General features: G+C 36.9%; 2 protein-coding genes and 1 long non-coding RNA gene across 4 annotated transcripts in view; all 3 read right to left on the bottom strand.

Moving 5' to 3' along the window:
- Positions 1–34713: 34713 nt before the first annotated feature.
- On the bottom strand, positions 34714–39657 carry LOC136807362 (uncharacterized). Of its 2 annotated transcripts, none has more exons than XM_067063936.1 (5): positions 38521–39657; positions 37916–38172; positions 37603–37736; positions 36997–37274; positions 34714–36514 (listed from the first exon to the last, which is right to left on the bottom strand). In XM_067063936.1, the coding sequence occupies exons 1-5, from the start codon at positions 39362–39364 to the stop codon at positions 36246–36248; spliced, it is 1782 nt and encodes a 593-aa protein (XP_066920037.1). In that variant the 5' UTR covers positions 39365–39657; the 3' UTR covers positions 34714–36245. The 2 variants fall into 2 exon arrangements, with proteins under 2 accessions (XP_066920037.1, XP_066920038.1); XM_067063937.1 differs by having other exon boundaries at positions 37916–38169.
- A 5915-nt stretch (positions 39658–45572) lies between these two features.
- Positions 45573–47681, bottom strand: LOC136807364 (uncharacterized). The gene is made up of 4 exons (XR_010846669.1): positions 47549–47681; positions 46911–47056; positions 46023–46184; positions 45573–45696 (listed from the first exon to the last, which is right to left on the bottom strand). It is a non-coding gene; the product is annotated as an uncharacterized lncRNA (long non-coding RNA).
- A 22159-nt stretch (positions 47682–69840) lies between these two features.
- Positions 69841–72089, bottom strand: part of LOC136807360 (3-hydroxyisobutyrate dehydrogenase, mitochondrial-like) — a 4802-nt gene continuing 2553 nt past the window's right edge. Inside the window, exons 6-7 of the mRNA XM_067063935.1 lie at positions 71176–71409; positions 69841–70993 (exon numbers count right to left, since the gene is read on the bottom strand). Of these exons, the coding sequence (XP_066920036.1) occupies positions 70841–70993; positions 71176–71409 (387 nt within the window). The 3' untranslated portion in view covers positions 69841–70840. The remainder of the gene's footprint in view (positions 70994–71175; positions 71410–72089) is intronic.

The raw sequence follows: 72089 nt of genomic DNA, 5'->3' as shown, positions 1-72089 counted from the left end.
GTATACTTTATTTATACTTTTTTGCAGTATATATGAAGTATATTTCCATGCAGTATACTTAAAGTATATGGAATATTGTTCCAAAAATTTAGTACTTAAAGTATACTTCCTAAAACATCAAAATATATACTGAAAGTATACTTTTAGTACTTCTGAAAGTATACTTGCAGTACAAAATAACATATACTTAAAGTATACTGAGTTTTGATAAGGGTAACCATTTTAGATTAATTTTTCATGCTGATTCCGTTTTTCCATGTCTCTTACCCCTGGCTTGCTACGGGCCGGCTACATTTTAAATTCGGAATCAGCATGAAAAACTGATTTAAAAAAGATATCACATCACTAGAAAGCTATTCAAAATGGAAAATTTAAAACAATTGACTTTTTATACAAGTTTTTTTTTAATAAGCATTGCACTTAGAAGCACTTATAAGCACATCTAGGCTCAGATATGGGGAAAAATTAAGCATATGGCAAGCATTACTTGAGCCTTTGAAAAATGTTTTTTTCCTGATTTTGGCTTTTTTTTACGGATTTTCAGTATTTTCCTAAATTTATGCTTTAGATTTAAGCATCCCCTCAAGCATTTTTTAGCCTTATCAAGCTTTCGACCTAAGCATCTCTGAGCCTGTTTTTCGGATTTTTGTATACTTAAAAAAACATGTAGCGGTTGTGGGCAGTTTTCCGAAAAAAGGAGTCTCTGGTAGCCGCCCAGGGGTAAAAGATATGGAAAAACGGATTTCAAATTCGGAATCAGCATGGAAAATTAATCTAAAAATAACGGTTAAACATAAAAATTTCCAAAAAAAGCTTTTTGCCTGTGACCCATCCAAATATTCAAGCTTTAATAATGGAAAGGCAATCACTGAAGAGTTTTATAACAAAAAAAGTTATTTTTGGACCCCCCCCCCGTACTTACAGATGACTTACAGTCAGTCGTACATGTAAATTCGTAGCATTTAATGATCCCACGGGCATTTGAATATCATGTCAATTTATGAGGCAAGTCGCGAAACGATTTTAACAATTTCGTAAACTACGTCACAACCACGGAGCGCTGACTTTTAGTTTTCTGACTTGTTCTCACTCATTTAGTTTTCGTAATAAAAAGAAAGTCGTAATAGGCTGCGTTTAGACCAACTGGCATTTGTAATTTGGCATTTGCTGATGAGGGATTCGATTGTAATAGCTTTTCCATTGTATTTTCTGTCATGGCATTTAAGGAATCGTCTTTTTAGAGTCATTACTGAAAAGGTGATTCCCTCAAGTTCAACTTTGACAGATCAAACAATAAAAAGCATGAAATTTCTCAAAAACTGCAGTCATTAAGACTGAAACTTTTTGCCGTAGGGCTAGGCTATGGCAAATCTTGCAAATTTTACAATCTATAGAAAGAACTGAATAAAAAACGTGCAAATACTTTAAAAAATCAAAAATGTCATTTTTTCTCTTTGTTTTGGTTCCTTTGTTTGATTTGAAATGCCAGAAAAGGGGATTCCTTTGCTCAAAATGGCATTTCATAAAGCCAACGAAATGCCAACACGCTGGCATCATTAGGCATTTGACAAACCGAACAATTGCGCGGAACAATAGAATTCAAAAGAATACTGCAAGCAATTACAAATGCCAGGCTGGTCTAAACGCAGCCATAGACGATATCGGATTAAGATAAATGCAATGCATGCTGGTTTCTAGGGACTCTCAAAGGAATTATAATAGATCAATTATAATAGATTATAATTCCTTTGAGAGTCCCTAGAAACCAGAATGCATTGTATTTATCTAAATCCGATATCGTCTATTGTGCACTTTGAACATGCTTAAAATGGAGGTACTTGCATTAACTGGAAGGATTGTGTGATTTTAGTACCATGTGACCCAAATAACATATATGGGTTTAATGACTAAGAGTGTTATATGTAAATGATTATTTTTCACTGATAAAAGAGAAGTCTATATGCTAAAAACACATACACTCCCTCTCTCTCAAAGATGTGCCGAATATAATTAGTTCTAATAATTCAAAAAGGGCCCAATGACCAGATCCTAAAAATGCATGAAAGATGGTCTGGTAGGGGTTAGTGCAACCAACATATGTCCAAGATACCAACAGCCATCCCCAATGTATCCAACCAGTGAAATCGACTTGTATTTCTTGTTTACAGAGCTTGTGGCTTTTAGGTGGCGAAAATAGTCAGCAATTAGCCTCCGTCTCAGAATGCGGTCAGAAACATTTTTCAGATAATTTCACAGCGAAAATGCATCCAGTGAAATGTGAGTAATGTATCATGATTCAAGTCGACTGACATAATTATACACATAATACATGTTACAAGTTCTGCGTGCGGATTCTCAAGCTCGGCTATAATAAAACTATTGCATGTTAGTAGCAGACCCGACTGACCAATGTTATGTAGCAGGTTGAAACATGAGTTTCTGCTGGAAAGATGCAGTTTGTTTTCAAGTTAAATCTTCAAAATAAAACAAACTGTGTGGGTTTCTTTACTTCCAAACAACCTACCAATAGTTTTGGAAAACTCCATAATCAATTGTAAAAGGGGTTACGCACGATACGAAAATCTCGTGTTCGCAAGCGAAAGGTTTTTTACACTACATACCGTAGGATTGCTAAACTTCCTTATTCCCAGCGAAACTTTCCGATTGCTAGTGTACAACGAAAAAGGACCAAAACGCCACAAAAGTAGATAAGATTTAACACCGATTTTAGCCGGAGACGCCTAGAAGCAAAAAGATCCCGGAGACGGGGCAGGTATGTTTTCCCGGGAATGAGAAAGTGAGCTATTTTATGATACAATTTTAAAAAGTTGTACCAAGCCGTTTGCGTGATGCGTGATCGGGAAATAATTCGAGGCATGATTTGGGCTATTTTCGCGATATTTGCATGGTGAACAAACCTTTTTTGGTAATTTTCATGATCGTCACGAGAGCAAGGAAAATTTCTATCAATACATTTTAAACATGTACAAACTCTGGTGAACCAAAAGAAAGTTGATATTCTATTTTCAAAACAAATTGCTTTTTTGAAGTTTTTTTTAACTCAAATATCTTAAAATTTCAACCTAAAATACTTTTTCTCTTTTCTCGTTTTCTTAAATCAGGGGGTAATGTATATCTACAAAAATTGATCTTGTTCATCAAAAATTGAGAACATTTTACAATAAGAAAACCAAAGGAAAATTTATATTTTCAAAAGAGATGAAATATTTTGCATATACTTTCATATATAAAATATTGGAAAAAAGGTTTAATATATAAAATATTGGAGAAAAGGTAAAATATATAAAATATTGAAAAAAGGTAAAAAATTATAGCATCCAAAAGTTATATTTTTTGAAATGCATGTCAAAAAGTAAAAAACTTTCAAAACAGGGAAACAATTTCATGATTTCAAACATACACTTTTTTTAATATAAGAACAATTTTATAAGAACAACGAGGCTCAAAATCGCCAAAAAATAAGAACAATTTAAGAACAATGCTGAGCCTGAAACTACTCAATTTCAATCAATTTAGGGGTCAAAGTAATAAAAATTGGGTATAATTCCTAAAATACCTGACTTACATCCTATTAATAAGAACATGATAGAAGCTCAAAGTGCAAAAAAAAAAAAAGAAGCTCAGAACAATTTTACTGGTTCTTATATAAAAAAAAGTGTAATGCAAAAGAAGAAAAAAAATCTCATATAATACTAGGAAACATTTTCATAATCTGAAAGGACGTTGAAAGGAAAAAATTCCCCTAGCAGAAGGCATTTTGTAATTTTCAAAAGCATGCTGCAAAAGCAAAAAATGTCACATAATTGGCAATTATAATTTCCAAAATTTCCAAAAAGAAAAAAAGTCTTCATGTCAGGATATTGCTTGAAAAAATTTTCAATTGAGGCGAAAATAAAAAAATGTACCGTTTCTGGAAACCAACCGGGTGAAAAATAATGATTTTCTGATCTGGCCACAGACTATGGGTTCATCTATATAGTTCATTATAAAAAAATCAAGTTGGAGCATTTAAGCTATAAAAGTAGTTTGGTTAGATATTCCCACTTGTAGATCAAGAATTCTTTGTTAGTTAGTAGTCGATACATTAGTATATTCAGGGCTTACCATACTGTTTGTACATAAAAGTTACAGTATTGTTAAAGTTCTATTTCAATGATCTTATATATTACTTAAGTCATCAAAAAAATAAAAACAAATTTTCTGGCCGGCCGCATCAAAGCTTTTTTCCTTCACCCGCATTCCGCCGGAAACACTACTTTTTTTTATTTTTGCCTGACAGCAAAACTTTTCTACATTTTTTAAATGTATGTGGAAGAAAATGTCAAGTTAATGATAAACATTTTCCACATTTTAAACGCACAGGGAAGAAAATGTCCAAGTTCACAACAAAAATTTCCACATTTTAAAAGCACGTGAAAGAAAATGTCCAAATTCACAGCAAAAATTTCCACGTTTTAAACACACATGGAAGAAAATATCCAAATTCACAACCAAAGGTTTTCCACGTTTTAAGCGCACGTGGAGGAAAATGTCCAAATTCACAACCACAGGTTTTTCCATGTTTAAAATGCACGTGGAGGAAAATGTCCAAATTCACAGAAAAAGTTTCCACGTTTTAAAAAACACACGTGCGAGAAAATGTCCAAACTCACAACCAAAAGTTTTCCATGTTTTAAACGCACATGGAAGAAAATGTCCAAATTCATTACCAAAAGTTTTCCAAGTTTAAATCGCACGTAGAAGAAAATGTTCAAATTCACAGCAAAAATTTCCACGTTTAAAACGCACGTGCAAGAAAATGTCCAAATTCACAACCAAAAGTTTTCCACGTTGCATTTTTAAAACATCAATCATCAATCAGTAAATTTTTCTCTGAGTTTAAATTTTTACATTAAAGCTAACCAGTTCATATCCAACCACAACGATTTCCTGGGTGCCGCATCTACCATCTGACCATCATCATAAAAGTGAGTTCAAACTTTTTTGATGTCGCAAAATTTTTCAAATATAGCATGGTCAGATTTATCCACAAATATTCAGTCAACTGCCTTGTTAGAATTTGTGTAAATATACGGGCTAAATTGAAGTTAGTTTGTTGTGAAAGTTGATAAAATATCAACCGGATAAAATATCCTGTTTTTCAAGAAGAGATTGCATCAATCTCTCATGCCAAACCAAACGAAACATCAAATTCAGGAAGGAATAATAGGAAAACTTCATCATCAACCATTTCTTGTAACAATCATACAAAAATCATGGTCCAATTCAACTCATTAAAGCATAAAAACCAAAGAAAAATAGCGAAAGAGCGGTAGCAACCAGTTGTTTATTTTTGCCGCCATCTTTGTTTTGACTGTTAAAAGGCAGTATGGTCCGATCAACAATACGCTTCCGAACCGAGCGACGTTTCCCGATCGAGAAGGATACTTATATTTTCCAGCGACGTTTCTCGAAGAAATGACGTACTCATCGTCGTATGAAAAACATTCTACTGTTTTTCACGCCGGAGCTCGATTTAAAAAGAGATTTGGAAAAAATCCATTACGTAATGTTTCCAACAGACAGTCGGGTGTAACTGACAATTCTCCATGTTCGGACTTTAGACAGTTGCACACGACGACGAAAGTCTGAATGGAAACGAGGCTGAAAAAGGGTAAAAATCGATTTTATCACCCCGCATATCAGCTTTTTTTCCCGCGCTTTTGCCAAAAGAATCGCACTCGCTCGCTGCGCTCGCTCGTGCGTAATAAAGGAAGATGGCTCTTCTTGTGGATTGACTTTCTGATACCCCCATATAAACACGATGTGACATGAAAGTGAAGAGACATGATTTGTTGGTTTTGTTTGATTTGTTGACTCATATATCTCATGGCAAATGGGATAGCAAATGAATTTAAATGTATTGCTTGGCTCTACATATGAACACCTCCAGAATGTTGAAAAGGCATTTTACGAGATAAGTTTCAATTATAATTTTCATGGAAATTTTTAATCGACAGATTTGGCTTGGCGTCAGTTTTGTTTGGTTGATGTTTGGTATCATGATCATTAAAAGCAATGAAATGCCACGCCATCACTCTACACATGATGCCTCCAGCCATGATTGGTATCAGAATGTTGGAAAAAAACATTTTACGAAAAATTGTTCATAGAAATTAAACGATCGTGAAATTATGGGGAAATTATATTGAGATTGACTTATTTTTACAATTTTGGCGATGTGGGTTTAGTTGGTTGATAATATTTACACTGTGGGATGGTTTTCAAAAAACTGTTTTGTTGTTTGTTGGAATTGATTACCAAAAAAAAGAGAACCTTTTTTTGATAAATGCTTTATTTTTTTCATGAATCGAAAAAACCGTGTGGATGGTTGACATCTTTCTCTAGTCTTGTAAACCAATACAGTGTCTGTTTGAAAGCTCTATACCTGCTGAATTGAAGCTCTGACTAGCTCTGTTTTTAAAACTTTGAGCCATGTTTTTTTTGTTGCTATTAAAGATTGATTTTTAAATTGTCGTAATGTAAATTTATGGTAAAGTTTTAGTTTTTCAGTTTAGTTCATCTACAGTAGTATTTTTTCAGTAATCCTTTCTTGTAAATATAGTAACATTTAACCAGACTCATTGCCCTCATTATATTCAAATTTGTATTTTTTTTAGGACTGATAAGTACATATTTTTAAACATCAAAACAAAGCAAACAACATGCCAGTTCTTTCTGGACAAATATATATGTATACTTTATTGGTCAGTCAATAATAGAGACTAGTTTATTTTCCGATACTCGGAGTTTCGTGCCGTTTCAGGCAGTCTTCAGTAAGATTTTAAAAAATTACAAAAACGACATTCGCAATGTCAATCTTCAATTATACAGTCTGGTGTCTTCATTTGTCAAAATTGACGTCATTTCAGTCTTTGCTGTCAAATAGTTGTACGAAAAATATAAAATCGCTCATCGATAGCCACAACAAACGTATCCTCAAGCCGACCAACAACCAAGATGTTCCTACCTGCAACTGTATCGTGAAACACCAATGCCCGCTGAATGGAGAATGTCTCGCCGAAAACACAATTTATGAAGCCACGATATCGATCGATGACGATACTAATGACGATACCGTTCCAATGAAGTACATCGGTCTCGCTGAAACTACATTCAAAAAACGGTTCAGCAACCACAAGAAGTCGTTTAATCACGAGCGGTATGAAAACGAAACAGAACTTTCCAAACAATATTGGAATTCAAACGTCAAACAAGAACCCAACCGTATCGTGGAAATCGTTAGACGACTGGTGGATTCCAACGAGCCTCGATGAAATGCAATCTTTGTTTAAATGAGAAGCTTGAAATCGCCACAAAATTCGGTGACATCATGAACTCAAAATCTGAACTGATATCAAAATGTAGACATGTCAACAAGCACACCCGCGCCTTGTTTGACAGCAAAGACTGAAATGACGTCAATTTTGACAAATGAAGAGACCATACTGTATAATTGAAGATTGACATTGCGAATGTCGTTTTTGTCATTTTTTAAAATCTGACTGAAGACTGTCTGAAACGGCACGAAACTCCGAGTATCGGAAAATAAACTAGTCTATATTATTGACTGATATATCGCTCTACCGATGATATAGAGCACTTTCTTCAATCGCAAGTCAGATTTGCAAATGTATACTTTATTGTGTGCTTTGATTTCTATTTTAATCAACCCTCTCAACTGCTGATCTTTCAACTATCATTTAGGAGTATAGTACCATTTTCTCTAAATATTTTGTGAAAATTTTCAACAAAGTAGACTTCTTGACTGTCCTTGTCCCTTATGTTAAAGTTGTTCTGATGGAAGACATTGCTATTTTTGGTAGCCTTTACATATCAATAGGAAGCTTTGGTGTAAATGTTTTTGATGAAATCATACTAATCTGAAACTATTAGGCCTTTATGAACTTTCTAGAACAATAATCTTCCTCCAATCTTGAGAAACACTGGAAATATAGGTTATCATTCCCTGCCATAATTTCACAGACTTCCTCTGCTTTCTGCCTGAAAACGCTGTCATATAGCTGAAAACGAAAGTGAAACTGTGAAAACGTCTGCAAATTCGGGCCCAGTCCTCTTCCGAGACGGAGGCTAATAACACCCTGAAGATTGGTCCCATACAAGGGTTGGCAGCCAGAGACACGACTAATGTTGCGTTTGAAATTTGTGACACTGTCAAATGTGTCCGAGGGCAACAAAACAATTCTAGAAACAAATTAAGAGCCAATGCATGTGAACTGCAATAATACACAAGACTACATGAATACTTTGAATCGAATTTTACATATGACACAATTGAGAGATAGATATTACTTTAAATTTTGTGTCTTTTCACATGAGTTGAAGTTGTTTTTGATATTTTCTGGAATTTTGTTCAAAAATATCTTATAGGTAATGCCTTTTCCGTTATACATTGGGTAATTTCGTTATTTAAGAAGGATCAGACCCCTTTCCAAACTATGTGGTATTGGTACTACTTTGAGGGAGGGGTGGTGGGAAAGGTGGTGGTTTTAAGACAGAAGTGTGTCATAATTTATCTATTCTTCCTTTGCTTTCTGATATGATGATCGAGCATCAATTGTTTGCTCTAGTAGGCTAGAGGGTTGGTCTTGTGGTTTTTTCATACCACACAACCCACGGTCATGCATGTATGTACGTACATTCAGTGCATTGTGTGGTGTTGTGAAGAGGGGCGTTGTCGTTCAAAGTTATTTTGGAAATTGTAACTCTTGATACGCTTGGAAATTTCCCGCCGTGACAAAAAGTCCGAAGTGCGCAGTGTCACTTGAGCCTTCTGGGCCATTGACCTTAGACAGTTGTAGTTCACAAATTTTATAACAACCGGAAGTGCGTGAAAACTAGAAGTGCGTGTTTTTGAGGCTTCTGGGCCATCGTAAAAAAAGAAGAATGTTCTGAAGACCCGACTAGGAAAAGTTTGAAGCGAATTTAGACTACCAGATAGATGACAATTTTTAATTCTATAAAAAAGAGAGGTGTTCACTATGTGAGAAAGCGGAAAACGCAAGTGTGGGTCGGTTGAGATCGAATGATAGGTTAAGACATGATGTTGTAAAAAGACTAGATATTTATTTGACAATGAAGACATACTGTCCAAATAATCCCAAACTTTATCTTAGCTGATGTGGATTAATATGCCAATATACTAGTTAAAATGAATATGAAGATTCATTGTTGTCTTGTTGATGGTCAGGCTTCAACTGTCCTTGCTGGAGAGAATGGACTCTCAAAACCTCGTGGCACAAGGAGGAGAACTCACTCGGTCCAATCTCCCAGCAAGCAACTCAAAGGAGAAGTGCACTGGGGGCTAGTAGAGATCTAGATTAGCCTCATGTTCAAACAATGATCTCTACTGTCAGGGCAAGATGGTAGACCTAGCTATGATATATATTATACAAACATTATCCATGTAACATATAATATATATTATCCTATAACATATAACAATCATAATATCAAATCAATATAACCTTAGTTTTGCTTCCTTACAACTAAATGGTCCAAATTCAGGGAAGAAAACTCAATTAAAAGAAAAATAAGATAGTTTAAAAGAACATTGTCAAAATTAGTTTACCTTGGCATTTATGAGCAAACATCGATTCGTTTACAATGAAAGGAAGAAGGATCGTCATAAACAGCTGCTCTCATTTTCGATGAAACATCTGTCACGTGGTTGAACAATTTTGGAAACGTCAAGTCATTATTCGTTTCTTCGTTATCACTGATGTCATCTCCATCTGTCAACGGAACCAACTCTCCTTTAAAAACAGATTTCACTTCTGTTTGCGCACCATCTTTTCCCTCGATCATGTAATTTTCCCCAACACATTCCTTGACAATACCAATCAGATTCAGCTGATTGAAAGTAAATGTTCAAAAACTTTTGTACTTTAAGTCAGGATTCTTAAACAAAACCTTCTGTCCAACTTTGAAAAATGTTTTTTTTGACAGATTCAAGCGATTTTTTCATGTTTCTGTGAATAGTATATTCAGTTTTCTCTAGTGCGCTGTAACGACTCCACTGTGCACTTTTAGCAATAGAATACAGAGAAACAGAGAAATTTACTCTTCCAAACTCATCACCATCACTATTACTATCAAAACCACCAATTTCCGACTCTTCAGTGCATTCTTCTTGATTGAAGTTTGGCTTTAAAAAGTCGTGCACAACGAAGCACTAGCACATGATTGTAGAAGGTCTGGATAGAGAGGGCATCTTTTCTTGGGGGTCGGAAGGTGGGATTTCGTTTTCATCAAGGTCATCGTCGTCGTCTTCGTCTTCTTCCTCGTTCTCTCCATTGTCTTGTCCCGTATCGCTCTGTTTTTCTCGTCTCCTGATTGAAAGCACCACGTGACATCATCTGGAACGATGTGGTGTTTTATCTTGGATGGCTCCCGATTGTGGTAGACACGAAAAGGCACATCTCCAATGGTATGATGGTAAGTATTATCATATATCGATGCAATCCCAAGTAATAACAATGGCCAAAATTTCCCTTATTGTTCCTCATCAAAATTGCAAAGTATTCCTCTAAGATAGCGTTTAATCGTTTTGTTTAAGTTTTCGACCTGGCTTGAATCTGAGGGTGCCTTGGTCTTCCACGTTTAATTTGCACCTTGTGGTTTTTGAAAAAGTCTTTCACGATCCTCCCAACGAATTCCTTCCCATTATCACTTTGTAGAATATCTGGAAATCATTCCTTCTCACAAAAAAGCTTCATTGAAAGATACACCCCATCAATCTTTTTGCTCCTCAGGGGGGATAACCAGCCATACTTTGAAGAGCAATCCTTAACCTTCAAGATGTATGAGAAGCGCCAAGGATTCAAAACCATATGAGGTTTTCGTTTTGAAGCCATCTGAATTAAATCAATTTGTACTCTCTGATGAGGATAAAATGTTCCTATAGGAATGGGTGGTGGTTTAGTGTGCAACAAGTGAACAGTTTTCTTACAGTTTTCACAATTGTCGAGGAAGTCTTTCACATATTTTCGAAGTCGATTAAAATAATGATCCGAATTAAACTTTTTTTCTAAGGTACTTTGGCCTGTTGGTTGACAGCCTAAAATATCCCCAATTTTGACAGTATGTTTATCTTTCAATACACTGGGAACCTTAAACGAACCAAAGTCAAAGTTTTAGCATGATGCCAAATAAACTGTGAACTTTATTGATATTGATTTTGAGAAAAGTTTGGATGAATCTTGAGGTAATTTGGAATTGGATAAGGATCGAAAGCCGTATCGAAGTTAAAAACAATTGGACTTCGTCCGGATTAATCATTTCTATTTCTGCGCTGTCGTGAAGCATTAATGTTCCATTGTTCGACGCCACCTTTTTTATCTTTATAGGACTTTTTGCGGTCATAGCATCAACTATTTTTGCTCCGGCCTAGGAGCCTTTAATTCTCTCTTCCGACAAGAAGGGTCAAGACATTTTTTGTCTGTTTATCTAATCCGATGATCTATTCCGATTTAACAAAAACGGATCACTGATTCCGATAATACTGTGATTTGATTGGCCGAAAATATTAGAAAAAGATGGCTATCGAAAGGTCGTGGACTGGTGAGCTGTGAATACTGACAAATCTCAGTGAAAAATTGATCATTTTCATCCTTATTCATGATGTTTTGAACATGATTTATGAGAAGTTTGATGTTGCGTTGTATGTTGTACTGCTATTGTATACTGAATTCAAATACGTGTGTTTCTCATGATTTTATGCTGTAAAAATGATCTATTGTGGACTTTTGGTCATCTAATTGGTGGTTGTCCCTTTTGGATTTTCAAACTTGACAATGAAACTTTCAAACACACAGCCAATGATACACAGTATTTTTTGTGGTGTTATGTATGGCTGAAAATGATCCTGTTTTGGACTTTGTTATTGTTGTATTCATCATCGGCTGGCGACCGTTCCTTTTGATTTTTCAAACCCGACACAGATTTTTTACAAACATATCACTATGAGAATTCAATAAGGATAATGAAACACAGTTCCTGTGTAAATTTTAACAAGATTGGAGAAATTTTCACAGTCAGACAGTGTTATGGCTGAAAATTATCATTTTTGGACTTTGTTGTAATTTCATCGCGGCTGGCGACCGTTCCTTTTGATTTTTCAAACCCGACACAGATTTTTTACAAACACATCACTATGAAAATTCAGTAAAGGATACTAAAACACAATTCCTGTGTAAATTTGAACAAGATCGGAGAAATTTTCACAGTATTATGGCTGAAAATGATCGTTTTGGACTTTGTCGTAATTTCGTCGCGGCTGGCGACCATTCCTTTTGATTTTTCAAACCCGACACAGATATTTTACAAACATATCACTATGAGAATTCGGTAAAGGATACTAAAACACAATTCCTGTGTAAGTTTGAACAAGATTGGAGAAATTTTCACAGTATTATGGCTGAAAATGATCGTTTTTGGACTTTGTCGTAATTTCATCGAGGCTGGCGACCGTTCCTTTTGATTTTTCAAACCCGACAAAGATTTTTTACAAACATATCACTATGAGAATTCAGTAAAGGATACTAAAACACAATTCCTGTGTAAGTTTGAACAAGATCGGAGAAATTTTCACTGTATTATGGCTGAAAATGATTGTTTTTTAACTCTGTATCGTACCGTCAACTGCTCCAACTTGGGATGAGTGTACGCAACATGGAACTTGTTGATATCTGGTCTGTATTTTCACTTACTGTAAAATCGAAAGAGAAATCGGGTATTTTTTAATACGCGGTTCATTAAACTCAAATCTAATGATTTTTGAGGTTTGGTGAAATGCTGGTGGAATGGCCGTCCCATGTTGCGTAAGATAGTCCCAAGTTGGAGCAGTTGAGGGTAATTTCATCGCGGCTGGCGACCGTTCCTTTTGATTTTTCAAACCCAACACAGATATTTTACAAACATATCACTATGAGAATTCAATAAAGGATACTAAAACACAATTCCTGTAATTTCATCGCGGCTGGCGACCGTTCCTTTGATTTTTCAAACCCGACACAGATTTTTTACAAACATATCACTATGGGAATTCAGTAAAGGATAATAAAACACAATTCCTGTGTAAATTTGATTTTCACAGTGTTATAACCGGAAATGATATTTTTTGGACTTTGTCGTAATTTCATTGGCTGGGGTGACCGTTCCTTTTGAAGATTTTTCAAACCCAAAACAGGTTTTTTTCCTAGTATACCACTATTTATTACATACACACTATTGTACCATTTTAATTGGTTTATCCTACTCTCCCCCAAGTATTATCCCAACAGAAAAAATAATGCTTAGCTAAAAGCCCGTGGCCTCTAATTTAGGCTATTTTTCTCCCCGAAATTTTATCTGGACAATCAAATCAAGAACTTGGAAATATTGACTTCTAAATGTTTATCTCCTTTAGCTCCAATTTTGAACTTTTTAGTCGAGGTTGAGTGGGCGGGGGGGTGGGGTTGGTTCTTTAGGCAAGAAAGTGCATATGTAATCACTTAGAAGAGCTAAACTACCAGCTGGTTTATTTATTCGTTAAGATTATTTCTCATACTCGCTCTGCAATAGAATTATTACTTTGCTTTCTGATCTGTTCTGATTAGCAGTTTGTGGGCAACGTTCTAACACAACTAACTCAACAAGCTCATCTTTCACATCTTTTAATCTCTTAAGCCGGAGCTTCCAGCGCAGCTGGTTTATTCTCTTTTTACCAGGAGAATAACACAAGACTTTCTGAGCAGCATGCTCTGTTTTAATGGTTAGTTCCAAACATGGAACTGGGCTGGAACCTTGTGCCTTCCTTGTTGGTTGAACATTGTGAATAAAACTATTGACTTCATCTGTAGAAAAAAATAAAATATTCAAGACTCAGTGAACTCAGTCACATGACTTGAAGGTACCCTGCCTCTAATAGATTTTAAATTTTCAGCAAAGTGAAAAAGTAATTTCCATGAAAATTGTTAACAGATAAACAGCGCTAGAGGCATTTCAAAACAAACAGAAAACAATTTTTTCTTCAGTTATACCTTTATTATTATGGTACTCTTGAGTACCTTATAGCCGGGGGGGATTAGAATAAGCGGGGGGGAGGCTGGAAAAAATCTCAAAACTTAATAAGCGGGGGGGGGTTGGGAATAAAACTGTCCTGGGTGGAAAATTGTTGAAAAGGAAGCTAATACAGCAATTAGGACAAAAGAGGGAACTTTCAAAAACATTTTCTAAAAAATTAATAAGCGGGGGGGTTAGAATAAGAATGTCCTGGGTGGAAAATTTTCGAAAATTTAATTAGCGGGGGGCGGCTATTAGGTACCCGAGAGTAGCAATTTTCCTGTCTACTGCTCTACCTTGCTGTCCGCTACTTCCTTGCTGTCCACTGCTTCCTTGCTGTCCGCCATCTCCAAAATTTTCTGATAAGATGAAAATTGTTCTCGAAGAAAATCCTGTGCTGTTTAATTCTTTACTACTACACACTACTACTTGCAGGTATTTATCTCCTAGTACCTGCATTTAGACCTTTTTTATTTCTTGAGGGATTTTGTTCGAAAGAGGGTCTGGTAAACAACGTTTGATGACAATTTAGGGGAAAAACCCAAAGAAGATTCTGATAAAAATTTATCAAAGCACCCCAAAAATTGAATCTGTGGCCCCCTGGAATAGTTCGTCAAAGAAAATTCAGATTTTGACCCCAGTCACGTAATCTTTTTACCATATATGGTGAAAATCATTACGTAATCAAACTTACGCACACCAAGAATCGGAGTCGTCCGGTTCATTAATATTATGTGTGCCGACATTATTAGAAAACATAATTTGCTTTATTCATAATAGATAAATTGGTAATAAAAGAGATTAATACCCAAATTCCGAAGCAAAATTCATGGATTTCCGATACCGAAACAATTTTGCCCGATTTCCGAAATTCCGAAGAAAAAAGGGTCGATTTCCGAAATACCTGAAACACATATAAAAAGTATTTTTATTGCTTTGAAAAGCAAAAAGCAGATTAAGGTCCTAGTTTAAAGACTAGTCCCTTAGGTAGAGTACTCCCAAAATTATCCTTTGTAGGTTTTGGTTGAGAACCAAAAGGGAAAAAATGTATTATGAGTGTATTGACTCGAAAAAAGAGCTATCTCAGTGTTTGTGTGTTTATTTGTTGCCTAATGTTAAACGAGTGTTGAGGAATCATGTACTTTGCATTGTGTTACTGTAGAAAGAACATATTGTCTAAACTACATGCCTCAACCACTATCAATGGTACATAACAACTCGTTTGAGTAGAAAGCTTAAATTTAATGAGAAATATGTAAGTGTGTTTAGGAATGAATTTCTTACCGATAAATCCGTTATCAAGGTTCATGTTTGTTATGTCTGTGTTCTATCTTGTCAGTTTAAGAAAGGAAATTTTCCTCGTGGTTTTCGATTCTGGTTTGTGGGGGTTGCGGGTTAGTTGGGTATTTAAAGTGTAGTTTTAATTGTAATTTATGGTGGGGCATGGGCTCTAGGTTGTAGGTTTCTTTGTTTACTCAACTCGATTATTTTTGTGATTGTGTTTTTAAGGACTCGGTTATCCTCTTTTTGCGTTTCAGCTTTGAGTTCTTTTTTTATTCAATTTTTCATTGATGCGTTTTTTTCTAAGTATATAGTTATGTTTTTGTTGTATAAATTACTATGTCTTATATTTTAGGTGTGAGGATAAGTATCTTTGTTAGTGCTATATTGTGGGTTTTTAGGGAATTGCATATTGGTGTTTTTGGTGTTTTATTAAGTATTTTTTGTCTTGAATGTTTCGGAGTACTTGTTTTTGATAGATGTTCTTTATAAGCATATCAGTATGTAATTGTTTTTGATAGAAGTTTGTTATAAGCATATTAGTATGTTTGTTGTTTTTGATGGATGGTTCTTATAGGCATATCAGTATGTAATGGTTTTTGATAGATGTTTGTTATAAAAATATTAGTATGTTTTGTTGTTGTGGATAGATGTTCATTATAAGCATATCAGTATGTAGTTGTTTTTTATGGGTGTTTGTTATAAGCATATTGGTATGTAGTTGTTTTTGATAAATGTTTGTTACAAACATATCAGTGTGTAGTTTTGTTTTTTTGATAGATTTTTGTTATAGGCGTATCAGTGTGTAGTTGTTTTCGATAGATTTTTGTTATAAGCGTATCAGTGTGTCTGAATGTAGGTTTCTTATAGATTTCTGGGTCTATCAGATATATTCTATATTTTTTGTGTGTCAAAGGTGAAAAGTCGGGATATGTAGGTAAGTAGGATTAATTATGTATGATGAAATATTTTATTCTCTAAAAAAAAAGTATAAAAATAAAAATTATAAGAAACGGGTTTTGGTTAGGATGTCTTTGATATCTTTGTTTCTTTTGTATACTAAGAAAGGTTTTTTTATTGCAGATCTTTTTTAAGCTGTCATCTTGTTGAATGATGGACCAGTGTTTTGCAAGTATCTTTTCTATAATAGTGAAATGTTCGCAGTATTTAATGATGAATGGCAGGTTAGAGGGGTTGTTGGTTTTGATTTTGAATTTGGAGCAATGTTTACCCAGTTTTTTCTTATTATAAAGACAGTAGAACTGTTTCAGGTGTTTTGTTTTTTTAAAGTTTTTATTTACAAGTTTTGGTGGGTATCCTCTATCGTAGGGGTACTTTTTTAGTTGATTGAGTTGTTGTTTAAGAATTGCGTTGTCTGTAGTCAGCATGCGATACCTTAAAGCTTGAGTTTGTATTATATTTTCTTTTGTGTGTTTTGAATGGTATGATGTATATTGTAATAACGAGTTTGTATGTGTTGGTTTTTTGTAGAGTTTGCTTTTAAAAGTGTTTGTTTTATGGTCTTTGTATATGATTGAATCTAGGAAATCTACTTCCTCAGTTGGGTATTTATATGTGAATTTGATTGTCGGATGTATGTTAAGCCCAAAAAGTGTTTTTCCGGTTTATAATAAATGGCTAGCGTTTATACAGAAAAAATGTACCCTGATATTGCCAGTGTTCCCAAAGACAACCAGCAAGACACAAGTCAAAATTATCGCCTCAAAAAAATCGAAGAGGCTGAACAATTCTTGCGAGAGGAGATAAAGACGAGAGACAAACGCGCAAAAGATTTCAAACGTAAATCAACAGCTTCGACAATTAGTGACACCTCAATAATTACCAATATTACATTTTTAGAAATCGCATCTATTGTCATACTTACCACCGGCGTTGGAGACCCAATCAGCATCGTTCTCGCCTCAACCGGATTTTTACTCGGTTTAGGTTCTGGAATCATACACAAAACTCCAAAAAATTTTGAATCCAAAGCTAAAAAACACGACAAAATCAAAACTTTGGCTGAATCAAAACTAGACTCTATTTCCGAACTCATTTCAAAAGCCATCGAAGATGCTCAAATTTCCCACGATGAATATCATTTCATTCTAAAAGAAACCGAACACTATCGCGTCATGAAAGAGCAAATACGAACAAAATCCAAAAAGAAAGTCGATACCATCACCGCAGAACAACGAGAAGCCTTCTTAGCTCGAGGTTGGAAAGAAGGCGAACAAGCTTTTTTACAAAAAATCGCCGCCTCTTCCCTTACCCCAACTGCCAATGCCACGTAAACTTTGAATCTCCACCAAATCATAATGATTTGTAAAAAATTATAAACACTGACTTTGACAAACAACGATTTGTGAAAATCCAGTTTTCACAAATACACTCTCAACTCATCAAACCATGTCATAACCACTATCCTCCTCATTATCACTCAATTGACTCTCAAACGTGCTGTCTCTCTTCTTAAATTTACATTCCTTCAAAAAGACCTGCAAGTGATAATTTGACCCTTTTCGATACACACTACCCAATTTCAAAATTCCAGTCGCAAAACATAATCCAATAGTTTCTGGCTTACTCCAAAAAGCTTTAAATTTCGTTTTATTCTCACCATCCCAAGTAATCAATTTTGGATTAATATATTTGCCATTGCTCAATAATTCTCCCTCCAATTTTTGACCCAAAAGCTCTTCAACCTTCTTTGAAATAGCTTCGTACTGTCCAGTCCAAACTTCATCTTCGATTACATTAAATCCCATTTTCCACGGTGAATTCTCGTTATATCGAGAAACTCCCGAAGAAACACAATCTTTCGGAGTCTTCATATAAAGCGGCACAATTTTGCCTTGTTCTGCTTCATAGCCAATCGTATATTAATGTCGTGCTTGTTAACAGTGATTCCTTCAGTTAATCGAATCTTTTCTAAATCAACATTTTCTGTCACTTTGTATTCGTTGTTAAATTCTTTACTTAAAATTTCAATTTGACCAAACTTGTACATTTATTATATGTTTTTTTGAGTCCAACTTGCACTTTTTTTAATCTTCATCATTATATTTCCACCAATCTGTCGCTTCTGTATTCTCTTCACCCTTTTTACGTATTCCAGTACGCCAATCAATTGGAAAAAGACCTCTACAATCGAACAAATTCTTTTCTTATCCAATATGCATAATTTCTATTAATAATTCATCACGCTGTATTTTTAATCTCCTCATTTCAGCTCTCTGAATAGGACTCTTTTTATACAATTCATTAATCGTTTCTTGACAATCTTCAATCTCATCAACGCTTTTTAAATAATCTAATATATCGCATCCACATTTTTCACAAGGCATTTTTATTATATATTTACTAACTTGACGGCTTTTCCAGGGAATTTCCCTTTTTCAATTTTTGACCACTTTCCAAATTTTCAAATCATCAAAATATTAAACAAAATTTGAAATTTCACTTTTCAAATTTTCGACAACTTTTTTTGATGACTCAGCATTTTTTCAAATCGTGCGGATTATTTTTGTCGCGCGGGATTTTTTTTGTGCGCGCGGGCGATTTCTAATTTTGACCGCTTTTTATTTTTCTTTTTTCAAAAATTTTAAAATTTTCAATTTTGAAATCTCAAATTTTATGTACTTATAATTTTTTTTCGAATTTTTTTTTAATTTTCAATTTTAAAGGGGAACTCAACAAATTTTGGATTTTTTTGTTTCTATCCTGAAATGGTTTGTTTCAACGATAAATTTCAAAATTTCAAGGTTGCAACTCTCCTTTCACTCTAAAAATTTGTTGAGCTTTTAAAAAGATGCTCCCCTCTACTAAAATGAAATTGTTTATCAAATAAAAAAGACGCACTTTCAGCTGTTTTATGACGTAGCCGTATTCAGAAAGAGGAATATGCTTATCTTCTCAGGCTAAAAATCAGTGAAGACAGGCCCTTCAGTAGAGGGTTTGTGACTAAATTTTTGTGTTTCTTGTTGGATTTTTTATTGTTATTCAGCTAAATCACCCACAACTTACCAGGAATACTTTTCTATGTATTTATTTCTTATTTAAAACAGAACTCTGAGAACATACTGTAGTCATAACTGAATTTGTTCTGTTTTCTGAATGCAGTGACGTCATAATCCAAAGAGAAGTCGATCTTTTTTTAAAAGAAAGGGGGGTGATTTTTTTAACATATTTTTAACTGAAGTTAAGAGAGTTTTTTCATGATTTTTATTTGAGAGATCAGACTTATATACTTTCTTTCTTATTTTTATACTTAATATTACCAAAAATCAGTAAAAAAATAAAAATGTCAAATTTGTTGAGTTCCCCTTTAAAATTTTTTCAATTTTTTTTTTTTTCAATTTTCAATTTTAAAATTGTTTCAAAAATTGTACCGGTGTCACAGGAAATAAGTACTCCCTGAAAAAAGTACTCCCCAGTACTTATTTCCGGGAAATAAGTACTCCCCAGTACAAATTTCCCAGGAGATAGGTACTCCTAGGGGTACTTATTTCCTAGGAAATTCGTACCCTCCTCAGGAAAAAAGTACCCCCTGTTCTCAACTTCAGTTGAGCTACAATTTGACAATGTAGTATGTCCTAAATCTTTGAGGTAGCCTGGAGACTTCAAAAATGGTCGGATTTGGCTGAAATTTTGTACGCTTGATCCTTGGGTGAATATCTGGGGGTGCTTATTTCATCTTTTGAAAACTTTGATTTTTGGGGCCTGGGGACGAGTTTTTCGCCAAAACGAGGCTAAAACTTTGGGGCAGCCTGGAGACGTCGAAAATGGTTGGATTTTGCTGAAATTTGGGACACTTGTTCCTTGGGTGTGTTTGTATGTTCATTGTTTTGTCGCCATCATGACTTCACTAACTGAAGATATTTTCCACGAGGTTATAGTACTATTTTCAAAACATTCAAATTTTTTTTGAAACATTCGAATAGTCATTAAGGTGCAATGCAGAGTCTTCTTTTTTCAGATTCAGCAGGAGGGGAACCTTATTTCCTAGGAGATAAGTACTCCCTTACTGGGGGTACAAATTTCCCAGAGGGGGTATCAATTTCCTAGGAAAAAAGTACTGGGGAGTATATTTTTCCTGGGAAAAATGTACTCTGGGAGTACTTTTTTCCAGGGAGTACTTATTTTTCGTTACACCGGTACTTACCTTCCCCGTTACATAGTAGTACCTTACGCGATTTTCGCGTATCTTGGCTGAATAAGTGACGGGTAACCAATAGCCAAAACAGTAAAAACCAAATTTGGGAAACCCGAGGAGAGTACATGTCCCGGAAAACGAGAAACGCCGATCGGGCAAGAAGAGCTCCATGATTTTGAATGGCAATATTAACGGAATAAAGTCTGATGAAAATAGAACAAAATGTAACAACAATAGAAAATGCAGACTGATCAATAACTTGGTCGAAAATGGTTACAATCACCCGACTTTGACCGAAAATGCCAGATCAGACAGAAAAAACAACAGCTGAAAATTGTCAAGAGAGACCCCTGGCTTCAAAAATGGTTTCAAATACACTATAGGTGAGAACCTATTGTGATCATGATAAAGTATAGAAGATTCAGTTGTGTAAGCCTCCATTATTTGAAGTTTCAGAAGGGTTTAAGAATCAGAAATAAAATAAATCAAATCGCAACAATCATGTCCTAAAGTCTGTCCAGATATAATTGGCAGTGGAAACAAGAATGCCTGTAACTTTTGACAGTCAAATATAATTATGGAAATTTTTTTTGCTTGTTTTAGAGAATCAAGAGCGCTATATTTCAATGTATTTTTGGTTGAAAAATTCGCGATTTTTAGCGGTTAAATTTGCGATTGCAAAAATTGAGCTTTTTTTCTACTTATGCTATAACGTTCATTTTTACACTAGTAGTAGTTCAACCTTAGGTTAAGAAGTTTGTTAAATTTCAAGGCAAACAGAAAAGTCCTTCGTAAGATATGGGACCCGAAATACCCCTTGGTAGCACTTTCCTGTGAAATATCAAATCTCCAACTTATTACTAAAAACGGGGGTAGTGATATGATTGATAAAACAGTTTTTTGATCATAAAACATTTTACGATCTCTTTAATGACCTCATAGCCAAACTGTGTTTAGTGTTTTGGGAATTAGCAAAGTTCTTTAATGACTTAAAAATAACAAAGGTAATATAAGTTCATGCTTATCTTTTCAATAAAAACAATTATACTGTGACTTCGTTTCGAAATAATCAATGATACTAATAATACCAATGCACCAACACTTAACATTTTCCAACTTTTAATTGCACTGTTAAAAAAAGATAACACAACCCCCGTTTTTAGTAATAAGTTGGAGATTTGATATTTCACATAAAAGTGCTACCAAGGGGGATTTCGGGTCCCATATCTTCCGAAGGACTTTTCTGTTTGCCTTGAAATTTTACAAACTTCTTAACCTAAGGTTGAACTACCACTGGTGTAAAAATGAAGGTTATAGCATAAGTAGAAAAAATGCTCAATTTTTGCAATCGCAAATTTAACCGTTAAGAATCGCGAATTTTTCAACAAAAAATACATTGAAATATAGCGCTCTTGATTCTCTAAAACAAGCAAAAAAAATTTCCATAATTATATTTGACTGTCAAAAGTTACAGGCATTCTTGTTTCCACTGCCAATTATATCAGGACAGACTTTAGGTCATACAATCAGAAAATTCTTCCGTTTCCAGAACATCCTGAAAAGCAACAAATCTTTCTACCCTACGGGAGAAGAAAAATTCTTCGGCAAGTAGGGGTGATCTGAAGCTTTTACTTCGCGTAGTTTTTTTTTGCTTGCTCTGGCCTCATTAAGAAAAATTATAATTTTCATTGTTCCCGATGGCATGTATAAAATATTTCATAGCTCGTTTGCCAATCTGTCTAGCCTCCTTATTGTTTTTCCACCTCCACAAGATGTTCCAAGCCAAGTTAAAAAGTCTCTTCCAATTCCTTCATCCAATGAAAAGGACGGCTTACCGGCAGTATATGCTCTCTTTTGAGCAACAGGGAACGTCAGTCATGTCCTCACGTTTTACTCCCGTTTTACTGCTCGTCAAAGTAATAGTACCAAGGATGTTTAGTGTTGATATACTTTCTCAACCCTCTGCAACTTTTGAAATCACCATGTAAACATAGCTTTATAGGACACGTGTAAAGGTCAAGCTGGTTTGGTTGGAGTTTTAGCGTTCTTTTACCATGTGCAGCTCCCACTAAGCTGATTTGAGAAGACCCTTTTATAGTTTCTTCATGTCAAATCTTTACAGGGGGTTTCAGTTTTATTTGTTCGAATTAAAGAATAGAATTGTTCAATTGACCCCCGTAAGCTAAACTACCAATATATTCCCACCGTTAGCAAACTTGTTCTCCAATATGAAGAGGAAAATCAAACATCAAGGGAATATACAAACTTGTCATTAGTCCTCATTTCGTTCCCGCAATAGAAAGTTAACAAGGAACTCAATATTCTCTAGTTAAAAATACCTTTGTGTACAAATTGTTCCTTGTTATAAAATTGAAGAAAGAACAAATTTGTTCCTTGGCGAAAGCATACATCTTATTCCTTTGTAAGAGAACAGATTATCTGTCAACACGAAAAGAACAAATAATTCATTCTATAAAGGAACAAAGGACCAATTGAAACACAATTTTGAAAATGGAGTATAAACCATTCCTTATTGAACAGTTTATTCCTTTATGAGAAACAAGACGGAACAAAGAGATCTTAAAGGATCAAAGAGTTCTTCAGATAAAGGTTCCTTGCGAGTTCCTTAAATACAGGAACAGACCAGAAATTAACTACATTAAGGTATTAAGGAAATAAGGCAAAATGGATGTCACAAACGATGATGGAATATCAAAATTTATCATAAAGTCTTGAGTCAGTATTTTATACCGTTTAATTCGTTGTTACTAAAAGTGGTAAGTGTAGGTAACGATAGTTAAGACAAGTAAGGGTGGGTAACGGTTGGTGAGGATGAAGTAACGCAAGTAACGAGGGGGAACGAAAAAGTAACAAAGTAACGATGGGGAAAAAGCTGAAAATGGTGGCCCTGAGGTGTCGAACTATCAAAATTTGTAAATTTCTGCGCCAGAGCTAAAGGTTCCGGTGATTTTGGGAGAACCTAACGACTCTGGTCAATCTATCTGATGATTGTACAGCAGCATCTGATCGTTTATGGCTGTGGAGATAATAAATCCAATCGTTTTTATTGTAAATTGGTGTTTGTGAATAAACTGAAAGATTTGATGGCTTTGGTGAATCAATGGTGTTGGTCAATGCAATGATGAAGTAAATGGTGCTGGTCAATGTAATGATGGAATCAATGGTGCTGGTCAATGCAATGATGGAATCGATGGTGCTGGTCAATGCAATGATGGAATCAATGGTGCTGGTCAATGCAATGATGGAATCAATGGTGCTGGTCAATGCAATGATGGAATCAATGGTGCTGGTCAATGAAATGATGGAATCAATTGTGCTGGTCAATGCAATGATGGAGTCAATCGTGCTGGTCAATGCAATGATGGAATCAATGGTGCTGGTCAATGCAATGATGGAATCAATGGTGCTGGTCAATGAAATGATGGAATCAATTGTGCTGGTCAATACAATGATAGAATCAATGGTGGTGGTCAATGCAATGATGGAATCAATGGTGCTGGTCAATGCAATGATGGAATCGATGGTGCTGGTCAATACAATGATGGAATCAATGGTGCTGGTCAATGCAATGATGGAATTAATGGTGCTGGTCAATGCAATGATGGAATCAATGGTTCTGGTGAATTCAATGGTGGAAACGATGGTGGTGTACTAATGGATGCAATGCTGCACTCACCAATGGTACTGTTGTGCAGGTGAATGCAAGTTAGGAATTGTGCAATACAAAAATTGAATTCTTATAAATATGATGCTTATAAGAAAAATAAATATGCTCACATTTTGCACCATCCCTAGCTTGCTTTGAATGAACCAATCGCCGAAAGTCAATACCCCTTGAATCAAAATTTATGGATTGCATTCTTATAAAGATGATGCTTATAAGAAAAATAAATATGATCACATTTTGCAAAAGCCTCAACTTGCTTTGAAAGAACCAATCGCCGAAAGTCAATACCCCTTGAATTTAAAGATCTGTATTGTATTCTTATAAAGATGATGCTTCTTTGATTGAACCAATCGCCGAAAGTCAATACCCCTTGAGTTAAAGGTTATTATTCATTATTCATAGAATTATATTTCACAGGTCTATCGACCTCTACGAAATAATTTTAGATTTATAAATTGTCTAATTCTTCATCTGTCGTCCAGTCACCAGAAGATATGGACAGAAGAGAAGACGTTGTTTTGGTCTTTGTCCTAGATTTTCGAACTAGGCGAAGGTTTGTTCTAGGGCTTCCTCTTACATGCCAAACGAAATCGTCATTTTTTGAATTCATTTTTTTCGCCTTTTGGCACATATCTTTAATGATTTTTCTTTCGTTGATAGTGAAGTCGTCTGTGATGCTAAAGCCACCAATTTCATTGAATCGTTTCAGCTTATGCAGATTTTGCATTATCCGTTCTTTTTCCTCTATACTTTTTAAGATCAACTTGATTGGACGCCCCCTTTTTGGTTTTGTCCAATGCGATGATGGTGGGACGGTTTGATATCTTGAACGCCAATGTTACCTAGTATACCTTCAATATCTATTTTGTCCTGTTCCTGTTGTTGTTGTTCCTCTTTGTTGTCTACCTCTAATTCCACCATTCCATGTATAATAATATTTCGTTTTCTTGATTCGATGTCTCTTTCTTCATTCTTGTTTTCTTGTTGGTGTTCTCTCACTGCTGATTTGAAATTATCCTTGTGTTTTTTAGTTATTTCAGCGTATGTTTTTTCTGATGTTTTCTCTATGTAATTCGTCGTTTGCTTTATTTCTTCTTTTATAATCTGCTTGGTTTTTATTTCAAAGTCAGCCATCTTATTGGTTAAGATGTTTTCGATATCGTTCTTAAGGCTGCGGTTCTTGGCTAGCTGGTTTTTGAGCTTTTTAATGACGTCGTCCTTCTTCTCAATCTCCCTCTGCATCATATGATACGAGTTCTCACCTATTTTACTCATTAGAGATCGTGTTATCCGCACGCAATTCTGACATAGATATTGTTCGTTATAAGTGTTGGCAAAAATTTGCAGCTGATAAAGCGGTAACTGTGTGCACTCGTAGTGTACCATGCGGTGGCATTTTCGGCATTTTAGACGGTTTTGGTCATCGTCATCTGAGCAGGAGGTGGGAGTGCATGTTTGGTTTTGTTTAGCTTCTTCAAATGGTTGTTTTTCTTGCTTTTTGTCGGTTTTTTCGTTCATGTTTTTGATTTTGCTAAATTTCAACCATTTTTGAAGAACTGCACAAAATGCGTGTTGACTAACTGACGTCAAATAAAAACTGTTATGGATTGTATTCTTATAAAGATGATGATTATAAAAAAAGAAATATGCTCACATTTTGCACAATCCTCAACTTGCTTTGAAAGAACCCATCGCCGAAAGTCAATACCCCTTGAATCGAAAATAATCGATGGATTTCTTATGAAGATGGTGCTTACAAAAAATGCACAATCCCTAACTTGCATTCACCTGCACAACAGTACCATTGATTCCATCATTGCATCCACCAGTACACCACTGCATCCACCAGTACACTACTATCGATTCCACCATTGAATTCACCAGAACCATTGATTCCATCATTGCATTGACCAGCACCCTTGATTCCATCATTGCATTGACCAGCACCATTGATTCCATCATTGCATTGACCAGCACCATTGATTCCATCATTGCATTGACCAGCACCATTGATTCCATCTTTGCATTGACCAGCACCATTGATTCCATCTTTGCATTGACCAGCACCTTTGATTAAATCATTGTATTGACCAGCACCATTGATTCCATCATTGCATTGACCATCACCATTGACTCCATCATTTCATTGACCAGCGCCATTGATTCCATCATTGCATTGACCAGCACCATTGATTCCATCATTGCATTGACCAGCACCATTGATTCCATCTTTGTATTAACCAGCACCTTTGATTAAATCATTGTATTGACCAGCACCATTGATTCAATCATTGTATTGACCAGCACCATTGAGTCCATCATTGCATTGACCAGCACCATTGATTCAATCATTGCATTGACCAACACCATTGATTCCAGCATTGTATAGACCAACACCATTGATTCCATCATTGCATTGACCAACACCATTGATTCACCAAAGCCGTCAAGTCTTTCAGTTTATTCACAAACACCAATTTACAATAAAAACGATTGGATTTATTATCTCCATAGTCATATTCACCAGAACGATCAGATCCTGCTGTACAATCATCAGATTTCCAAAATTCTTGAGTAGATTAACCAGAGTCGTTAGGTTCTCCCAAAATCACCGGAACCATTAGCTCTGGCGCAGAAATTTACAAATTTTGATAGTTCGACACCTCAGGGCCACCATTTTCAGCTTTTTTCCCATCGTTACTTTGTTACTTTTTCGTCTCCCCTCGTTACTTGCGTTACTTCATCGTTACCGACCGTTACTTCATCGTTACCTGTCGTTACCTACCGTTACTTGTCGTTACCTATCGTTACCTACCGTTACCACTTTTAGTAACAATGCTTTTAATCTCCCGCGCTTGCATGTCATATATGAATTTCATTGGCTAATTTGAATCTATCTGAACCAATCATAAAGCGCCTAGCGCGGCAATTATACCAGAGGTCGAAAGTCAGATCGATGATCGAGTCCAAGTTGGTTCTCTTCTCTACAGCTTATTCCGCACTGACTTTTAATTTCTGTCTATCGTGTCTTAGTCTTTTTTCTAACCCCCTGGTGACTTTCCTAGCTTATTTACTGTGTTTTCTGACTATTTCAAAGTGTCTCAACTTACCTTATTGGTCCTTTTTACGTTGGCCCTAATCTCTACCGTGAAAAGGACAGGCCGATATCATATATTGACCTGTGAGATTCAATTCAGCGTGCAATCAACGCAGAGAAAAGTAACCATGACGACATACATGATATCTTTATTCCCGTCGTTGAAAACGCAACTTAAACAATTTTATCAACGCTTTTTAGAAAGAGTTAGTGATAGAGAATCATAACATAAAGATCTGCCTATTATTTCGATTCCATTGAAGTAACATTACCATGATTAATAGTTTAGTAATTAATGTTATACATTTGGGAATCATGTAGAAGATTACTTTTGAAAGAAACTCATTTCAATTAACTGCATACTGGTACAATCTGTTAGATATTAATATGATAATATTTATTCTTCATCTTTGATTCTTTCTACAGTATGTGGCCCCCAAAACGGCGATCAAATTTGAAATTGCTCTCAAATCTAGAGGAAAAGAGATTTTACAAAAATTTTTGCTGCATGAAAACCTTTAACATCTCTACTTTATTTCCTGGAAGTTCTTTTTCAAAATTTTAAATTTCAACAATATTTTTCAATCGCTTAAAGATAGGTATCTTTTTTCTAATGGCCCCCAAAACGGAGGTTTGAAATTTTAGGGATTTCTCGAGATATCTTTAAGATATGAATACAAAATTTTGACCATAGTTTTGAAATATGATTTAGAGGGTTTTGGGCATAAATTTATTTGATAAAATTTTTACAGTATACCCTTGGTTGTCAAAATGCAGGTTTGGGGCCCCCAAAACGGAGGTGTAGTTAAAATCAAATTATTAAGCCCAGTGGTAATAGGGGGAAAAACTAAGAACATATTTGTGTTTTCCCTTAAATTTACGACCCGATTGATGTAAAATTTATGATTTTTATAAAATATTTTCGATATTGCAAAGTCCAAACTGAAAATTTAGAAATTTTCAAAACGACAATTTTGATTTAACAACGTCTTAATCAAGTTTTTGAAAACAAATAAAAAATAGTTCCATTCATGTATGGAATAAGCTGTAAAAATTTTAGAAAAAAAGCTTAACTGAAACTGAAAATATTAAGCTTTAAAGATATTTTTCACCTATATTTTGAAAAAAAATGACAGAATTTGCCGTTTTTGCTGATTCAGCGAAAATTTTTATATATAATCTTAATTTTTTGTTATAAACTATTAACTCAAGGTGATAGGAATAGAATTCAAAGAATTTTTCTTTTTCTCATATTTAGAATTTTCGGTTTTGTCAATGCTGATGCTAGGGCTCCAAAATACTGGTTGACCTTCAAGATGCTATATCTTTTACCCAGCCTCTAAAGTCACAGATGTATTTGCATTTTCTGAACAGTATTAGGTGTAGAAAGTTTCCTATACCCCGTTTTCATAACTTATTTTCAATATCCAAGGAGCTAGAGTGAGTTATATGCAATTTTTATCTAATTTTGGTGTTAAAATATTTCCTTTAGACGCAAATATGTTATTTTGAATCTGTCTCAAACCATCAAAAACATGCTCATTTTTTAGTATAACCATCATTCTTTCAAATTAAACAAAAATCGTTTAATTCTGATAAATCTACAAGTCAGAATCTTCATTTTAATGAAAACCTCCGTTTTGGGGGCCGTCTCCGTTTTGGGGGCCATATACTGTACAGTGATTACATTGACACATGCGCGATAAATTTCTCTCTGATACTCTACTTTTTTCATCCGTTACGTCAATTTCGACCAATGGAACTGCTTCATTTTCCAACCGACCAATGATCTTACAAAAACGTCAAAAAGTTTTCGCTCATGTCGCGCGAAAGTGGAGTCCGGCCTTAACGCCGGCCCTTATTACGCCATGAGCCCAAAAATAACGCCAACAAGACGACTTAGAGTCGAACATTTCGCAAGTGCACGATTATTCAAAGATAATAGATAGATCATAGAATGAAGATGGTTATTTTTGCTATTTTTGGTCATTTTTGGCTGTCTTAGGCCTACTTTTATCCAAGAAAGATACGATATCTTAACACAGATTGCATGAATGACGGCTGTGAAAGTGTCAAAAAAACCAAGATATATAAAGAAAGTTTTAAATTTCTTGGATATATACACATACATTTGAGACGGACTTTAAAGAAAAAATTTGTTTTAAAATTATCAAATTTTTTTGTCAAAATAAATCTGTAAAATATTAAGGCACTGGATATATAGATAGAAATGCAAAAAGACCAGCCAGAAAATATCTGAAGTGACTGCAAAATTGAGGACAAAAAACTCAGACTGTGGAAAAAAACACTCAGGGACTACACAAAAAAGAAAAAAAAAATTTTATCGAAAATAACTATAAAGTGAAAGTTTGCCTAAATTTTAAAAGCTCAATGTCTTAATTTTCCTATACTTTGGACATTTTTGAGTGTTATAGTCCTACTCCGCGGGGCTCGTAACTTTTTATCTTAAAAGTAAGGTACGTAAAATTTGTGCAGAGAGAGACATCCATATTCAAATGTGTCATCGCAAGCAAGAAGTAAGAATTTTCATTTTTCAATCTTCTTTCACTTTTCCTCATTTCCTCAAAATTTCTCAATATTTAAATTTAAAAAACTTTTAATCTTTTAAATTATTGGGGTTTGTGTTTATTTGATTGCTGTGTTTGGTTTTTCTGCTTGGCTTTTTGAACTTTATGTCTATCGGTCTGTTGGTTCTTTTTTGCATAAAATTCTGATTTCTTGACAGAATGTTCGATTGGTTTGATTTATATATTGAGAAAAATTCAAAAGAAAATGGAAAAAAACGTATAATTATAAAAATATTAGTCCCTTTTTAGGTTTCATCTTTATTTTATGAGCCCCCCCCCCCAGTCGACTCTCAATGCACGTATTCACGCACAAATTTTGGCCAATTCACGTATTCACGCGCGAGAAAATCCTAATTCACGTTCACGTGATAAAACAAATCTATTTATGCAAGTACGCACGCTTATTTTCGTAAATCACTGGCACTAATCATGCAATAAATAACTCATAAACAATACATACATGTTCTATATAAATATAATGAACAGAAAAAAGTTTCAATCAAATCCAATTTAATGCAAAATTAATAGATAACAGAAGCCACAAAGATACATAATTTTTTCAGATATATGAATCAACAAATATTTCCTTTCAATAGAAAGTACTTAACAAAACAGAGTAATAGACGGGGGGGGGTTGGAATAAGCGGGTTGGGTGGAAAAAATCTCAAAACTTAATAAGTGGGGGGGGGTTAGAATAAAGATGTCCTAGGTGAAAAATTTTTGAAAGGCAGCCTAATACAGAAGAATTAGGGCGAAAAAGGAACTTTGAAAAATAATTTTATAAAAATTAATAAGCGGGGGGGGGGGAGGTTGGAATAAGAATGTCCTGGGTAGAAAATTTTCGAAGAATTATTTAGCGGGGGGACGCTTATTAGGTATGCGAGAGTAATAATTCTACGATGAAGTTCGGGTTTGTATTGTACTAAGGTCACGAGAATCAAAAGCAGTTGAAGACTTTGAGAAGGTTTAAATGTTTAGACGTCATGCTACCAAAAGCACTGTAAAATAACATAGACAAAAACGCAATAAAAACATTTATGCGACATATTTTCGATTGGACTTGACAGTTCTACCATATCTTGATGAGTGTCCAACTAGAAAGGTAGCCACGCTAGCAACTGCATCAAATTTTCCGCTTCCTCGTCAGAGCTCACGACTGCATCAATTTCGATATCATATTCTAGTATCTCCTCTTGATCTTCACTTTCGACGACGGATGCTTCACTTTCGACGACGGATACTTCATTTTCGACGACGGATACTTCACTTTCGACGACGGATGCTTCACTTTCGACGACGGATACTTCACTTTCGACGACGGATGCTTCACTTTCGAAGACGGATACTTCACTTTCGACGACGGATACTTTACTTTCGACGACGGATGCTTCACTTTTGACGACGGATACTTCACTTTCGATGACGGATACTTCACTTTCAACGACGGATGCTTCACATTCAACGACGGATGCTTCACTTTCAACGACGGATGCTTCACTTTCGACGACGGATGATTCACTTTCGACGACGGATGCTTCGCTTTCAACGACGGATGCTCCACTTTCGACGACGGATGATTCACTTTCGACGACGGATACTTCACTTTCGACGACGGATGCTTCACTTTCGACGACGGATACTTCACTTTCGACGACGGATACTTCACTTTCGACGACGGATGCTTCACTTTCGACGACAGATACTTCACTTTCGACGACGGATACTTCACTTTCGATGACGGATGCTTCACTTTCGACGACGGATGCTTCACTTTCAACGACGGATGCTTCACTTTCGACGACGGATGATTCACTATTAACGACACTTGAAACCTTTTTTTAGCAGGTGCTTTACTATTCGTTGTGTTGTGTGATTCTGGTGTCAGTTCCTGATAATAGGCATTTTCTGGAAGTGTTCCAGCACGTGCCATAGTGGTTTCTTGCCGGTTAGTCCTCTGTCTGACTACGGCACCATTAGTGGATGCCCATTCCCGCATCTCTCGCTTTTGATCTCGTGTGAGCGAAATGGTGGTCCTACTTGTTGATTCATTCGGAAATTCTAGCGAAGATAGAGGAACGGCGGACTCTGGAATTTGATACCAAAACTTTCTGTTTGTAAAATAGTGAGCACTCCACTGTGTAACTGCTTTAACTGATTCCTTAATTGCTGTCGAAAACGATTGAGCGTAGGTGATGAGGGTTTGTGTCGATTGCTTTTTATTCACCGTGGAATGTGGTTTTCAACAGATAGTGTCATGCAGCTTAGTAAGTTAATGGTGTTGTAATTCAACTTTACAGTGTTTTTCTACAGCCTCTCTAGACCCCAGACCAACATTTTCGCGGAGCTGATGGTGACCGCTGAGACAATTCCCTCGGGTCCATTTAGGCACTTGGAGATACCAATGGAGGTGCGAATGGCGTCAGCATTTTTCGTCAAGATTTCATCACATTTTTGTCTAATGAAATTGCATCCAGTAAGCTTTTTAAAGAATATTCTTTATGTTTCTCGTGCACGGAGAAAGCTTCAGCAACATTTTGTAGACCTCCCAAAAATCTCGCTGTTTCTTTAAGAGGTGTCAAAATCTTTATTGAACCAACACTTTTATCACTGACGTAAACGACGTTGCCAAATTCGACTGCGATACATGCTGCTTCGTAAAATAGGGAATAGAGTATCTTGCCATCTTTGCTTCCTTTTTCTCCTTCTTGGCCTGCAAAGATCCGAACACCAGAATCATTCCACAAATAAACACACTGTTTACTTGTAAAGGCGTAGCGGTATAGTGGTTATCATGCTGGACGTTCGCTATCATTCTGTCCAGGAGGCCCGGGTTTGATATCCACCGTGGCACTACGATTCACTTGGCAAGTGAATGCTCCTTCGCCCGGGTCAACCCATGCCTTGTAAGGGGAATTGGGTACCATAACTTTGATACAAGAGTATGGGTAGATATTCCAGACATTGTGGTTTGCTGAGACACTTAGGAGGTTCTACACCTGCGAGGACATCCGTTCTCCCGTGTAGTTCGAGTGTCATGGTATACACCATGGCTCGGCAGCTTGCATCTGCAGGGTTGCAATGTCTGCTTGCGCTGTGACTCCTACTCCATCGTATGGAAGCCGACAAGGGTCAACGAGCGATTTCTTCCGAAACCTGTCGAGATTTCTTTCAAGCTGTCGAGATTTCTTTCAAACTGTCGAGATTTCTTTCAAACTGTCGCGTTCTCAAAAACTGTCGCGTTCCCAAAAAACTGTCGCGTTCCTAAAAACTGTCGCGTTCCCAAAAACTGTCGCGTTCCCAAAAACTGTCGCGTTCCCAAAAACTGTCGCGTTCCCAAAAAACTGTCGCGTTCCCAACAACTGTCGCGCTCCCAAAAACTGTCGCGTTCCCAAGAATTCTCGCGTTCCCAAAAACTATTCAGGGAATCCTCTTTTGTAGCCTCGTGGCGCGAATTCATATCAGTCCTTTTTTTCTTCTTTCTCATTTGACGATGTTTTGTCACTTGTGTGGCCATGATGTTCGTGGTATTTTTTGTGGAAACTGTGGCACAAAAAAACGAAATAAGGATGTAAATAATCTTGGAACAGAAAGAGAAATAATCGAACACTACTTCAAGAGAGGCTTTCAATATGAATCGATTCTATTATTCCTAAGATATAACCATAGATTGACCATGAGTTTAAGTACATTAAAACGAAGATTGAGACATTATGGTTTGTGTAAGGCTGGTGGTGAGGTCGACGATGATCAACTTCGACAGATCATTAGTAATGAAATTGAGGGACCAGGAGCTCAGCTTGGTTACCGTGGAATGTGGAACAAAGTGAGAACAACTTACAATATTTCAACTCCAAGAGACACCGTGATGAGGCTTTTAAAGGAAATCGACCCTGAAGGTACGGAACAAAGAAAGGCTAGAAAGTTAAAAAGGCGAGTTTATCAATCGAATGGTCCTAATCATGCATGGCATATAGACGGTTATGATAAATTGAAGCCTTACGGGCTCCCCATTCATGGTTGTGTTGATGGGTTTTCAAGAAAGATTTTATGGCTCAAGGTTTGCAAGTCAAACAACAACCCAAATTTAATGGCTAGCTTTTTTGTTAACTCAATTAAAGAATTCAAAGTGGCTCCAAGGGTGGTACAAACAGATTGTGGTACTGAAAATGGTCTTGTGGCTACCATCCAATCTCACCTTCACAACGATGCCGCAGCTCATCGTTATGGTAAATCAGTATCTAATCAGAGAATTGAAAATTGGTGGTCACATCAACGGCGCGGTTACACTAATTGGATTATCAACTTCTTCAAAGAATTGGTAGACGAGGGAGTGCTTTCTCTCGGAAACAATTTGCATTTGAATTGTGTATGGTTCGTCTTTTCGTCATTTTTACAAAAAGAATTGAACACGGTCAAGGAAGAATGGAACAATCACTTTATTAGAAAATCTCATCACAGTTTAGTTAATGGAATCCCTGATGAGCTTTATTTTTTGCCAGAAACAAGAGACTACGAGGATTGTGGATTAACTATGACAGAGGATCAAATGCAACAGTATTTAGAGCAAAATGAAATCGTTAACCAAGTTGGAAGAGTTGAAAATAATGACGAGGAAAGTGACATTTTCGAGTTTTGTCAACTCATAGTTGATCATTTTGGCTACGAGCACCCACCTAGGGACTGGAAGTGTGCAAAAGAACTATTACAAGTGATTATCAACCATCTGAACCGATAAAATATATTTTAACATCCTTATAATATTTACAAATATAAAGTGATCTAAATAAAAAGATCTAAAAAAGGTAGAAAAAACAAGGTCTCCATAAATTATTTTTAATAGCATTTGTCTCGTCAGTGTTCAAATAAATATCTCCTATGAATACAAACTGGAAAAGCATGGCAGACGATACTTTTGAACTTTTAAATAATTAACGCTGGAGGAGCAATTTCGAGTTGTGATCTATGTAAATTGCCAACCCATTTTCAGAAATCGAAAAAAATGACCTGAAAAAAAATGACCAATAAAAATTCAATGAGCTCCTGTGGGCTGAATAATTCTTCAAACGTCTAAAACTTGGTGTCCATTGGATGCAGAATTTAATGCAATAAAAAACAAGCAACCGTTTCTGTATCGAAAGTTATGGGGCTACTACCTCGGTAGAATGTCTTAACGAAAAAAAATACAGTTGACGCTCTCCAACTCGATTTTCAAGGGTAATCGGATTTTCATCGAATACAGGAGTGTATCGAAAATAGAGCTAGGAACGAAAAATATAAGCGAGGCTCAATCATCGGTTTAACCGTGAATCAGGAAAAATATAGAATACATTGTTGAAAACTTAAAATTTATGGCAGAAAACTTTCAATATTTTCCTGTTTTTAGAAGTTTTGAAAAATACCAACCAGACAGGTGGCCGATAGAATTTCAAAATTTTAATTCCAACACAAAAAAATTGAAAAGCCTAATTTGGAATTCCGTCCTAGGCCACCAAACACACCAAATCGAATAAGAGAGCGAAAAACCTTCACGAGACTGCAAATTTCCATCGAAAACGGGAGCTTCTCAAATAATAGAATGTCGAATTAGAAAGCGTCAACTGTAATAATAAACAAAACTAAAAATTACCATACATGGTAAACTCTGTTCCATACCTAATTCAACATAAAAATTATTTTTAAGCCAGTTTAAGCAAAAAATAAAAATAATCTGGATACAACAAAACATTTCATTTTTCTCGGTAAATAAAAACTAAAAAAAGAACTAAACTAGTATTACCGTATGGCTTCTAGTTAACGCCGTCCCCTAAATGGAAAAAGTCTCATCTCTTCGTAACTACAGTTTTGAGGCTAAAAGAGACCAGAAAAAGCAAAAAAGATTTTGCTCTGAAAACTGATTCTCGAAAAGAATTTAACAAACAAATTCCTTTGAATAAAAATGCTCTTAAAATTCCTAAGATTTTTTAAAATAACCGGGGCGTTTATTATACGGAGTGCAAGTTAACAAAATCATAAAAATCTACTCAAGATGCCTTTAGAAAGAGACTTGAAAGGAAACTGATGGTAGGGGAATAACCCCCGAATAACGGAAGAGAGTGAAGATATAAATACAAAGAAAAAGACCTGCAATGGTACCGATTGGAAAATGATGAAATTTTCTACAATTTGAGTAGGATCAAAACCAAAAAAAAGAAGTCCCACAGATTAATATCAAAAGATTTCTCTTCAACTACACCCAGTTCCTTAAAAGTCTCCACTGAATTTCTTTTCTACAAAAACATGAAAACAATTGAAATGATCAACGTTCTTTGATATTTAAGACAATTGGAATCCCGACCCTTTCTTCATAGCCGAAACAAAAGATTCCATCATTTGCTCTTCAGTTTGTATATGGACTGGAATTTTCACATACAATGCACATGTGCTGACTGTGGGTAAACAGGCACAGGCCGTCCCGTTTGGAGAAAGGCCACAGTCATGTTTAAAATATATTTTCATCTTGTCTGCCGGTAGACCAACAGGAGGGATCGTTTCGCATCCCGTCAGAAACTTCATTAATATTGGTGCCGGAATTAGGGTAGATTCTAAATAAAAAGATCAAAATGTATAATTATTGACAACGAACCCCTCGAAGAAAAATTAAGTTAAAGTCATGTTCGCAATGTTATGACGCATAGATACTACTAATAAATTTGTTTTTGAGCTCGAAACAACATTTGAGGGCAGCAGTTTATTCTTAAAAAGGATGAAAGAAGTTTAAAATTTCTCATCCACTTTCATATTCTTACATGATTTTTAAAACAGTGTCTACGAGAACAAGGTGAAAATCGACTAAATAAAGATCTCAAAAGAATATCTCTAAGAAGTTTCCAAATTAATAAGAATGAAAAGTGGGAAAAACAATACTAGTCTTATTAGTAAAACTCGAAAAAAAAGCTGTCTATAATATTTTTCAGCAATATGGGAACTGAGATAATGCTAAGAAAATCTCAGTCTCAGCTAAATGGGCAAATCTGGGAAAACTTCTAAGAGTACCTCAACCTCTAGAAGAAAAAATGCAACGTACCATTCTGAAAACATTCATCTACGAAGTCCAAAAATGATTTGTAAGTGTTGATAGCATTATTTCTCTTGTTAGATCCAATTTCATTTTCGTATTGTGCTTCCAGCTTTTCTAGGAGTAACTCTCGGGTCCATGTGTAAGTTTCCATTGATGGTGTAAAGACAGGTCGAAAGAGCTCAAAATTTTCACGGATTACAGTTAATGCGCCAAATGCTTCCATTCCTTTTGATATTTGACTCAGAAGATGCAACATTAGATGTTTCTCTTTCATGAACAGCGACCTGGGTTAAAAATCAATCATTTAAAAAATTCAATAGGTCCTTCCGTTTATCAAATTTGAAAAAACTTTCCATTCCCCTGTTTAATGTAACCACCACCCCGTTTGTAAGCCTATAAGTAAGGCACTCAAAAGTACTGAGACCTAAATTTGGAAAACAAGCAAACCAGAGGCATATTTTGCAAGTCCAAGAATTTATTTTATTTTTGCACCCTGCAAAAAGTGGATTTTATGCCTTAAGGAGGGGAACTAAAAACCAACAGGACACCAAAAAATAATGAGCAAAAATTGAGTTAAGATAGATAAGTTACGATAGATACTACAATGTGTACCTTAGGACCAGTTGTTGATCATCCATTGTTACAGTTGCCGGGTTTCTTTGAAAACCGATAGAATCTAATAGGTCAATTCCCTCATCGCAGCATAACATTTTTCTTAGTTCTTCAACGTTTTTGGCTTGGTGGATCTGAAATTCGAAAATTTGATGAATGTTATTACAAGCGTCCCTCAAAGGATAGTTAAATACATACTTACAGACACTGAAAGAACTCTGGTCCGCCCCAAAGTTTTAGAACAGAGATACAGACATTGTCAGATTCTCGAGTGAAGTTGAGAATTCATTCCCAAAAAATAGAGAATTCGAACCTGTTGAAATTTTTGACTGCATGATTCTGGATGAAGTACTGTGTTTTCTATCCCACCAACTAGATATTCGTACGCCCAAGGTGAGAGAAAATTTGGAGCTGGTCCACTACAAACAATGGATGATATAAAAAGATGACCAATACATATCATAGTGCCATCACTGACAGACATGTATCCAACAGCGGGTTCAAATCCATTTAAAGGTATCCCATCTGTCACTGGTTTGAAAAACCTCTTTAAAATTTGATTGAATGCTTCTGAAGTAAAGAAATTGTATCACTAATAAAAATTTGACTATTAACCATGGTTCCTTTGGTTGACTTTGGGATGATGTGTTGTCAACCCGACTGTCATTTAGACTTATTTGTTCCTCCTTCATCTACACAAGGCTATGACGTTGCTTTGTTATCTTCACAGCAGAAAAACAATACATCAATTATTACAATATTCATGATACAGTAATTATGCATGGCTGTATCATTGTTTTTCTGCTGGAGTACCTACATAATTATTCAACAGGTGTGGCCTCTTTGAGAAAAGGTCTATAAAGGAACAGTCAAAATTTGTAAACAAAACCTGACAATACTCTATAATATGATATATACCTGAATAAAATTCTCTGGAAATCCCTCCAGTGTCTTTTCCTGGCTCTCCAATATATTTGATTTTTAAAACCTGTCCAATCTTTGATTTGTTCCACGTTTTCGAAAAAAATTTCTGAAAGTCTGTAAACTCATAGCCCCTTCTCACATTTAGTACAATTGATACATCAGGATTTTGGTCAGGCCGAAATGTAGAAATCACTTCCTTAACTGATTGTGCTTTTTCAACCTCAGATTCTTGGTGTTCATCATTTACCAAGTCGATAAACTGTGTGTTATCATCATACTCATCATAAAAGGTTTCTTGAGCTATCATTAATGGTGTCTTTTCTTCTTCTAAACATTTATTTACATGTTCATTAAGTTCTGAGATGCTGAATTCGGAATTACAAATGGGACATGGCAGTTTACGTTGTTGGGGTGGTGGTGGATCTTGATTTTTTTGAACAGTTTTTGATCGCTTGTTTTTCTTGGATTTCTTTGAGCCTCTTAAGCTGGAGATCTCTTCATCAGATTGAGAAAAACTTGATGATGATGATGACATTTCATCATGTTGAAGCAATTCCATTTGAAGACATACAAAAAGACATACTTTTGAATAGGGTTTCCCAAACCACTCCTGGTAACGATCCAACCTGAACGGCTTGTCTGTTCCTGGGATTGTATTAACAACTCTTCCATCGGAATAACAAAGAGAATACGAATCAGTTGGACAAAAGTATTGGTTCGTAAGAGAAATTTTTGTAAGGGCAGCATCTAAAACTGCATCCCTTGTTGAGTGTTCATTAACTTGAACATTCACTCTACTTCCACGTTCTTGAACAAAAGCACCAGCTTTTTCTTTCATTATACCGACTTGAATCTTCACATCTTTTGAAGCTCCTTTCCGGGTACCATTTTCACGAGGGAGGCTATCACCATCATTAACTTGTTTGTCATTCTTCTTTGCTTTTTTTGAAAAAAAGCAGTTCTTTGCTTTTCCTTTTCTTTTTTAAAACCAGAAAATGTCAATGGCACATTTCCTTCCACAGACGGTTCACTGTCTTCAGGAACTACTCGCCGGAGCTTTGCAGCACACTGGATGCAAAAGATGTCACCATCAAGTGGCTTAAAGCCACATTTGTGACAACAAGCTTTCACTTGATCAGCCATTTTGAAATAAATATAGTCAGTCGGATTCATCGTTCATTAGGTTTTGATTTAATAAAAGGCACACAAATTACAGTTAGGCTCGACTGAACTGGCGCTTCCCACAATATTCTCCCGCGCAGGTGATTCCCAATTCTGCGTTTATCATCATTCCCGCGGTTATTTTGGGAATCACCCTAAACAATTTCTGTCTTGTCTCTGGCTGGGAACATGACAGATTTTGAGAACGCGACACCTTTTGGGAACGCGACAGTTTTTGGGAACGCGACAACTTTTGGGAACGCGACACTTTTTGGGAGCGCGCCACTTTTTCACGACATTTTGGGAACGCGACACTTTTTGGGGACGCGACAGCTTGAACAGCTTGAAAGAAATCCCGACAGCTTGAAAGAAATCCCGACAGCTTGAAAGAAATCTCGACAGCTTTCGGAAGAAATCGCACGCTGACCCTTCTCGGCTTCCATACCATCGTGGGTAGGACCCATTCCGATGCGTCGGAGGGCATATCTATCTATCTATCTATCTTACTTGTAAACAAGAGCCCATTTTTGAAATGTGTGAATGATACGACTTCATATTTGTCGGATGAAAGAAGTTGTTTGACCACATGCGATTCAATAGATATAGATGAGATTCCACCCTGATGAGAAACAATAAGGTGACCATTCAATACCGGCATCTGCAAAGTGCGAGTTAAGATTTCAAAGTAATCCATGACCTTTGTAATTTCCACTTCAAGACCAACCGTATTAAACTTTAATGAACCAATTTCAATTGTTCTTTTTGATCCTCCGAAAGCTATGTACAATTCTTCGTTCTCGATAAATCCAATAGCATCCACTTGTACACCCCTGTGTCACAGACCCGGTGGACCCCCCGCACCGGGGGAAAAATAGGCCAAAAGATTTTCATATCCACTGAGGAAAAAGGTTCCACCGGGGCACTGAGACAGGGGTGTACTTGACCACAACATTCAGCGGGTTTATCTTCTTTTGTGAATAAAATTGCTTTTTCGTCATGTGACGCTCTTTTGTACTTTGCCATGGTCTGCTTTTGTAGTCTGGATAAGCGATCAAGACATTCAGTTAATGTACCTTCCACGAATTGATCAAGTGACTTGAGTTTCTCGGTGGCGATTTTCTTTTGCTTTATGGTTGCAATTGACAGCTTTGGACTGAATTTCTTTTCAAAGGGCAAAATGAATACTGAAGATTTCCCATAGCACAAAATCAAACCATCATGATAACAAATTCGGTCACTGTCCACCTTTTCAGCAATCTTTTGGATATCCTGGACGGGGTTATGTAGTCGTGCCTTGTAGATTTTGGAACCGTTATCACTTTTACATAAGAAAATGAGCCAGCCATGTGGACCAGTCTCTACGGAAACGATATTTTGATAGGCGTGCGTCTGGTTGAGTTTGGTGTAGCGGATCGTTTCTGGTATAATTGTATGAGATACGTAACCTAAATAAAAAAGAATCAAAAATGTAAATAATAAAAAGTAATATCTTTAGCATCCATCATATTCAGAAGCCAAAATTCAAAGTAAAAAGGCGATTCAGTGGACGCTTGTCACTTATCGCTTATCAATTCAGTTTTCAATTTGTAAAAAATTGAGCGCGCAAAATTAGAGTCCCATGGAATATAGAAAACCTGTTCTAGCTACAGCCTCTTTCATCAAATATGAATATTATAGATTATAAAACGAACCTAAATATGCTATTTGAGGAATTTAGGATCGCACAAAGCAAGCACACTTGAAGGATTTTGACGATCTCGATTCCGAACATAGTCGTTACTGGTCAAGAAGCTCCTTACTACATCTCGAACCTCACGATCTGTTCTATTGCGTAAAGTGTAAAAGATTGAGAGACATCCTCGCTCGCCATTTAACTGTAAATAACAGTTGGCAAAACTGGCCTGGAAACAATGACAATAGAGCTAGGTATGGGTCAATTGATCCAGAAATTAATTCTTCTTGAAGTTGCTTTAAACACTGCTTGTTGCCAGATTCACAATCTACTGTGAAAACCATGACAACCCGTTTTATGCAGCGAAGATTATTTGCAAGACAGGAATCACAGGCTCGCAGGGAAGGGATAGTTTCAGTTTGACCTTTCTCGAGACATTACTGGCATAATTCATTATCTTTGTAGCACGTTTCACAGTAGCTTTCGCATATATCAATAACGTCTTTTCCTAAGATTAAATCAAGCTCTTTAGTTTTGGTTACACAGTTTTCACATGTTTGAGAATACAAATCTGTTCTGTGAAAGACTTAAATGTTATCTCCTGACTTTCCACTTTTCGATGCGTAGTTCACAGCTACAGGTAAAGAGGAATCGTTATCAAGGCTCGTTAAAGATGAAACGGCTGCTTCGCATATTATGTTTTCCGTGATGGTATCCTTGTCAAGAAAGGGTTTGGACTGACATTCTTGGTAGTTCATGTCCATCATCTCCATTTCCACGTTGACATTTCTTCTTTCATCAAATTGAATGCATGGTTTAATTGCTGTACCATCGTTAGAAAAGGCTACAGGGAGAACTTCAACAACATCATTATTGACAATTGAATTGTATAATCAATGATTTCAACGTCAGAATCGTATATAACTTCATGTTCGCTGGATGGCTCTTCCATGTCTTCAGAATCTGACAGTTCGGAATCTTCCTCAGACATTTCGATGTCCGAATCAAATGATCTATCGAGAATAACCGTAATGTAAATTTTAACAACAAAGAAGCTAAATTTTCCACGTCGAAAAATAAAATTACCCTGGGGGCACTCGATTTCTTAACGACGGCATGTGCCGCCCAAAACTTGGCTTTCAATATCGGACCCTTACAGTGCAGCTCTTAAATCGTTAAAAAGGTATTCTTACAGTACATTCTTATCACTAATTCCAACCCTTATAGTGCAGCATAGCAATGTCTTGGAAAATTTCTTCCTTAAAATGAGTTTTGGCTGTCAGTAAAATGGTCAAAAGTATAAAATTTTGAGGTTTTAAAAGTAGAAACGCAGTTATTAGGACAGTTTTTGTTAAGCAGATATTGAAGCGAACTAATTCTACTCTCTTGATTATTTTGATTTTTGCCCAAAATATACCCTTACAGTGCTTTCCTCTAAAAAGGTACACCCTTACAGTGCATTTCGAGGACCTCAAAAAACCTACCCTAAAGGGCGGCTGCAGTGGGGTGGCACATGCCGTAGGTCGGACCATATGAGTGCCCCCGGGGTAAAATCGTCAAAGCTTTAGGAGCATGCATTTATGAATTCCTTTTTATTTTTAGAAATATTTAATTGGGTGAGGGGGGTTAATTAGACTAACAAGTTATGGGTATGTGGCTACCTTACTTAAACCTCGAAAATCTTTAAAAGGGTTACAAGAGAACTATGCTCCAAAACTATAATAATCGAAAACTTCTTTCCTTAGATTTTTTAAGAAGCAAACGAAAATCGACCAAATTTGGAGCAGATCTATATAAGGGTAGCAAACCTAATAAGGGGCCGTCTATATAGTACGTACGCAAAGATTTTCCAAAAATTTGATACCCCCTCCCCCCTTGTACGCAGAGAACAATAGAAATTATGTCATTTAAACACTAGATGTACGCTTTTGCTAAACCCCCCTCTCCCCCCTTCACTGCGTACGTACTATATGGATGACCCCTAACCCGGGTCGAAAAAGTGGAAATTGCTTAAAATTGAATTCCGGTATCAATGGAGTGCCATCGTATTATATATTGAATAAAGGGGATAGCAGTTAAAAAGGGAAAAGTTGACGATACAAAGCATGGCAGGGAGGTTTTTTGGAATAGGGATATCTTTCGTTTTTCGTGAACTAAAACTACAGTATTTACATAAAATAGTAAATCTTCATCATCGTTTTCAATTTCGATGTCGGAGTCGACAGCAACACGGACTTTTTTCGTTTTATTCAAGGAATGTTTAATTGTCCATCTGTCGTTTTCCTAGTCTAGCAAGCTAGACGACTAATTCATACATAGTAGAAATAAAGCAAAAAGTAATAAAGGGAACAATTTTAGTCGTCTAGAAACCTTTGACTAACTCCGAACAAAAGAAAAGTGTCAATATTTGCAATTATAATTTTTTCCCGTTCAAAATAATTCTTGAGAAAAACATGTGTGTGGATTTGTGTATTGAAAGTTTTCCATTTGAGTTGATTTTGTTTTGAGAGTTTGTTATTGCTCGATAAATTGTTTTCTCGCTACGCAAGTTTCTGCGTAGCTAGCCGGGGTATCTATAAGGTGGCCATCCACTGAGTTTGAAAATAGTGATACTTTTTTGGTGTTTTTTTATTTTTTTGGCTTAAAGTCAAGTATAACTTCCCTGGAACAACCTCTGAAAATTTCAATTCATAAAAGTAAAGAATAAGCAGAAAATTTTAGATTTTAAAATACCTACCTTTAAGCTTTTAATGCTTCACCCATGGAAGCCCTGTTTCCCGCCCGTTAGTAAAACAGCAATTCTACCTTCTCTAGCTGCTCAAACGGCTTGAAAATCTTTACGGGTCGTCTTCAAGTCGCTAGAAACATTTCTAGAAGGTTTGAAGTCGCTTGGTGTACCCATATTCAGTTTTCAAACTTTGTAAACAATGACCGCCCTCGAATTTTAAAGATGGTTTTTGGACAATTTTGGAGGGTGAAGCTCACTGACTTTTGCTGAGTGTTTCATCCACCTTTGTTGTAAAACTCTAAGGAGTATTTAATCATGATGTAACTTGTGATTTCTTTTGATTAAGAGCACGGTCGGTTGTTGTGTAGTTCGCCAAAGGTATGTAGAACTTTTGTTTGCTTGTTTATTCTTTTTTGGGTGCTATTTTAATGTTTTTTTGCCAGGAATCTCTTAGAAAACAACACAATCATCTTCAAATTACTTTTTCAACTGTGTGGGATTAGATTTTGGCGGTTATGTTAAGCATTATGCTTTAAGCGATGGCATGAAAGTGAAAGTGAAAGTGCCCTGTAACACGATAATGAGTCTTCAGTTCCAGAGCTTTTTGAATGAATATTTTAACTTAATTGATTTAGTTTTTAATCCCTGCTGATAGGAATAGTCCAAAATAGTCTTACAATGAATGTGGGCATTGTTATTTACATTTCGGGGTGGTTTTCGTGGTGATAATGAGTTTTGCGGGTTTTTTTCAAAGTTTTGCGGTTTTCTGGAAATGATCAAAATGTCACTCAAATTGGCCAAAATTTTCACTGTAAATAGTTTTAAATCCTTATTTCCTTTGAAATAATGTAGAAAACTCCCTTAGGCTCAAATCATAAAAAAATCCCTATTGAAAACTATAATCTTTTCATTTAACCGCAATTTATGTTTTAAAAGCACGATTTCTCAAAGCGCAAATCCGGGGGTTCCCAATCACTGTGGCAGAAAAATCTCAAGATCTAGTTGTCCGATTGGTCTGATTTTTTCAGGGTATTTGCACATCTATGAGGGCTGTGGAATGAGCGAAGGATTTTTCAGATTTCACTAATTCCAGATCTCATATTTTGAAAAAACTGTTTTTTTGGCTTTTACCCACGGATTTTGGATTTCTCAAAAAAGAATTTCGCTCATTCCATTCTTTGTCCTAAAGTGCCTCTACATACCAAAAATCATTAATCAAGTATTTGTAGTTTTCTCTAAAACGTTGACACAAGATTATTTTGATTTTTCTGAGAAGTCGTACCAAACCCCCGTCTTCCAATTTTTTTTTTTAATTTTTTTTTTAATATTAACTTTAGGTCATAAATAACAATACCTGGAAGTTTCAAGCCCATATCATTTTTAGTTATTGAGTAATCAACATTTAAAGTTAAAAGGTCGATTTTTTAATTTCCAGTGGATGGCCACCAAGGCTGGAACACCGGATTCTTCCAATCGTTTATACAAACTAAATCCCGTATTATTATTATTAGTATTGGTATTATAGTATTACACGCATTATAAACGACTCCAGTCTATCGTTTTCCTTTCTTGTTCGTTTCAGCACGTTGAGTACACGCATCATAATGCTCTGAAAGAAAAATTGCAATAATTTAAATGTTGACAAAATTTATGGCGGAGAGTATGAATATCAATATTCCTTATGGAAATCAACACTATCCGTCATAAAATTTTGAACCATTCCTCAGATCCATCGAAACATTTGTATTTATAGAAATAAATAGACGCACGAAGGAGGATTCGAGGATGACTTAATTTAGAAAAATAGTTTTCAACTAAAATTTATGTAAAGGATCCAAAAACAAGTAAACGTTTCTCGTCAACACATTGTTCTTAGTTTCTGTGGATAGATTTTATTCTGTGACAGCCGAATATATCTATATATAATGTACTTACTTTTCTTGAAGTATTCTATCCGTCCGGCAGTTTTCGCGTCGAAACGTAACATAACTTTCGTCTTGCAACGCCCACAAATGACATCCCAAAGCCATACCCGGGATTCTTTTCTAAACTTCACAGGTTACCTTCTACAGCATTCAATGAACAATTTTCCAAGTTCTGAAATCATGAAAACAAAAATAAAACTAGCGAAAAGATATTCTTTACATATTATACTATTAGTAAAAACTTTTACCCCAGTGAATACCAAAGACAATATCATACAAAGGTTCCGTATTTCAAGATATATTCGCTTCGTATATCAAGTTGGCACAACGTTGTCGTTATGTTACCTTTTTTCGGAATTTCCAGCCCTGATGGAAGTGGAGAGGCTGAAGCAATGAAGTATAAGCCCGAAGGGCTAGAAGTCAATCTCCTTGGTAGGATTTGAAGCCAACAAATCCTACCAAAGTTGCGCGACCTTGAGCGACCCGCCTGGTTTTTACACAAATGACAGATTGAAACTAAAATTTACCGCTAAATTTCGAAAAAAATATCAATCGTAAACAAAGGAATTGATAGATTCAATCAATGTCGTTAAAAATGCGGCGCATTTTTTAAGGCTTCACTTTTTCCTGCCTGAGAAAGGTTAGAGATTGAACTCTAGCCCTTCGGGCTTTAAACTCAATGGGCTGAAGACTCCACTTTTTGTGCAAATTAGTTGTTGGGTAAACAAATAATACGACAAAAATATGCTACCTTTTTAACCCTTATCCCACATGTTCGCAAATCTCCTGATTAGGAAAGTAAAGAATAAAAACTAAAATAAAAGGGAACTATATTTCAGCAGGAAAATTCTTTAAAATTTGATCCGGAAAGTCAAGATTTCACTGCAACATGAAATACCTGATATCAAATATTCTTTATCTTCGAGTTCGCCTGCATTAATTCGGATTTCAGCCGTTCAACCGCATTTGAGGATGATGGCAAAACTTCGATTGAAATGACTGGAGCCGTCGATCGGAATCTAGCTTCAATAGGATACACCGTTGCTAGAATGAAATCATTTTAACTTTAAGTACCGTGAAAATTACAAGTCGAAACCTGTGAGGACAAAAAGCGATTCTATTCAGCGTTTATAAAACTTCTCCCATTTGCCTCTTCCGCCAATGTGGCACTATTACTCGATCTCATCTCATCTCAAAAAGCGTATCCCCATTGGGATACGTTTCCAAATGAAAAAAGGGGAAGATTGTGGGAAAAGAAACATTAAAAAGAATAACAAGTTTAGAAACTTTTAACCAAAGTATTTCAAAATTCGCCGAAAGAAACTTTAGGCAAGAATTTTTCCTTGAATTTTTGCGCAGCCAGTAGGTTAAAAGTGCTTACGCAGTTTTTTATACGGGATAGTAAAAATCCCAATCGGGTAAAAGTGCAGTCTATTGCTTGCACCGTTCTCAACAAACTGATCAAAAACTCGCGTGGTGAGCTAGTGCAGCGAAGGTTTTTGGATTTAAAAAAGGTTAAGTTTAAATTAGACATACCATGTACCATGTAACCTGTCGTTCCCAAACATGACACTTCGTAGCTCAATCTTTAGTTGACTATCCGTGCAAATGGCAACGGTAACGGTTCCAGATGGGCCTTTTACTCCTCTTGAAAGAAGCACTTTGCAATTTGACCATTGTAATGTCTTTGCTATATAATGAAACATAAAATTATCTTTTCTGAAAACTTTTGAATGTCGCCACTGCCTAATTTCGGCTTACGCCAAAAAGTTTCTTTAATTTTTTTCAACAGGGTAATTCGCGGCGACAAATTCTTTAAAAAGTAAAACTTTGAAATCGAAAAAAACTCACAAAAATACGGTTGTTTCGCCGACCTTGGACAGGACATTACCGAGAAAAACCTTAGAAAACATTCTGCTGAAGGCAACGGCGGCTACAGAAGGTACTCAGTGTTTTTAGTGGAGAGCAATTAATCTCATAAAAGGAATAATAACAAAAGAAACACTCTCCGTCATTAATTTTCAGTACCTTCTGTAACAGCCGTTGGAAGGCTTTCAGAAAGTTCGGCCTAGTCGAACCCTATGCGTTAGAAATTAAAAATATTGTTGCTTACGTGAGGGCTGTTAGCTTCGTTGCCTCCTCGTTAAAAGCATAAAATGAAACAATAGATTTTGATGATATGCCACTTGGGAATACCTTGCTAACAACGTCAAAACTTCGACAAAAATATCAGTTGTTCTACTCTTCTCAAGTCTTTTATCTATATCATAACAAAGATAACAGAGGTAAAATCATCGTCAACTCCGACTAATATTTCTAAATTTTGACTCAAAAGTATGGAATAGTTTTAAAGAGAGTCACATTCTAATTTTGATATTCTTATGACACAGGGTCTCAACTTTGGCAAGCTATTTTTTTCAAGTCATAAAAAAATTATTGGAATGACGAAAGGTATTTAAAAAGTATACACGCAGTTGAAATTCTGTATTTCAGAGTTGAAAAATGTTAATAAAATATATTGAAAACTTAAGAAAAAAATCGAAAATAATGTTTTTGTGCATTAGGAGTAATGTTCAAGCTCTATCAATCCTTTTACCTAAATAATTCAAAGAAATAAAATTATGACGGAATATCGTCGGATTTTTCATACCAACGAAGCTCGCTTTAAAAAGACAATAAAATATAGATGTCCAGTCGTTTATATGTTCATAGTTAGATATACAGTGAAAAAGCGTTACTTCCTAGTTGCGATATATTTTGGGGAAATAAAGCCAGGTTTAGATGAGTTGATTTCAAAGATAATGATTAACTTTAGCGAGAATTAATTTTGGCCTAAAATTTAGCCGATTCGAATTTCTTCAGGGTTGAATTTGGACTTTGGGATGTTAGGAAACCTCAATCTTTTTCTAATTTTTTTCCTTTAATGCATTCGTTTCACATTGATTGGACATCGTCTTCACTGGGGGTAAGAGTCATATCTTCTTTCAAATTCAATTAGTTTTGTGATGAAGAGGAAATTATATGAATACGAGATCCGGACAAAATTTCACTATACTTTACGAGTCAAAGTTGCTGCCATCAAAACCAGAAATCGGTTTAATCCCCAGTCAATTTTATTCCTCACCCCTTGTGGCCTATACGTCACAGTTTTTTTTCTACGCTATATATTTTTGAACACCCTGTCTCACAGCCCCCGGTAGTGCACAAAATTTCATGAAAAATATTAAGTACAGCTCGAGAAATTCAAGAAATACTGTCTTTCCGGTGAAAATAGGTTGTTCCGGCGATTTTTGAATAGTTCCGGCTTTAAAAATCAATTTTTTGAAAATTGAAACATGCTTGATGGTGGGCATTGCTATTAATAATGTTTTTGAATGAAAAAACAACCAATTATAAGAAAAAAATCCAATGAAAATCTAGAAAAACAGCGATTTCCGGCATATTTCCGGCATTTTCGGCCGGGAAAAATGTTTTTCGAAAATCGGGCCCCGTCACATTTTAGGCATTGCCATTTTGTATCATTGTGCAAAAAATCAGAAAAAAATAATGAGTCAACATTGAGAAAAGCTATATTTTCTTATTTGGTTAAAGGGAATTTCCCCAAAATACGAAAATCCGTTTTTTAAGGCGAAAAACACTCCAGCCATTCTTTAGAGAATCTTGCCCTCCATCTTTGTACAAAAAATCAGAAAAAAGTAATGACAGTATTTGCACAAAGTCCAAAAAACCCTATTTTTAGGTAGTTTTTGGCCCAAATTTGCCTAAATAAATTTTTTCTCAAAAATCGGGCTACGTTACATTTTGGGCATTGCCATTTTGCATCATTGTGCCAAAAAACAAAAAAAACTAATGAGCCAATCCTGAGAAAAGCTGGTAACAGACGGACGAACGGACGAACGGACGGACGGACATGGGTTAATTTATAGGACCTTCACCGGGGTACCCGGAGGTAGGTCCAAAAAATGGAAGCGTTGTCATACATGCTTCATTTGTGCATTGAGGTATAAAGAAACAGGAGAAGTATTCTATTGTAACCATGCTCGCCCTACGATTAAAAAAAATACGAGGTATGCATGCTCATAATCTCATATATCGTGCATTTTTAATGAGCTCTTTTGTTGATAGGTGAAATCTTATTGGCTAACTCTTAAGTGTTGGAAATAAGATGACACGAGATTCATTGTTTCTGTCATCAGTGTAAGAAAATAATTGGATTAAAAAAGGGCCTGTAAACTTTGCAATCCTTCATCAAATGACAAGATTTTTCGATCAACATTTTCTTCAATGTGAACTCTATTGCTTAATACTTTCCTCCAAAGTTCTCCAGCCACTTTTTTTTTCTACAAATTGGGTCTGAAATTGTGTGTGCTTATAAAGAACTTTTTACTTTCTGGCTGGAGAAAATATCTTTTCAAAACAAAATTTAACCATGGAGGTATAAAGAAAGACAGGAGAAGTATGCTATTGTAACCAAGCTCGTCCTACGATTAAAAAAGTTACGATGTATGCATGCTCATAATCTCATATATCGTGCATTTTTAATGAGCTCTTTTATCCATAGGTTAAATCTTATTGGCTCATTTAAGCTTTAGAAATTAGATGAGACGAGATTCATTGTTTCTGACATCAGTGTAAGAAAATATTTGGACTAAAAAAAGGGCCTGTAAACTTGGCAATCCTTCATCAAATGATAAGATTTTTCGATCAATGTTTTCTTTCAGGTGAACTCTATTGCTTGATACTTTCCTCCAAAATTCTCCAGCGACTTTATGTCTACAAATTGAGTCTGAAATCGTGTGTGCTTATAAAGAACTTTTCATTTTCTGGCTTGAGAAAATATCTTTTCAAAACAAAATTGAACGGATAGCGAAATGGAACATAAATTTGTTTCGTGGACGAAGTTTTATCTAATTTTCGTATATTAAAAGGCTAGAATCTTCAATACTGATTATTAGAATGTTCAGAGCAAACTTGAGTTCTACTAAAAAGTCTTATTTCATCGGGCGAGCTTAGAATTTCTTTTGATACATTTCAAAATCAAAAGACTTTAACGACCAATTACCGACACATTCAACTCCTGTTTTCTTTATACCTCTATGATTTAACGGATGACAAAATTGAACTCAAACTTATTTCGTGGAACTAAATTTTATTTTATTCTCGTATATTAGAAGGCTAGAAATCTTCGATGCTGATAGTAAGAATGTTCAGAGCAAACTTGATTTCTACTAAAAAGTCGTATTTCATCTGGCGAGCCTAGAATTTCTTTTGATTTATTACATAAAAGAAATCAAAAGACTTTAACGACCAATTACCGAAAAATTCATCTCCTGTCTTTTTTTATACCTCTATGATTTGTGCGAGGGGAATGTCCATGTTTCAAAAAGTCCGAGTCGTTTATTAGCCCGTTAGGAAAGGGACATAAAAGAACATAAAAACCAATAGGACAAAGGTCTGTTTTAGTAGATTTAGATTTTACGATAAAAGTACGACTCAGAGACCCAGTCTGAATTACAAGATTCATTACTCGTCTTATACATACAAGTGAAGTTTCCATATAGGATGACGATTTCTTTCCAATGGATAGGGTTCTCACTGGGTCACTGGGCCTGTCTTGTCCGTTAAAAATGAGTACACTTTGTAATTAGTCTAAAAAGTCTCTATTCTAAATATACCCCTCAGTGCCACATAAAAGCTACCAGTCTTGGAGTAAAAGTAATGAAGTTATAGCACAGAGAATGATAGTTACCTTTTGGGCAGGCTGACAAACGACAAGTACCAAAGACACAAAATAACCTTGACACGTATATTTTGCGATCTCTCAAACCATGGAAGTTTTTCCATCAAATTAAATTCCAAGTCAAATGTTCAAAATTTGCTGTGTCGTGATTGTTGTTGAATCTTATACCCGGAAATTTTTCTTCTACTGTAAATTCGACAATCAATAAACGGAGAACGGGCACTAACACCCTGCCATTTTACCCTTTAATGGACTCTTGCAATAATTTGGTTTGTGGCCAGGACACGTTAAAATGTATAATCACTTACTTTCTCATTTCTAAGCTGCCATCAACATAATATTTGTGGGATGGCGCGAGGGTATGTTCGTGTTTTTTCGTCGCTTTGAGTATTCTTTCAAATTCGTCTCGTGTGAAATATTTTAGTATTTTTCTAACTGAAAAAGAAAATGTATTGACAATTTCATAATTCTTATACTAGTAGGCTACGCGTCCAGCGCTGATTTTTAACAATTTTCCACACATGCAAAATCTAATTCCTTCTAGGTAAGTTTCGGGATTTTTTATCGCATACCAAACATATTACAAGAATCCCCGGCTATTACCTTAAGTGGATTAATTTTAGCATGGATTTATTTTGGCGATTTTTGACAAAATTCGCCAAATTCGTCAAATTTAATCCCCGCCAAAAACAAACACAGAAAAAATAAATAGCTCATCCCCCCGCAAGGCACTAAGTGATATCGCCAAGGGTACTAAGCTATTGAATAAAATAAAAAACTTAAAGGGAAAACCATCACTAAAAGGATAAACACAAATATTAAAAAATATTATAGAGCTGTGTAAGAAGATCATTAAGCTAAAATAAGGCACCACTAAACCTTTCAGAGTCGAGAATGAATTCAATGACAAGATTAAATATTATGTTATTTATGTTGAAAGGTAATTCTGGATCACCGTACAACAAAAGGTTGAAGAGCTTAGGAGGGCTTAGTGGATAAATATTTATGTCTTGGTTCAGAAGTTTGTTGAACAAAAGATGTCTTGCCTGAGAGTAAATAGAGCAGTGCAAAAGAAAGTGTTGAGAGTTTTCGATGGATTTTGTTCTACGCGGACAAAAAGGATCTAAGGTCGTGTCACGAAAACCGTGTCTAAATTTATGTTCATTGAGGTGACTAAATCCTACTCGAAGACGATTGAGAAGGATCACACCCTGGTTGTCACGAGCTCCAAAAACAGGAGAAGGTTTGGGCCTTAGAAACTCGAGGATTGCTTTTTTGAAGGTAGATACTGAAGGCATATCTCTTATACGACCAGCCAGAATATTCCACTGTGTTATGCAGTATGGATAAAAAGAATTCCGGAAACGCTTAGTTCGAATATTAAGTTGATAAATAGGATTTCTTTTTCTTAGATTACCCGGTGCCGCAAGTCTTGCTGGTAAATAGTTACGTAAATAAGAGGGGGCTAAATTGTTTAAGATTTTGTAGAAGAAGATCATTCTCCTACTAAATCGACGATCAGCAAGACTCTCGAGACCAAGTTCAGAATAAAGTTTTTCTTGAGACGTTCCACGAAAGCAGCCTGTTATAGCAAGGCAGGCATTATATTGGATGGATTCAAGCTTACGAACAAAAGTCGAATTTCCAGGATGGTCGTATATAATATCCCCATAGTCTAAATGTGGTCTAATGTAAGATTTGTATAAAGTAAGCAGAGATTTTCTTGGTACATGTTTGCGAAGTCTGTTAATGAGGCCAATACCTTTGTTGGCCTTTTTTATTTTTTCGTCTAAATGGTGACTGAATGAGAGTTTGGAATCCAAGATAAGACCTAGATGCTTCTGACATTCACTAGCTCTTATGCAGTATTATTGAAATATAAAACAGGAGCATTAGCTGGTAAGAGCCTTTTGGAAAAGTAAACTTCCACAGCTTGTTTTGTGGGATCAGGATTAAAAGACATCTTCCATTGACGAGCCCACTCATTTATTCTTGCAAGATCTCTGTTTAATTCCTCACTGCTCAAAAAAGTTTTCCGTAGCATTTACGATGACGCTGGCGCTGATGACGCTGAATATCAAGAAGTATCATTGAGTTTGCTCAAAGTTATGCTCAAAAATATTCTAATCATTATGCATTAAGATAAGTGAGCTTATATTTTTTTATTGTCAAAATTTAAAGAAAATAAATGTTCTTCTTTGCTTTCCCCGTGTTTTTACTTTAATTTTCCACCATATCCCTATCCGCCTTTAGCCACACCTTTTAGTTCCTCCCAAATAACTTATCCTTTTGTGAAGGGAAATTCTCAGTCATTCAGAAATAATTTCATTGAAAACTTTATAAAACCGTCTTATGGGAATTCTTACTGCTGATGCGATTCTTTTAGATTGGTTTTAACGACCGTTGATTAATTACGGCTATTTTCACAGTTTCTTGTTTCTACGTCATTTTTTAAACCTCTTAATAGGAGAACATGTCTTTCTATAAGGAATTTTATAACACTTCATGGCAGATTAAAAAGACAATTAGAAAACGAAAGCTTCTTCGTTTTTCATTTTCGCATTTATGGGGAAGAATGAAATTTTCAGAAGATGCTTCATTCGACATGAGGATTCCCGTTTCCGTAAAATCGCGATTCTCCATGGTTGCGAAATGGTGGCTAGGGGTAATTCCTTTGTTCTTTTGCTATTTTCTATTGTTCTATGTGACGTAAAGACACTTCACAAATGCCAAATGCCCAAGTATACCCCCCTCCGGATAACCCCTGCCATAAATTCGTCTTTTGAAATACTTAATAACTGATAATCTGTTATACACAAATAAATCCCACACCTATTTCTACCTGTAAAAATGATCATACCTGCTGTGTTGTTGTAGTGATATGGTAATGCTCAAGAGCAACTCTTTAATTACAACATTTCTATCACTTTATTGGTGCATTTACTAACTACACAAACATAAAATACTATGCTAAAAGAAATAAAAACCACTGCACAAAAAGCACACTCTTAAAAGCACAAAAAGTACAAAAAATACAAACAAGCAGCAGCCTGACGGCATGCTGAAAACCGCCATATTTAAAACCGAGCAATATTTACAAATGCTTGGTTACGTATACCTGGACTTGCGGCCTGACAAAACGTTAGATTTTATCTTAGTGAGTGAGTCGATCTTTAGGATATTTGAAAATGTTTGAGAAGGTTCTAAAACACTTTCGTTTTCTAATTTTTTTATCACACCGCCACCGCTGCCCGCGAAAGGCTATCACTTTCGCTATGCGAAATTAATAAGGGCCGGTGTAAAAAGGGCCGATAAGGTAACCAAACGACGTTTGATTACTTGATTTTCTTTATGATGAACCATATATACCCCTATTGTTTGCGGCCGGGTCAGAAAAATATTTTTTTCCACCCGGCCGGTTTTCGGAAACACTACATTTTTTATTTTTGCCTAATTAATAATACCAGAAGTCAGTCTAATTCCGGTTTTTCGCTCGGGTGTTTTTGATAAGGAAAAATAACATAACTTGATTAACGCATATCAACAGATTAAAAACATCGATTAGGCGATGACAGTTTTAGTACTTACCATTATAGCTAGTTTAATGATTTCTTCCTGGATTTGATGTGTTTTTTTCATTTTGTTGGTTTGGAATGAGAGATGCAAAAACAGGACATTTTTGTCAGCTTTCACAACTAAGTAACTTCGATTTAGCCTGTTGTCACGGGCGGGCCGCTACGGCTCAATAAGTAACTCCCGACAATTATCCTCAACAGCAATATTTATATTTGTCCCCGGAATAGTTCAGGATCCCAAGCTATTATTGGAAGAGAACCGGTTAGGTACTATAGAATTCAAAGCACGAGTAGTAGCAAGGTTCAAGTTTGATGCATCAATTCTTCAATAAAATAAATAACCATAAAATCTACGTAGTAAAGTCTCTGTAATTAAATCAGTCCATAGTCCGTGTCTGCCATTTAACATTTACCCTCCGCTGTTGGCTCAGCGGAGACTCTGCTTCATTTTGTCTCAGTCCAGCCATTTAACATTTACCCTCCGCTGTTGGCTCAGCGGAGACTCTGCTTCATTTCGTCAGTACCATTTAACATTTACCCTCCGCAGTTGGCTCTGCGGAGACTCTGCTTCATTTCGTCAGTACCATTTAACATTTACCCTCCGCAGTTGGCTCTGCGGAGACTCTGCTTCATTTCGTCAGTACCATTTAACATTTACCCTCCGCAGTTGGCTCTGCGGAGACTCTGCTTCATTTCGTCAGTACCATTTAACATTTACCCTCCGCAGTTGGCTCTGCGGAGACTCTGCTTCATTTAATTCGTCACGCTTCATAAGCGTCAGTTTACATGTATACTTGGGTGTCAAACAATAAATCTCCCCAAACAGGGAGAACCCACCTCGATCAGAGGCAGTTTGAAAGACCCCGTTCGTTTGTCTGTTTTCGTATTTCGTTTGAAAATGCACAATATGTGCATAGTGGCTTTCCACAGTTCATCACGTGACAACACCTCCGCCAACGGGAAGTTTGGTCCCCAAACTCTCAAAAGTACTTTCATCATGGTCGGTCACACTCTTGTTCTGCGGCTATCTCCGTCGTGGGCACAAGTCGAACACTCCCAACGAATGCTTCAGAGACAAATTGGATGGGAGCTCGCGACATTGCATCTGCATCACTGTTCTTCGCTCCCCTCTTGTAGCGGATCTCGAAAGAATACTGCTGAAGCAGAACAGCCCATCTGGACAAGCGTCCACTCGAATCGCGGAATCGCAACGCATGAGTGAGGGGTTGATTATCCGTAAATATGGTGAAGAAACGTCTTTCGAGATATTGACTGCAATCCCTCACTGCATACACCAAACTCAGCAGCTCTTTCTCTGAGATCGTGTATCGGATCTCTGCGTTTCTCAGAACCCTACCTCCGTATCTGATTGGATGTGGCTTATCATCACCCGAATTCTGTGACAGCACATACCCAAAAGCCAACCCAGAAGCGTCTGTGTTGAGGATGAACTCTTTGTTGAAATCCGGGAACTCCAAAAAGGGCGGGTTTATCAACCTTTCAATTAGGGTTTGCCAGGCTTTGTCTTGCTCTTCTCCCCACTGAAACTTTGGGATGCACTTGTAAAGAGGTCTGGCGATCTCCGAGTACCCAGGAACAAAGCGACGATAATAGTCCGTCAGCCCTAGGAATGACTGGACTTCTTTGGTCGTTTTTGGCTTCTTGGCGTCCAAAAGCTTTCTGACGTTATCGACCTTTGGCTTGATCCCTTCCGCTGACACTTCATGACCCAAGAAGTTGAGGACTGGAACACAAAAGTGACACTTCTTTCGCTTCGTTTTCAATCCGGCGTCCCGCAATCGTTTGAATACGGTCTGGATATGCTCTAGGTGCTCCTCGAAGGTGTCACTGTAAATGATAATATCATCAGTGAAGATCGAAATAAAATCCCAAAGTTCATTTCGGAACACGTCTTCCAATGCTGGTGGATCTTCGTCGAAGGAATACATCATGTTTCTCAGCCCCTACAAGGTTAAATGGGTAAACTCCTTCTTAAAAGAAGTAACCCCAAGTCCGTAGGTAATCAACAGAACGCTAGGTAAGTACTTGGAACAAGTACAAGTTAGCTAAACGTTGACAACTGAGTGTAAACTTGTTAGAGGACTTGTTTTTTGTACTCCCTCAGCTCCAATGATGTAGATATTGCTTGAATTTCACCAACAAGATCTTTCTGCTTCTTCTCCAAGTACCTCAGCCTTCGAATTTTCCTTTCCGTCGTTCGAAGTTCTCTTTCTTGCCTTGTGATTTCCCTGGCTAGCTTCGTCTTCTTCTTCCCTTAGGTTATGCTCTAACAGCTCCTTCAAGGTTATCTTCTCAGCCGAAAAAAAATCTCATAAACTTTTTGATGATTTCAAAACCATTATCAAAACTCCTGAGCCAGAGAAAAGCTTAATGGGTTCATAATGGTTGTTCGATCAACCAAGACAAACATCAATCAACTACATTCAACAATGTTTGATCAACCGAATTTTTCTTGAAGTGTTTCTAAATGTTTGTTCAACCGTGCAAACATTATATAGGTTTTACAGCTACTTGCAAGCCATTCAAGTGATCAAACAAACAGTTCGGTCTTAAACAATTCAACCAAAACTTCGTTCCTCTCCTTCAGCATGATTTTATGTACGTCTTTTGGATGTATTTCTAACGTTTGCTAAAATTGACACCACTTTAATCAACTTTCATATGAAATGTCAATAATAACCACATCCATTTTTAAATACACAATTTCATTCATAACAATCCAACGTCAAATGTCAGTAATAACCACATCCATTTTAAATGCACAATTCCATACGTAATAATCAATGTCAATAATGTTCAAGTTCAATTTCAATACGGTAAAACTGAATGGTAATGCAAATCAAACCAATGTCACTATTCGATGCTTTCCTGAACAATCCCGGTTGTAGCCCCCATCTGTCACGAGCGGGCCGCTACGGCTCAATAAGTAACTCCCGACAATTATCCTCAACAGCAATATTTATATTTGTCCCCGGAATAGTTCAGGATCCCAAGCTATTATTGGAAGAGAACCGGTTAGGTACTATAGAATTCAAAGCAAAGTAGTAGCAAGGTTCAAGTTTGATGCATCAATTCTTCAATAAAATAAATAACCATAAAATCTACGTAGTAAAGTCTCTGTAATTAAATCAGTCCATAGTCCGTGTCTGCCATTTAACATTTACCCTCCGCTGTTGGCTCAGCGGAGACTCTGCTTTATTTTGTCTCAGTCCAGCCATTTAACATTTACCCTCCGCAGTTGGCTCAGCGGAGACTCTGCTTCATTTCGTCAGTACCATTTAACATTTACCCTCCGCAGTTGGCTCTGCGGAGACTCTGCTTCATTTCGTCAGTACCATTTAACATTTACCCTCCGCAGTTGGCTCTGCGGAGACTCTGCTTCATTTCGTCAGTACCATTTAACATTTACCCTCCGCAGTTGGCTCTGCGGAGACTCTGCTTCATTTCGTCAGTACCATTTAACATTTACCCTCCGCAGTTGGCTCTGCGGAGACTCTGCTTCATTTAATTCGTCACGCTTCATAAGCGTCAGTTTACATGTATACTTGGGTGTCAAACAATAAATCTCCCCAAACAGGGAGAACCCACCTCGATCAGAGGCAATTTGAAAGACCCCGTTCGTTTGTCTGTTTTCGTATTTCGTTTGAAAATGCACAATATGTGCATAGTGGCTTTCCACAGTTCATCACGTGACACTGTATATTTACATAAATTGTAATAGGGCAAGTGACTGGATAATTAGATACTTGCAACATCAAAAGGTTTGTGAACTCATCTATATATTAATAGCCGTAGTCTGTATGTCATTTTGTTTGTGTGTCACTTTTGTTTTCGCAAGCAATGTTTTGTTCTTTTAAAAGATGACTTTTGCTTCTTGCTCCACAAATGTGTTAAATCAGATTCGCGCCGTTTTATAAAGACTTTGAGTTGTTCGATAAGTTTGTTTTGATTGATAGATTATAATATCTGCCCAGACGTGCCCGAGCCCGCCTCTTATGTTTTTTTCTTTTTTTTTCTCTCTATTCTTTTCTTTTATGTTTTCGAATGTAATTACGAAAGCATCCAACGAGGACCTTTTTTTAAATATCTGTTTCCCAGACATAGCCTTCCTGAAAAATTTGATCTGTTGGCCGAATATTTCAAAAATCTTATTCCTAGAAATGAAGATCTGTTTCTCCGCAAAACCTAAATTTTTAATCTCAAAGTATCTTTCCTAGAAAATTTGATCTGTTTCCACAATTTTCAGAATTGAAATTTTGATCTGTTTTCCCAAATAGGATATCTGTTTCCCTCTCCTGGAAATTTTCATCTGTTTCCCTTTCTTTTTGTTATTGATATCTGTTTCCCCCATAAAGTTCAATCTGTTTCCAATGCAATATCATCTTTTTTTGAAACAGATATATGTTTCCCAATTTATTATGTCATCTCCTAGAAATATTGATCTGTTTCTCTCTGATGACGTCATCAGCTGGAGCGGGGAAACAGATAGTTGTAAGGAAAAGGTCACTCCTAAAAAATCGGATCTGTTTCCCCATTTTTCAAAAAAAGCTCTCTCCAGGAAAAGGGAAACAGATATTTCGGGGAAATGGGCTCGTTGGCTGCTTCTGTAATTAACGACCTTATTTGATTTGAGACATTCGAATTCGTTTCAAAACAAAACAAAAGAAAATCTTTCAAACAAAATCTGTTTTAGAAAAGAACAAATTTAAAACATTTAAAACATAAGAATCACAAGACAAGTTTGTTGGAACAACTAAACAGCAACATTAACAATACTTTCGAAAGGCGGTAAAAACAAGAGATCTTTCTTCGTAAAAAGGGACTTATAAACATCTATGTCGCGGGATAATTATATTGCTGTAAATCTAAGTCATTCATTGTTGAATTCGAAAAGTTATGACGAAGGTGCCTAGCTGCCTGACTTTTGGCCCTTGGACCCTTAGCGAGACTAGAGAGAAGAAGAAATAAGCGAAATTTTGTGAAGTTTACTTCCCTTATTGGGACTAATTTGATTAAATTTCTATCTTTCTGGGGGTAAAAAGTTGAATTTTTTTCCCTATTTTTACCGACTCTTAGTGGGACTGAAGTTTGATTTTCTGATTTTTCCAATCCTTACAGGGACTGCCATTTTTAAAAAGGCATCCTTAAGAACGGCTCATGCCCGCATCCTTCTCTTGCCTAAGTACCCACGGGCTGCCTTTTTTCGACGAATCTAGTGTCATGTCTATAATTTCACTCCTCTTATCTTGACATCAAAGTTTTCCTAATCATCAACAAGTACGGCAAATGTAAAGCGAGCGAAGCGAGAAAAAAATCTAATTGCAAACCCTTTTCGGACGTCGCAGGTCGCCGGTATGGTATAGTTTGAATAACGCCCTTTCTGATCATTTTTGCAACAATTTAAAAATCTTTTTCAAAATATGGTTAAAAGATACGTGACCTGGGAGGGACAGAGTCAAACTTTGAAGATAATTTTTCTCTTTAGTTTTGACTTCATCGTATTTTAAGCCAGCTTCCCAACATCCAAAGGACTTTAAAATGCGTTCAGCAACAGCTAAACCGGCGTGCGACGCCGGGTACCGGCTAGTATCACTTTAATAATGCAACTTTATAATAATGGTATAAATCCAATGGTTGAACTGGTTAGCTTTGAGCTAAAAATTTAAACCTCGAGCAAAGTTGACTGATTAATGGTTGGATTTCCCTTGGTTGTTTTTTCTACAACAATGACTTACAATAACCGGTTTGTTGCGGCTAATTTCCAACTTTTTAAAAAGCTGACAAACCAAACACCACCAAATGGGTGCTGGGTATGTGCGGACGTTAAGGGTGGGTTTTTTCACCTTTCAAGTCTCTCTAAGGGTCTAAAATTCACAAATTTTGGGAAACTTTTGGTTTCGAGAAAAAAGATTTGTAAAAAAGTCTCTCTAAGGGTAGGATTTTTTCCTAAAATGGAAGGAAATCTTTCAAAAAAAGTTTCTCTAACTCTAAGGGTCACCTTCTCAGCAAAAATCAGTCTCTTTAAAGGGTTCGGTTGTCAGATGTCCCGTTCGGACATACCCCTCATCCACCAACTCTAGTACCCCTCTCCCCCGGGTGTTTATCCCATTGCATATGGTCATTGTACGATAATGGAGTCATAGTTATGTTACTGTACATATATTCATCAATACATTCGTTATACTAAAAATAGAAATTAACTGAATGATATTTTTATCCAAGTATTGATCCTTATCACTGCATCATGACTGTTTTGAATTGCCCAATCCCTGGTTGTGGGTTCGCCACTGATGATGTCGATGTAGCTGGGGCTGCAGCAATCTTGAACACTCACACATACACACACATGGCAGTACCGCAACCAGCAGCTCCTCCCATAAGAGGCCCGAAACTTGACCGTCCAAAGCTACAGCTCAACTGCACCAATGAAGACTGGAACGCTTTTCAACGTCGTTGGGAGACTTACCGTACAGGATCTGGAATTCGGGATTATAACGCCGCAGGGCAATTATTAGAATGTACAACTGAACAGTTGGGAAAAGATATTGCTCCGTGCGGAACCTGCTTTCACTACCAAAGCTATAGCCGAGGCTTTACAAGTGTTGAAATCCGTTGCTGTGGTACCAGTTGCACTTGGGGTCCTTCGCTCGGAACTAAGTATTATGCGACAAGACCCTGATGAGCCATTTCGAACATTTGCGGCTAAAGTGCAAGGAAAAGCTGAAGTGTGTGAATTTACTGTTAACTTTAATGTTAATTGTGGAAATTGTAATAACGCTGTGACAGGTGAAGTGTATTATACTGATGAGATGATTCGAGACGTCCTGCTTAATGGCATTGCTGATAGTGATATTTGTCGTGAGGCGTTAAGCTCTGAGGACATCCAGGTGAATTCAACTGCTCAAGTCATTGCATTTATCGAGAGCAGACAGATTGCACGTAATGCTAATTCAAATTCACCTTCCTTATCTGCATTGTCATCTTACCGTCGTTCAAACCGTCAATCCTTTGGACGTAGCCAATCCCCATCTCGTGCATATCGTTCAAAGACTGCCAAGTGCCCAGATTGTGGTAATACTTTCAACGTTTACACCAAAAAGTCGAGAGGGTGGAACCGAAATCCCCACAAGAAATGTGAGTCGTGCTGGAAGAAATCAAGAGCCAGTGATCATGCTGAGACCGGTGCTATAGCCTCCAACAGTGACCCAGTTGGTCAAATATCAACCGTTCGATCGATTCCGCTTGTTCATCATATCTTCAACAAGGGAGAGTGGAGACGCTCCGACATCAAGGAACACCCTCGCATTCAACTTGAACTTTCATCAAAAAACGCTTCTACATCAGTTACTGCGGTGGCAGACCTTGGTGCCCAATCAAATCTTTGGTCGCTTAGCCAATTCTTGAATGCTGGCTTTACGAAAGCTGACTTGTCACCAGTTTCCTTGTCGTTGAGTGCTGCCAACAAGTCACCAATTAAAATCGAGGGAGCCTTCTTTGCAAATTTGACAGGAAGATCTCCCAATGGGAAAAAGGTTTCGTGCCAATCGATGATTTATGTTAGCAAGGATGTGAAGTCTTTGTACCTTTCTTACGACACTATGCTAGATTTGGGAATTCTCCATAGAAATTTTCCACAAATCGGTATGTTCCAAGATAAAGAGCAAAGCTCAACCCAGGACATTGACACTTCTGTGAGTTCTGGTATGATTTGCGGCGCCACCAAAGATGACGGTGACATTTGTGATTGTCCTAAACGCACACCAGTTCCTGATAAGCCAGACGAGTTTCCCTTTCCGTCCACACCTGAGAACAATAGCAAAATGAAAGCTTGGCTCTTAGATCGTTACAAGAGCTCAACTTTCAACAGGTGCCCGCATCAGCTTCTTCCTTCAATGACAGGACCACCAGTTGAGATTCATATCAAGGACGATGTCAAACCGATCGCATGTCACAAGGCTACTCCGATACCCCTGCACTGGCAAAAGACTGTTGAATCTGATTTGCATCGTGACGAAGCTTTGGGCGTGGTTGAACATGTTCCCATCGGAGAACCTGTCGATTGGTGTCACCGAATGGTCGTTACTCAAAAGCCAGATGGTAACCCAAGACGCACTGTCGACCTCTCGCCACTAAACAAGTTCTGCAAACGTGAAACCCACAATTCAGAAGCCCCATTCCACGTTGCTCGACGGGTACCCAGAAACACTTGGAACCGTGGCAGATGCCTGGAACGGCTTCCACAGCGGACCCCTCCGTGAAGCAGACCGCCATCTTACCACCTTCATCACACCCTTTGGTCGTTGGCGCTACAAACGTCTCCCACAGGGATTTCTCTCCTCCGGTGACGGGTACAATCGAAGGTTGGACGCTATCCTCGCTGAATTCGAACGGAGAGAAAGAGTTGTTGATGATACCTTGTTCCATGACGAAAGCCTTGAGGAGCACTGGAAAAGAACAATCGATATCCTCTCTCTTCTGGGAGAGGCCGGTGTTGTCATAAACCCTGAAAAGTTCCAATTTGCCAAGAGAACAGTTGACTTCGCTGGTTTCCGTATTTCAGAGGACCGCATAGAGCCCCTCTCAAAGTATTTTGATTCGATTAAAAACTTTCCGACTCCGACCTCGACATCCGATGTGAGAAGCTGGTTTGGTCTCGTTAATCAAGTGGCAAATTACGCTAAACTAAGAAAGCATCTTGAGCCCTTTCGACGGTTTTTGTCTCCCAGATTTCAGTTTCGGTGGACCCCAGAACTTGACGCTGCATTTGAACTTTCAAAACAATGCATTATTGACGATATTAAATCTAGAGTTGAAATCTTTGATCTTGATAAAACAACCTGTGTCAGAACTGATTGGTCGAAGAAAGGCATTGGCTAGTTTCTCTTCCAGAAACATTGTGAGTGTGATGCTATCGTTCCATCATGCTGCGAGGATGGCTGGCGCATAACTCTTGCCGGCTCCCGATTCCTTCAATCTTCCGAGGAGAACTATGCTGCTATTGAGGGGGAAGGACTAGCCATTGCTTGGAGTTTAGAACAATCGAAATATTTCACAATGGAGTGTAATGATTTAACCGTCGCAACAGATCATGAACCCTTGACTAAGATATTTTCCGACAAGACGAGTCTCGATGAAATCACAAGCACCAGATTGCTACGTCTTAAGCGTCGTACCCTGCCATGGTATTTCCGTATTGTCCATCTACCAGGCAAAACTAATCTAGCTGCCAACGCAACATCGCACAAACCCTCTGGAAACGCACATGATCAAGTCGAGGAAGACCGCGTTGAAGCATTCATTGCAACTGCAATTCGTCGTGACACAGAGTCGGTTAGATCCTTGACCTGGGACCGAATCGCCAACGCAACTTCACAGGATCCTGGGATGAGTGCCCTAGTAGACGCAATCTTGTGTGGTTTTCCGGAAGAAAGTCGCTCAAACGAGACAGTAGCCTCCTACTGGAGATACCGGCATAGCTTAAACCTAACTGACGGTGTAGTAGTTTTTGATGACCGTGCTGTTATCCCACCATCTCTTCGCCCGGCTACCCTAGCAGTTCTCCATTCAGCACATCAGGGAGTATCGACAATGGGTGCCCGTGCTAGAACAATCATCTTTTGGCCTGGTATCACAGAGGACATTGAACGTGTGCGGCAATCCTGTCAAGACTGCAACAAAAACGCCCCGTCTAACCCGCCGCTTCCAGCAATTGTCTCTAACCCACCATCAACTCCGTTTGAGATGATTCACTCTCTGCAGCCCAGCACTACCTGGTCGTTGGTGATAGACTGTCAGGATGGTCAGACGTATTCAAAGCTCCGCACGGCTCTCCTCAATCTGGATCAGAGGGCCTCATCGCGTGCTTACGTAACTATTTTTTCCGATTTGGCGTGCCAACTGAAATCTCGAGTGACGGTGGTCCTGAATTCATATCCAATGCTACAGAGACCTTTTTGAAGAAATGGGGCGTCAACCATCGCATCTCCTCGGCCTACAATCCCCAGCCGAACGGACGCGCTGAGGTTGCTGTAAAATCCGCTAAACGTCTGCTACGATCAATCACTGGACCCGATGGCAGCCTTGATACTGATCGCTTCCTCCGCGCCATGATGCAACTTCGCAACACCCCTGATCGTGATTGTGAGTTATCTCCAGCCCAAATCGTATTCGGAAGACCTATCAGAGATGCATTTGCCTTCGCCAGTCGCCTGGACAAGTTTACCAACCCTAATATCCGACCCTTGTGGCGAGACGCATGGGCCAAGAAAGAAGAGGCACTTCGGGAACGCTTCCACCACTCCGCAGAGAAGAGGAACGAGCATGCACACGCACTACCGAATTTGACTCCTGGACACCGCTGCTATATTCAAAACCAAAGCGGTAACCATCCAAAACGTTGGGATCGATCAGGAACTGTTGTTGAGACACATGGCAATGACAGTTACTCTTTGAAGGTGGATGGTACCGGAAGAGTGACACGCCGTAACAGACGCCATCTACGGCAATTTCTTCCAGAATCTACAGACATCACCAGTAAGAACTTCGTCCACTTGCAACCTTCGCAGCGACCTCATCCAACGGCTCCGCCGCTCGTCAATCAATCAGCTCCTACGCAGACAACCTCCCGTTCAGTCACCATGGTGGTACCTCTTTCTCTACCAGACGCGTCAAGCTCCGACCCTTGTGAAATACCAACCCCTCCGACCCCACTATTGGTCGAACCGTCGTCAACATCAACTCAGGTGATGACACCTCCGGCCACACTAGACGTTCCTTCCCGTCCCACTCGTTTTAGACGACCCCCTCCCAGATATGAACCAGAATCAGGACATTGGACTTGATTTACTAGTATTTTTTTTTCTTTACGATATTTTACTCATGAACCTTATAGAGGACATTTGATGTACACATTCACAGACTGTTATTTACCTGATCCCGGACAGACAGTTGATTATGAGTTCAGTGACTCTTATTTACGCCATGAACTGGAGGGGGATGTACGATAATGGAGTCATAGTTATGTTACTGTACATATATTTATCTTATCGTTTAGATCAATACATTCGTTATACTAAAAATATAAATTAACTGAATGATACTTTTATCCAGTCATGGATGTAAACAATTGGAAATCACCTCACATATGCAGTTAAAATTTGGAGATTCTTTTCCACGTGTGTTTAAAACTTTGATACTTTTGTTGTGAATTTGGATATTTTCTTTCACTTGCGTTTGAAACGTGGAAACTTTTGTTATGAATTTGGAGGCTTTCTTCAATTAAAACGTGGAAAACTTTTGTTATGAATTCGAAGATTTCCTTCAACGTGCGTTTAAAGCGTGGAAAACTTTTGTCATGAATTTCAGGCGATTTTCTTCCACATGCGTTTAAAATATAAAAAACTTTTGTCGTGAACTTGAGATTTTCTTCAACGTACTTTTAATTAAAATGTGGAATTTTTTCTCAGTCAGGTAGAATTAGGTCATAAACCACCAAAACCGGGGCAAAAATGATGTAGGGATGAAATTTTGCACAGAGGTCCAGGAACATGTCAGGAATCACCAAAAAAAAGCCCCACCCCCAGGAAGATGGGACCCCCCTCAAATCCATAATGGCGGACATGGTACTTTTTTCTACAGTTAATCAATGAGGGATTCTTGATAACTGATTTGTAATGGTTTTTTGCTGACTCAGCAAAAATAAGCGATTTAGTTTACATGCTACATGATAAGCATGTCGATGTTCCAATTCATCGCTCTTAGTAAAAATGCTGACGTACCATGTCCGCCATTACGGATTTGAGGGTGTTCCCATCTTCCTGGGGGTGGGGCTTTGTTTTGGTGATTCCTGACATGTTCCTGGACCTCTGTGCAAAATTTCACATTTTGATGAATAACGAGATTGCTCACGGGAATTTTTGACCCGCATCCCGCGCTATCGTTTTTAAGGTGGAGTCCTGGTAAAAACCCCAATTTCAAAGTTGATCTTAAAAGACTTCCTGCAGGTTGATATAGCTTTTGGGGAAGTTTTTTGGTCATTAGGGAATTTTCCCCGCCAACCGCAAGCGATTATTTGCCGTGCAGAACTTAGAAGAAAATTAACAGGCTCGTCGTTAGTGATCAAAGTGACTTTGCAGACTTTTAATGACTGATTCAATTTTTGGAATCAGCCAGAAAAAGCATTAACTTAGGCAGCAAATTTGCCCCCTTTTCAGCCAAAATGCAAATAAAAAACTTTAGACGCGATTTTCTCCAATTCTTTTTCAAAGAGCCTAACAATAATAGCGTCCAAAAAAATTCAAGCTTTTGACTTGAAATTTACAACATAATTTACAAAAATAAAGATATTTTTGAAAATTCCCGTTAGAATTTTAAGAAACAAAGATTTTCTAAGTAGTGTCACCTCATCAGTGCAGTTTGACTCAAGTACAGTATTTCAAAATGGATCAAGTTGGTTAATGGGCGGAGAGTCAAAAGTCATGACTTTCCCTTCTCTTGAAAATCCAGTCTTCTAAAACTTTCAACAAAAAAAATGCACAAAAATAGACTTTCGTCTTTTTTTTGTTATATTAAAAACACTTTTTTCAGAACCACAAGTGAAAAGAAAAGCAAAACTGACTGAATATTTTGTCTGGGTAGTTATGCAATTCTACCTGACGATATAATTTGCTATACTCGAGTTGTAGTCATGATATAAAGATAAAAATTTGCACCCTCTATCCCTAGAAATCCCCTCCTAGATCCCTCAAATCGGAATCACTATAATTATTACTGGGTTTATGCTATAGGCACAAAATTTGCACTGGAGAAACTTATTATTTGTACAACAAGGATAAAACAAAAAGTTTATATCAATAACCAAAACTTTTTAGAAAATTACATTTATGAAAATTGTGATTCCGATAACAGATCGCTGTGTTACAAAAGATTTTTTTTGCGAAAAATTATTTTTGGGGGAAAATAGTGGAAAATTTGGGTATTTTCACTGAATTTTGACACTTTATAGGACTGGGACCTACCAAAACAACTTTAAACGAGACAAACTGTGTTATAAAATTTGATGCGATAAACCAGAAAAATTTTCCGTCAACGGTATTTAATATCATTTTCGTCGCTTCAAGGGGTAGAGCTTTTTCCTAATTTGAACAATTTTCACTCCTTATCTCGCCTAAATTGTCTTCAAAAATAGTTTTAACTTCACTTTTGTGTAATATCCACTAGAATATTACAATACTGACTTGAAAGTATCAAATACAGGTAGTAGGGGGAAATTTGTTCGTTTTTTTGAGGTCGCTCGATTATTTTGGTTAAAGCACTTGTTATTATACATTTTTGGAAAGCTAAGGGGTAGGGGAATCAAAATTTCAATGTTTCCAATTTTTTTCAGACACTTTGGTGTGATTTTCGGACAAATATGACGGTCTGAGGCAAAAATCATAGGGTCAAAAATTAATTAAAATTTTAGCTTGAGAAAACGGGACCTGTTGTAAATTATTGGAAAGCTCTCAAAAAATTAAGATTAGAGATATATTGCAAGTATAGGTGATTTCTGTACCTAACTCGAGATATTAACCCTTGAAAACCGTGTTTTTCAGCCTGAAACAGCTGTTTTGTCCAGTTTTTGCGCTTTTTGAAGCTCAATATCTCGAGTTAGGAGGTACTGAAATCACCTATACTTGCAATATATCTCTAATCCTAATTTTTGGAGAGCTTTCCAAAAATATACAACAGGTCTCCGTTTTCTCAAGCTAAAATTTTCATTAATTTTTAACCCCATGATTTTTGCCTGAGACCGTCATATTTGTCCGAAAATCACACCAAAGTGTCCGAAAAAAAATTGGAAACATTGAAATTCGGACTCCTCTATAATTGTACTTTCCAAAAATGTATAACAAGTGCTTTGACTAAAAAAATCGAGCGATTTTACGAATTTCCCCCTACTAAGGGTGCAACTGGACAAACTAGGGGGTAAAATTGCCCATTTTTGACGATTTTTATCAACCTTTCCATAAATTATCTCACGACCATCACTTGCCTCGTTTTGAAATTATTGCCATGGTGATTAACTCCCAGCGAGTTTTATTAAAATTGCTTTCCTATTCATAAAAATTATTCTTAATATCTCAAGAGACACAATCACCATGGTAACATTAGGTTCCAAATAAACGACCCCCCGCTTGTTAATTGTTCGAAAATTTTATAAGCCCCCAGACCTTATTAGGTCACCCCCGTTTATTATTTTTTTTCTGCTTTCAAAGAGAAGGTTCCTTATTCTGCTCTAAATATTTACCTTATTTTTGGGTTTCCGTAATCACAATTTCCAACCCCGCGGCAATTAGCCCCCTCCGTTTATCAAAATTTTGAAAATTTGTTTCGTTCATTTGGAATCTAAGGTTAATTTATGAAAAGGTCTATTGGTACAAGCGTTTCCATAGGCCAAAAACTTTTCAAAGTAAGGCTACTTATCATATGAAAGGAATTTGAAAGTATGCACGTCTTTTCAATGAGAAAATTCTTTTCCTCGAGTCAGAAATTAAAAAAAATTTACGTTACATAGTAAATATCGTTCACCAGTCATCAAACTCACGAAGAAGCAAAGATCGCTTGGGTTCCTTTGAAAAGACGTCGTTATAGTCTCTCGTGTACTTGTGAAATCGATTTCAAAATCCTTGAATAAGAATTTGTTTGAAATGTCGAAATATCATCATCATCTTCATTTTTCATTATCATACTCATCATCGTGAAGTATCGTCATAAAAGTATTCATTCATTCAGTATTCGTTTTAATTCATCATTCACCACAGTCGTCATGAAATGGCGTAAATCGGTTTGATTGCTAAGTAACAATTCGTACTACCAAAAAAACCGTTTTCTGTCGAGGCTGGCTACTGGCAGAGTTGCAAAACTCTGTGGAATTAATGCTCCATGCTACCAAAGTTTGTTGTCGTTGTTGTTGTTGTTGTGGCTCACAAATGGCAGAGGCGCCACTCTCTGTGGAACTAAAAGTTCATTCCATGCTACCTTTCGTCATCGTCAAAGTTTGTATTGGCTCGCAAAAGGGTAGGGTCGCCACGCCCTAGGTAGCACGAAGCCACCTGCTACCCAAATCAGTAGAACGAGCGATATCAAAATCTAAATCTGAGAAAAAATTTACAATTAATAAGAATGTATCAAATTGGTTTTAGGATGCCTTATCGAGAGAAAGTCTGACAGCTAGGATGGGTACTATTATTAGTGAATAATTTTTGTTACAAATTGTATATTTACCAAACCGAATAAAAGTTAAATTCATTATTATTACAAAAAGGCAAAAGAAAGAAAATATTGATAAAAATTCGACCACTGCGTTGAAGTGCAGTCTGCCGAAGTACCAGGCTCTGAGCTGTCTTTGCTTAACAAAGTCTGAGTGTTCATTGTAGTTCTATATCTATATCTAGCTTCATAGATATGCTTATGTTTAGATGCTTTAGCAATGTCTAAAAAGACCTTTGGGAATTACGAGTCTTCTCTTAAGAACTTGTATACAGAAGAGAAGTCCATTTTAGCATAGCCACTATTACACATCACACGATAGATTTGATGAGCAAGAGAACCCATGGGCGTTGCTGATTTGGTAGCTGTCGATGCGTTTTGAGCTAATCCGAGATCCTGGAATAAAGAGAAAAACAATCAGAAAATTGCAATCAATTGACCAAAGCAGCGCATACAGAATCTAGAGGTTTTACGTAGTTTCGGAGTCCCTGAGCTTTATAAGGATGAAACTGAAGCCACTTTTTGATACTTTCAGATATTTCTTTACGCAGATGTGCATATTTGTAACATGGAGATACCTTAGTCATGAGCTGAGTACCGAAGCCACCTTGATAATCGTTGGAGGATGGGACACCTTCTATAACACCAGGACATGGATTATATAGTTCGCTGGACCAACATCGACCTGTACTGATGTTCAGAATGTGCGCCAACATCTTCTTGTCTAGACCAAGTCGTGTACCCATGTTCATCACCTCAGCAGTCCCAATCATCGAAACAGCAAGCAACATGTTGTTGCAAATCTTTGCTGCCTGTATAAAGAAAATAAGTGGGTCGAATAATTTAGTTTCGTATAAGAGAGCTTAAGGCTTGGGGACACGAGAAGTTTTTTTCGCGTTGGTGCAATGCAACATGCTCCATCCCACCAACACAAGAAAAAAGATTGCGTTGTCCCATGGTTGCTTTTGTTTCATGGGACAAAAATTGAGGGAAATACCCAATAGACACGCTGATTTTGTCCCAGACACGCACAAATGTTATTAAAAGTGATGTCGATTCCACTTTCATTGGTAGAAATAAAAATGGGGTGGAGAGACGCATGAAAGCGTTTCAGGTTGGTGGGGATGGAGCATGTTGAATTGCACCAACGGAAAAAAACTTTTCGTGTCGCCAAGGATTTAGAAATATCTGCCTTAATTAAACTAGCAAATCTTGTTTGTCTTAGAAAATGCTTCTCTCAACCTGTAAGAGCGTTGAACACGTTAGTTCCTACAATCACGCAATCACGTACTTTAAAATCTTAAATCACGAAATCACGAACTTGAAATAACGCCATTCACGCCATCACGAAAAACGTTGGGATGAGCTGGAGTTTTTATAAGATACTTCACTAATTGGTCATTTGAAATAATAGAGATGACGCGTTCTTTAGAAAAAGCAATAAAATCCTTTGTCTCAAGATTCAACCATCAACCGAATCATCGAAAACCTT

Source organism: Clytia hemisphaerica, unplaced genomic scaffold, assembly GCF_902728285.1.
Source record: "Clytia hemisphaerica strain Z4C2 unplaced genomic scaffold, Clytia hemisphaerica genome assembly, whole genome shotgun sequence".
In the NCBI taxonomy this organism is placed as follows: domain Eukaryota; kingdom Metazoa; phylum Cnidaria; class Hydrozoa; order Leptothecata; family Clytiidae; genus Clytia; species Clytia hemisphaerica.
Note: the sequence above shows the minus strand (reverse complement) of the source record. Positions and strands in the feature narration are given on the sequence as shown.

Excerpts from the sequence above, each read along its gene's own strand:
- LOC136807362 (XM_067063936.1), bottom strand. The coding sequence starts at position 39,364 with ATGAAAGAAAAAGCTGGTGCTTTTGTTCAAGAACGTGGAAGTAGAGTG. Across the intron at positions 37,737-37,915 it reads GCAGTCAAAAATTTCAACAG|ATCCACCAAGCCAAAAACGT; the intron begins GTTCGAATTCTC and ends TTCGAATTTCAG. Across the intron at positions 37,275-37,602 it reads GATCAACAACTGGTCCTAAG|GTCGCTGTTCATGAAAGAGA; the intron begins GTACACATTGTA and ends TTTTTAACCCAG.